This window comes from Anabrus simplex, chromosome 12 (assembly GCF_040414725.1).
Source record: "Anabrus simplex isolate iqAnaSimp1 chromosome 12, ASM4041472v1, whole genome shotgun sequence".
Lineage (NCBI taxonomy): Eukaryota > Metazoa > Arthropoda > Insecta > Orthoptera > Tettigoniidae > Anabrus > Anabrus simplex.
Window position 1 is genome coordinate 39,965,505 of NC_090276.1, and position 72,089 is coordinate 40,037,593.

Below are 72,089 nucleotides of genomic sequence, written 5' to 3' on the forward strand. Positions count from 1 at the left end.
CTCATTTCGTACTATTAGGGGCCGATGACCTAGATGTTAGGCCCCTTTAAACAACAAGCATTATCATCATCATTTGTGTTTTGTATGAATTAAATTATTTGTATAATGTTAGTATTATTGTAACTGTGTCAGCTGTTTAATGTACTGTCCCAGCACAAGCATTAGCTCACGGGTTCTTTCAAACAATAAAATAAAGAATAAGAAATAAAATGGCACTTTGAAAATAGCCGGTGTACAAAAATGTTAAGCTCAATAGACGGATGTTTACGAATTTTATTTTACCATTCCTCTGTCTACCTCTTGATCCATCTCTTTGTCTTCAGCACCAAAGCGTTCTTGGCATTCAGCTGCACTTTGAAAAAAAATTTGCTGTAGTTAAACGGTAATCTGATAGTGCTAATACACAAAAACTAGGCAATTTGAACAAGATTTGTGGCGATGTTTGAAATGGAGCATCCATATGCAACGTCTGGTCTACGGTGGGTGCAGACATGTATGCTCTTGGTCTCAAACCTCAAACCCCTGTTCCAATCTCTGCGTAGTTCCCAGTTTTCCGGTCCACAAACAACGACTTGTCTGTGCAACTATCTGACTTGCGCAGACATTTGCACAGACAAGTCCTGGCCTGTAGACCAGCCTGTAGGCAAAGCGCCTTTGAAGCATTCTAAAATACAAGACATCAGGGTTCGTCTTGTCTTGATACCTAGTGCAACAAGATCTTTTTTTGGAATTTGTTGGATGTATGATAATCTTTGTCTTTCGCTACAATGTCTTCCTTAATGTCGTCCATGATTGTATGGTCATGAAGATCCCTTCATGCCTCAGTATACTTGTGGACAAAGACGAATAAGTTTGAGTGGTGTCTTTAAAAGTAGGAAAGATCACAATATGAAGATAAGTTGGAATTCAAGAGGACAAATTGGGGCAAATATTCATTTATAGGAAGGGGAGTTAGGGATTGGAATAACTTACCAAGGGGGACGTTCAATAATTTTCCAATTTCTTTGCGATCATTTAAGAAAGAGCTAGGAAAACAACAGATAGGGAATCTGCCACCTGAGCGACTGCCCTAAATGCATAGCAGTAGTGATTGATGACGACCTTGCCTCACACCACTCACTACTCTCCGGCGCCAGTCTGGTGTCTATTAACGGCTTATGGGATTTACTACGTCTATTGTAGCCGGAGTTGCCAAATTTTCTACTGCACTCGACACGAAGAAAGGGTAAAGTCTGAAGAGAGTGTGGAAGAAAGTGGTTTGGCAACCTCTCCACACCAAACAAGGATCACTTAGAACTCGTCAACTCAGCAGGGTGCAGGGTGTGATTGACAGCTGGCTTCCAGCTCTCTTCCAGGAACTGAAGCAGTCATGCTTTGTCCCCAAATATACAAGTTCTACTAGGCAGCAACTTCTATGAAAAAATGAAGAACTAGTCTACTGATGGAAGCTATGGGCCTACCCCTGTACGTGGCGGCAGTAGAATAACACGCACGGTGTCCCCTGCATGTCGTGAAAGGCGACTAAGAGGGGCCCCAGGGGCTCTTAACTTGAGTGTATTTGGGAACCACGAGGTCCTTAGCTGTGTCCTGCCATTGCTACCACTTGTGCCTGGCTCCTCGCTTGCATCTATTTTATCTGACCTCCCTTGGCCAAATCTTGTCCTTTCCCGACCCCGACGGTATTAGGAGTCGAGGCCTAGCGGGACTTTCATTTTCACGCCCTTGATGGCCCTTGTCTTTCTTTGGCCGATACCTTCATTTTTCGAAGTGTCGGATCCGTTTCATTCCCCCTCTCTGAATAGTGTGAATAGAGGATGGTTGCCCAGCTGTACTTCCTCTTAAAACAATGGCCGTGCGATTGGGACCGCGCAGCTTTGAGCTTGCATCAGGGAGATAGCGGGTTCGAACTCCACTTTTGGCAGCTCTGAAGATGGTTTTCCGTGGTTTCCCATTTTAAAGCAAGGAAAATGCGGGGATGTACCGTAAGGCCACGGCCGCTTCCTTCCCTCGCCTAGGCCTTAACTATTGCAGCGTCGCCATAAGACCTATGTATGTCTGTGGGACGTAAAGCAAATTGTGAAAAAAATGTCATTCATTTTCTCACCCTTCGTGCCCTTGTATTTCTTTGGCCGATACCTTCATTTTTCAAAGTGACGGATCCCTTCTATGTTTTCCCTCTGATTAGTGTTAAGGCGACACTCCGGAGATAAAAAAAATATTTTTACCTAATGCATGGAATTTCCCGAAACTTCGTGAGAATGTCACCTACATAAAAGTAGAGATATCACGAACATTTCCTTTATATAAATTAATAGCTTTCCAAAATATTTTTGAAATTTTTAATTCAGTTTTAGTGAAATTTAATTAACATGTTAATGTAAATTCGTAATTAGGTAGATAATATTTCTTTTAAAAGCACTACGTATCGATTTTTCTGTACATAATTTATATAAGAAGATATATCATACTAAAGTTTTTGTAATTTTTAGGTTCTAAAATTTTGGACTTAAAAATCCCTGCTACTTGAATAAATTCTGCAATCAACAATTCCATATGCAGGTTTCTTAATATAGCTGTGATACAAATACCATACAAACTTTGTTACATTTGGTAGATTATTATGGAAGAAAAATGGGATTTAAACGTAAATTTACAATTGACAAACAAAGCATTATTACAGTGAAAAATTGTTTGAATTCAGCGGAATAACTTCGTGACAAGAAAAAACTTAATACTTTCAATTTCAGTCATAAAAATTCACCAAATTGACCAAAATATTGATTTTTATCTCCGGTTACTTAATTCTACTCTTACTTAGAACAATAATTACCGGGCGAGTTGGCCGTGCGCGTAGAGGCGCGCGGCTGTGAGCTTGCATCCGGGAGATAGTAGGTTCGAATCCCACTATCGGCAGCCCTGAAAATGGTTTTCCGTGGTTTCCCATTTTTACACCAGGCAAATGCTGGGGCTGTACCTTAATTAAGGTCACGGCCGCTTCCTTCCAACTCCTAGGCCTTTCCTATCCCATCGTCGCTATAAGACCTATCTGTGTCGGTGCGATGTAAAACCCCTAGCAAAAAGAACAATAATCACCACCAGTGACAGTCTTAATTACAAGAGAAGAGAAATAAACAGCAAAACATGCAAGAAAAATAATTTATTTTTACGTTATTATGACAAATGTAACTTATAGCGAATTCTTTTTAAAGGAAACAGTGTTGAATGAAGTTCCCCATTTTTAAACGAATATTTTCGTTAACTTTTTGCGTAAATCATTTGATATGTATTGCGTGGAAATTATGAAAAAATAGAGAGATTTGGAAAGTTACCTTCAGTCAACGTGTAACTAAGTCATTATTTCATCTTATAAAATTAGAAGCTTCTTTTGAATTAAGACGCCTCTAACAATTTTTTATAATTTTAAAATTAGGGTGTCTAAGGTTAGTCCACTCGATAACACCAAGATAGCTGTGTTTTACAATGAGGTTTTAATATGTTTCACATGAAGATTCTTATTTAACTTTTGTGAAGTAAGGTAGTTCATCGAGAGCAGCAGGGTAATCCCTAAGCCACGTGCGTCCTTCAATGAGAGGCTGGTCTGGTCGGAGTTCGTCCTTCCAGGTTCCTGCTGGTAGGTAGATGTCTCTACTTACAGCGCCTTCCTTAATAACTGGTGCGACGAGAAGATCCTCTCCTAGCAGGAACTCTGGAACAGAAAAACTCTTGTTAGAACAGGTCTTCTAAATGAGGGATCCAAACTCTTCACTGATATTGGGATTTTGATACAGACAAGTAGATGAATATGGTGTACCCTGAGGTGTATGTTAAGTTGGTCTAAGATATGTGTCTACGTCCATCTGCTATGGTGAAAACCATTGCAGGTGTTCCAGATTGTTTCCATGTTGATGTCGGTGTTCATCAGGAGTCGGCACTGATCCCAGAACTGTTCAACATTGTCATCAACTACCTGACGGAGCAGCTGATGACAGACCTGCCGTGGACAATAATTTGGTGAGTCATGTCAGGAGGTTGAGGCGGTATTGGAACGATGGCGACTAATACTGGAGGCAAATGGATTGAGAATAAGTCGAAAGAAAAGATATATGTTTTTCATTTTTGCGCAGCCCGAGCAAGCGGGCTCACACAACACTGACTTCCTTGCTGGAAAACCACTGATGACAAGTTCAAATATCTTGGATCGTCACCACAACTGATGCTAACATCGACGCAGATGTCAAGCACAGCATGAGTGTTGTTTGGATGAAATGGCTGCCTCTTACTGGTGTTCTGTGTGATAAGAGGATGCCAGTCAAATTAAAGGGCAAAGTGTACAAAACCACTGTCCGGCCTGGCGTAATGTTGAGCAAGGCAGAAAAAACATGACCAGCGAACGCATGTCACAGAGATGCGGATGTTGCATTGGTCGACGGGAGTCACTCTGCATGACAAAGAGCGCAATGAACATGTGCGAGGATCTTTCAACGTTGTACCCATCAGCGACAAGATGGAGGAAAAACAGCTCTGCTGGTATGGTCACGTCAGAAGAAGAAATGAACAAGATTTTTAATACAGAAAGTTCTTGCCACCGAAGAGCCGAAGAGAGGAAAAGGGCGTCCTAAGGCAACATGGAAACGAACTGCTGAGGCTGCCTTAAGGATTAGATGTGGTGTAAGAACGTCAGGTATACACTCTCCCAGTCAAATGAGCCGATTTTAAGTGATTTGGGGAGTGCCCGTTTTATGGGTACATAATGTGTAGAGATGAGAAGAATGCAAGAATGAGGAATGTGGCCTGCAAGCACGAACTTCCTGGTCTGCCCAGACAGATCGGCTCTTATCTGCTCTTATCAGCTACACGAACACATTGACTCACACTTCGCAGTTTGCTGGATTACAACTGACAAGAGCGAAGAGCTGCCAGTAGAAGATAATATAAAGTCGCCTGGGTAGAGCGGAGTTGCTATGGTAACCATTTCGTCACTGGCTTTGCTGGTGAAAACCCCTTCGCCCCGTGCCTCCCCGGGCATGTGAATTCTTCTGATCTTCCAACAATACACAGCCAGGAAAGACGATAATAATAATAATAATAATAATAATAATAATAATAATAATAATAATAATAATAATAATAATAATAATGCTATTTGCTTTACGTCCCACTAACTACTCTTTTACGGTTTTCGGAGACGCCAAGGTGCCGGAAGTGTGTCCCACAGGAGTTCTTTTACGTTCCAGTAAATCTACCGACACGAGGCTGGCGTATTTGAGCACCTTCAAATACCACCGGACTGAGCCAGGATCAAACCTGCCACATTGGGGTCAGAAGGCCAGCGCCTCAACCGTGTGAGCCACTCAGCCCGGCAAAAGAAGAATAATAAGAATAAGACGAAGATACAGCTAAGTAGCCATTGCCATATTATCCCATTCTTAAGAACATTTAGCTGAGAATCATGTGCCCATTGACCAGTCATTACCTCTAGCGAGTGAGTGCGCTAACGTTTGTTGACATCTGAAACACAAGCACTGGGGCCAGCACACACACTCTAAATCACTATTAGCAGTCTAGAAATTCAGAATACAGTTCGCATACTTCACTTACATTCAGAAAAATCGTAACAGTTCGATGTTTGTTTGTATGAGTAATGCATATTTAATGTAAGACAATGGTACTTGGAATGCAATATATCTTCATCATTTTAAAGTTATCGTTCATTTTACCTTTCTTAAGGGAACAAGTTCATTGTTTACAAAAAAAAAGACCAGTTAAAACCCTTGCAAGAATGGAAAGTCGTACATTGTACCCGTTTGGCGCCAATTTCTACGAAGGAGCTGTACATTATTTCGATGTTCCGTTCTTATTGTTGAACTCGTGCATGGCAGTCTTCGAACACATTCTGCGAACTTTTCTTTCGGTTTTCATGAAAATATGAGAATGAAAGTGTTGCTTCCGAGAAGCCTTTGATTGCGGGAGGTGCTACGAGAGCTGTAGCGCTAATTGACGATACGTACCTTCCATTATGTTCTGGATGTACTGGGAACATCGCCCACAAGTTTGCATCGAGTTGTAATCCTAAGACGTTATCTAGAACACAACACCTTTCGCACACGACCTGGATGAGGTCTTCCGAGGTCTACGTCGTCCAATGACCAATGATGAGTGAATTTTAACTCTAGAGGTGTTAAGAGATCGCCACGGTACGGCTGCATAGACTAAATGATGTCCAAAGGAGTTACGCAGCGTGAATATTAGTAGGTAGACAATGAGAAGAAGATTAAGAGAGGCAGATCTGTCTTGAAGAAGACTTCTTACTGTTCCCCAGTTTACTTGCCAGTATCGGTTAGCCCATCTTCAGTTTGCTCGAGAATATCAGAATTGGCCAAAGGAGCAATATCCTCCAAGTTCAACCACATCTCTGCAGATGGAAAGGAAAGGTTGTGAAGGACATGTATGGAGCATTAGGCTACCTGTATCTTCTCAGAATGAACACCCTATGGATGATGTTCCGTCATGATATAGGGGGGAGCGGCTCATTTCTCATGCCCAGACTAATCTGGTTTTCATCGGAAACGGGGCACCAAATGGACACCAGTACATAAAGCAGATATTTTTAAACTTGTCACCCCTTTTTCTCCCTATAGTGGAGAAAACATTGTTTTAATGTGCGACAACGCCAGTTCTCAGCGCGTGTCAACATTCCTTTAGGACACAGAAGTAATCACTTCGGCCATCAAGAAGCTCAACCTATCGAGCATGCGTGCGACACCTTGGGCGTCGAGTCCGTCGACTATAGATCTTCATACCCTAACCGAGCTGCGGGCAGTTCTTCTTCAAGCCACAATAATTGCCAGCATGCCGAATAGGTTGTGAGCTGTTATTGCTTTAGAAGGTGGCCTTGTCCTTGCCTTTCCTTGGCCGATACTGTCACTTTTCGAAGTGTCGGATCCCTTCCACCCCCACCCCCGGTTGGTGTTAATAGAGGATGGTTGCAAAGTTCTACTTTCTCTTAAAACAATAATCACCACCACCTCTTAACCACCGTCGTCGGAGGCCTCGGTTTGATTTCCGGAACTGCCGGAGATTTGAAAATGGCAGGAGGGCTGGTGTGTGGTTAAAAATGGTACATGCATCTCACCTCTATTAAGGGTGCGCCTGAAAAAGAGCTGCACCACCTCGATATGAGCATACGAGTTTACTTACTTGATTGATTATAATAATAAGGTAAGGTAAGGGTGTATTCTGCTCGAAGGCAGGTCCGAACCTCCGCAGAGGTGTGCCTGAGCTGGAGTTTACGTGCGGTAGAGTGGCCAGTTCCTTTCCGCACCTCCATTCCCTTACCCCCCACCAACAGCGCGTGGCAATCCATCCAAATCTTGACCACGCCCAATGTTGCTTAACTTCGGACATCATACGGGACCCGGTGTTTCAACACGGCTACGGCTGTTAGCATTATTATACTACTACCACTACTACTACTACTACTACTGGTAGTAGCCTCCGTGTCTCAGGCGGCAGCGTGTCGGCCTCTCACCGCTAGGTTCCGTGGTTCAACCGGTCACTCCATGTGAGGTTTCTGCTGGACAAAGTGGAGGCGGGACAGATTTTTCTCCGGGTACTCCGGTTTACCGTGTCATCTGTCATTCCAGCAACACTCTCCACTATCATTTCATTTCATCTGTCACCCATTAATCATGGCCCCAGAGGAGTGCGACAGGCTTCGGCAGCCGGGACAATTCCTATCCTCGCCGCAAGATCGGGGCTTCATTCATTCCATTCTTGAACCGGTCAATGACTGGAAAACAAGTTGTAGGTTTTCATTCATTTTCAGTCAATAATAATAATAATAATAATAATAATAATAATAATAATAATAATAATAATAATAATAATAATAATAATAATAATAATACCGGGCGAGTTGGCCGTGCGGTTAGGAGCGCGCAGCTGTGAGCTCGCAACTGGGAGATAGTGGGTTTGAACCCACTATGGTTTCCCATTATCACACCAGGCAAATGCTGGGGCTGTACCTTAATTAAGGCCACGGCCGCTTCCTTCCCATTCCTAGGCCTTTCCTGTCCCATCGTCGCCATAAGACTTATCTGTGTCGGTGCGACATAAAGCAACCAGATAATAAATAATAATAATAATAATAATAATAATAATAATAATAATAATAATAATAATAATAATAATAATAATAATAATAATGGCGTGTGGCCTCCGTAGAGGCCTGGTGCAGTTCTTTCGTGTTGACACCGTATGGGCGACCTGCGCGCCTGTGAGGATGGGGCCCTACCTGTGATGAAATCTAAAGCTGAAGACGTCACAAACACCCAGCCCCCGAACCATAGGAATTAACTAATAACAGTTAAAATCCCCGACCCGATCGGGAATCGAACCCGGCACCCCTTGAACCAAAGGTCAGAATGCTAACCCTTTAATCACGGAGCCGAACATTGGTTTTTTTTTTTTTTTTTTTTTTTTTCTTTTTTTGGCATTCGGGTCGAAGCCCACTCAGCCAGTGAATTATGAATGGAAGGGAGTTTTATAGGAACTTATGTTTTAATTTATTTGTTGCTCGGAGACAGGAGAGATGGATTCATCTTCTCATCATAATGCCTATGAGGACATCCAGTGGTACGCGTGACTAGGCCGTGGATCAGAAGAAGGTAGGAGTGTTGTAGTACTATAGGGTAAGTTCGATGCTAGGCGAAGGACTTAGATTCGCAGTCCAATGTCAGAAAGAAATGCATATAACTCAAAGTAAGCAGATTGATCACTTTTGTGGAGAATTGACGAAAGAATAGGGGGTAATTGGTATCCTAATGTCAATAAATTTTGAAGTAGGCAAGTAGTGCGTACAAAGTGGTGTGGACATCCAAAGAATATATGATTAAGATCGGCAACTGTATCAGCTGAACATGAACAGAAGGGAGATTGTAGTACTTGGATTTTGTGCAGATGCTGAGGGAAACAACCATGATGAAACTTCATTCTTGCGATTGCTCTGATGAATTGACGCGAATAGGGACGCTGATGGTGCCAAAGAACGTTTGGAATATCTGGATGGATAGTGGCATAGTGTTTTCCGCGTTGTTGGGAGGTATCATGCCACTCGTTGTTCCACGCCGTCAATTGCCGTCGACGAAGCAAGGAGGTGTAATCCGATGCTGGAACTGTCGTGTAAGTCTGTTGGCCTTCAGTGGCAGCAGATCGTGCTGCTTTGTCTGCTAGCTCATTGCCTGGGATTCCTACATGGGCTTTTACCCACACAAATGAAACTTTCTTCCCCTGTGTCTCAAGTCGATGTACCTGTGCAATAATCTCGTGTACGAGAATCAAGGATGATGTCCGTGAGTTAATGGTTTGTAGACTCTGCAGTGCTGATCTAGAATCAGACAACACCACAATCAACCGCTCAGGAAGATTTGCAGCGTATTCGAGGGCCCCCAAAATGGCTGTAAGCTCAGCCGTAAATATAGATGCTGTCGGAGGTAGCTTGAACTTACCACAACTGCCGGATTGAACATCGATATAGGCGCTACCCACTGTATTACAGTCCTTTGATCCATCTGTGTAGATGTGTCGGGCGTGTGGCCATTCTGCCAGATAACGTTTCAGGCTGACATCGTTACAGTTCACAGTGATCTCAAATGATGTTTCTAGTCGAATATCCAGTTTCTTAATAGTAGTTTCAAAAGAACAGTTAAAACTGGGATGGGTATCTGTAGTGCTTATAATACGCCTGCAACCACTGAGATTGGTAAATTCATCCACTAGGATCGGTTGACGTTTCTTTCTCCAGTAGCGTGAAGTCAGTACTAGGGTAGTCAGCTTGGATATCTTGTGAAGTATTGGAGACTCCCTGTATTGAAAAAGTTTGAAAATATATTTCCCCGCTAGATATTGCCTTCGTAGATGAAGAGGAGGTTCGAGTGTTTCAAGTAGCAGAGCATTTGTAGGTGTAGTCTGCATTGCTCCTATGCAGAGTCTAAGGGCCTTATACTGACATTTGTCTAGTTTAGTTAACAATGTTTTGGAAGCCGTAGCAAAGCATCCACTTCCATAATCCAGGAGAGGTCGAATCAAACTTCTGTACAGTTGCAGCGCAATTTTCGGGTCACAGCCCCACCAAGAGCCGCTAATGGCTCGTAAGATATTGACTGAAATATCACACTTACGGAGCACATGATGAATATGTGGAGACCATGTCAATTTGTGATCGATGAGAAGTCCTAGATAAGGCACCACCACCTTGTAGGGAAATAAGTAGGAACCCAGATGAATCGTGTCCAGTGGGGGTCTCGAATGTCGAGTGTAGATAGAGACTGCTGATTTTCCTGCAGATATCGTTAATCCATGGTTATGAAGCCAAGGAGTGAAAGTCCTCATGGCAACCGTCATATGTTCTTGACACTTGTCCAAGGATTCAGCTTCTGTATAAATGCAAATATCATCAGCATACTGAAGAACTTGAATCTCAGGAGAAAATATAGATGTGAGGTCTGCTGTGTATATGTTAAAAAGCAACGGAGACAAGATAGAGCCTTGTGGAAGACCTTGGGATGTCATTCGAGGACCAATTGTCGTGCCATTGTGAAACATGATGAGATGTCTATCTTGTAGAAGGCAACTGAGGTTCCCAATAAAGTCCTCTGGGAGATGTAGGAAGCGTAATTTGTCTTCTAAGACGGGAATAAGCACGCTGTCATACGCAGAAGACAGATCAGTGTACAATGCCACAACGTAATTGTTATTGCTCAGACCAAGTTGGATGTCTGTAATTAGATGTACAAGTGTATCTATTGTACCTTTCCCACGTCGAAAACCCATTTGTTGAGGTGGTAGCAGCTTGTGATGTTCTACCCACCATTCTAATCGATGCTTAATCATCCTTTCCATAGTCTTGTACAAGCAGGATATCAAGGACAGTGAGCGATAGGATGAAGACAGTCGTGGATTTTTCCCATTCTTCAATAATGGTACCAGACGAATAAGTTTAAATGACGGAGGATGCACTCTTTGAAACCACATCCTGTTCATCAGCTTAAGTAGTTTCTTATGTCCATCACTAGACATGTTGAGTAACATTGGGTAATGGATGTTATCTGGGCCTGGGGAAGTAATATTACTAGTTTTCAAGGCTTTAATAAGTTCTTTAAATTCAAATGGACGAAGTAGTGGATGGAAATTATCTTCATGGCCATTGCGTGGTAAATAACCTATATGAGCTGAAGGAGGGGCCATTTTTCTCAGGATGTCCTCTTTTATTGGTATCGTACATGTAGATGTAAACTGAGGGCAGTTCTGTGAGTTTCGGAAACGACGAATATTCCGCCACATCGTAGCAGGAGAGATAGATGAGTTGAGAGAAGTACAATATTGGCGCCAACCTTGACGCTTTTTAAGCTTGAATAAGCGTTTTGCTTTCGCTTGAGTTTGTTGTACGGTGAGGAAATTAGCTTCAGAAGCATCCTGTTTATAATGATGGAGTGCCACACGCCTGTCATGCAACGCAGCTTGACATTCGCTATCCCACCAGGGAGTTGGAGGTCGTTTGCTGTATGCATATGGTCTGTTTTGTGGAATTGTAAGGCAGGCTGCTCGATTAATGGAATCGCAGAATGTTTCGTAGTCTCTGACAATGTCATTCGTTTCGTAGTATTCTTCCAGGATGAGATCTATTGCCTCCTTGTAACTTGCCCAGTCAGCTTGTCGAATTTTCCAACGATATGTTGGGTAGATGGTATGAGGAATGGTTGATGTATTAGTCGATGTTAATAATATTGGAAAGTGGTCAGATCCTAGAGTGTCCTGTAGAACCTGCCAGGAGAAGTCGAGTGCTATTGAAGGAGATGCAAAAGTAACATCTACTGCCGAAGGAGCTTGATTAGGTCGGGAAATACGGGTAGGGGACCCATCATTCAGTAGCACTAAGTTTTCTTCTTCAGCTACACCCATGAGTTGTATTCCATGTGAGTCAGTAGAAGAACTTCCCCAATTCAAGTGATGTGAGTTGAAGTCTCCGAAGATAAGTACAGGCTGTGAAAGTTGGGAAAAGAGTCGACGCAGTTCGTGTACAGATACCAGTTGGTTAGGTGATCGGTATACGGAAACAATAGTTAACGGTGAACCCCTGTAGTTAACCTTGATGGCACATGTTTCCAATTTCGATCCTCGAAGATTAAGAGTTACTTGATCATAAATGATGTTCTTCTGGAGGAGAATTCCAACCCCTCCATAACCATCACCACGATCACTTCTTATAAAATTGTAGCCTGGAAGCTGAAAGGGGGTAGTATCCTTCAGCCAGGTCTCACTAACTACACACATTGAAACGGAGTAATCTCGCAGTAGAGTCTGAAGGCTAAGTTTATGCGCTCGTATTGAGTGACAGTTCCACTGTATTATTTTATTCAGTTGATGTGCGGTATCCATGGTTATTCTGATTTAAAAGTGATGAAATAACGTCACGTATATGAGAGGGATCAATTTCCGAGGAGGCCGTGTTTTTAAGCGTCAAAATAAACTGGACAATGTTTTCAAGCAGTGGAGTTGTAGGTAGAGCCTGTGGTGTTGTTTGAGGCTGTTGACTTGGTTGAACTTGTTGTGTAGGGTATATAGGTCCAGTGGAGTTGGCAGGGGAACGCTGTCCATTGTAGTATGTTTTCCACTGGTTGTGAACTGGAACTCTAGACTTTGGGGTGGAAGAACGTTTGGGTGTAAAACGAGAGGACACCTTAGAGGTACTAGGGAAAGAAGAGTTGGAAAGGTTATTGGTGGGAAGTGGCCCACGTGCAGGGAAAGGAAGGGGTGGAAATTCCTTGTGATAAGATGTACTTGCTGGAGGAGTGTTATTTTGCATCACAGTGTTAGCATATGTGCTTGTAGATTCCATTTCGAGTGCTTGCTCAATGGTGATATTTAAATGGGCCATATTATATTTAATCCTACGCTGTCGTTCGTATTCTGGACAGGATCGATCATCTGCACGATGAGGGCCAGAGCAGTAAATACATTTAGGCGGATCTGGAGTAAGGCAATCTGCAGTGATGTGACTGTCGCCGCAGCATGCACAGCGTGCTTTGCTACGACACTGTTTATTTACGTGGCCGTATTTAAGACATTGGTAGCAAAGGGTTACATTCTGGACGTAAGGTTCTACACCACACCGAGTGTTAAATATATACACGTAAGGAGGTAAAGTGCGACCTTCAAATACAACACGCAACAGTTGCCGAGGCACTAGTACAGTCTGTCCGTCTCGTACAAGTTTACGGTGAAAGCGATGTACTTCTAATATTTTCTTATCTGACTGAATTTCTGAAAGTAATTCTTCCTCCGAGAAGGACGTATCTACTGCACGAATAAGACCTGTCTTCACCGTTAGATGCCTTGGTATATAAAGACTGAGTGAGGGGGATTTTAACTGAGCAAGCCTGTTTGCACAGGTAGCGGAAGAAAGTTCTATTTGAACCCTATTACGTCCCTTTGTAGTAATGTTCATTATAGAAGTACGCATGTCTGGAATTAAGGCCCTAATACACTTTCCCACGGACATTGGATGTAACCGGCCGATATGTTTAGTTACCGCACCTGCCTCATCGGGTTTATGTTCAGCATACACTATGAACGGACCTTCATCATCTAACTTATAGAGGTATGACTCATGCTGAGCGCTGCTTCGTACCTGTTGACTTGGAGCAAGCTGGCTAGCTGTATGCTGGGACGTATTCAACTGCACAGGCTGCACAGATGGGGCTGGCGGAATTGGGCAGCTAGTTCGATGTTCATGAGAATTTTCACTGGCACTTATTGACACTGATAGCTTCTTCACACTTAGGCCCTCTTCATTCCAGTAATCAGGACGCTCGTCCGGGAGACCACGTTTACGTAGTGTAGATATTTGAGAAGGTATTTGGTCTACATCACTTAACGGTCCGTCTGAATAGCACAAGTTTAATGCGGTACCTATAGCTGAGCTAAGTGAATTATGGTTAGATAGAGTACCTAGGCCACCGTCTGATGATTCCTCCATCCTCACTAAGTCCCCACTCACAGGTAACACTAATCCCTTATGTGCACGTGTCTATATAATACTATTATTCAGTACAGTCACACAGTTCTGTAAACACGGGCACGAGGTGATAGCGAGCTCTAGAAAGCAAAGCGAGCACAGCACAACCGTGTCTAGATGTTAAGGATGTTGGTTGATTGATTGAACCGGACTTTTTATTCCAATTGTCTTGTGACCATTTGCCAATATTGTTGAGGTCCTTTTGAAATCTCTCACAATCCTGCATCTTCTCTAGGTAGCCTATTTACTAGTCCATACAATAAAAGATCATCTAAGTTCTATTTTCTAGAAATTTAGCCACCCATTCAACCACTCTTAGTCTAGTCCAGCAGCGCTTATTTTCGACAGTTCCCATGATCTACCCTATCAAAAACTTTGGATAAGTTAATAGCGATGCATTCCATTTGACCTCCTCAATCTAAAATATATTTCATATCTTTCTAGAACTTTGCAAGTTGATCACCCTGTGGGTTGGGACAGTAGAATAACACCCAAGGTAACCCCTGCCTGTCGTAAGAGGTGACCAAATGTGGCCCTACGGCTCTCAACATTTTAGTATGGCTTGGTGACCACGGGGCCCTCGGCCCAGTCCTGGCATGCTTTCCCTTACATGTGCCAGGCTCCTCACTTTCATTCCCCTGTGGGTGGGGACAGTAGAATAACACCCACGGTATCCCCTGACTTTCGTACGAGGCGACTAAAAGGGGCCACTGATGCTATGAACTTGGGAGAGTTGGTTGGCGACCACGGGGATCTTAGCTGAGTTCTGGCATTCTTTCAAGTTACTTGTGCCAGGCTGATCATTTTTTACTATCCTATCCAACCTCCCTGGGTCAGTTCTGCTTTTCCGATCCGACGGTATTAGAGCATTCGAAGCCTAGGGAGTCTTTCATTTTCACGCTCTTCGTGGCCCCTGCCTTTCTTTGGTAAATAAATTTTTTACGAAGTATGGGGCCCCTTCCATTTTTTTCTCTCTGATTAGTGTTAGTATAGGATAGTTGCCTAGTTGTACTTCCTATTTAAACAATAATCACCACCACCGCCACCCTTGCAAGTTGAGCCTCGCAGAATACGAATTGCTCTCTATCAAACCAGTTGGTAATTTCGCAAACGTGTATGCTTTCTCAGAGATGACATGCAACATATTTCAAGATGAATGATCTCTTATTAAGTACTTTATGTTTATCACACTTTCCCTTGTATACGGGGGCTACTCTAGCAACTCTGTATGTATTTGGTACAGTTCCTTCATTCAAATAGTAATCAAATAAATATTATAGATAATATTTCCGAAATAAAATAACCCGTCAGAAATTTTAAGATTTTTAACAATTTATTGTTAGATTCCTCTAAGGAAGTGTTCTTACCATCATCTATTCCTTGAGCTTCAGTATCCTCTGGATCTATCCACCAGACTGGAGGGTTAACTGGTGAGCCATCCTCAACAGATTTCTGCATCACTGCGATAATCTTATCGGTATAGTTGGCATGAAGCTCGGAGAATTTCTTGCTTATCTGTATCGTCTGAAAATAAGATGACGTGGAACATACAGTAAGTGTAAATTTCAAGTTCCTAAAATGTTTGAACATCTTTATTTAAAATATGAGCATAAACATAACACGTTAGAAGAAAATAATTTAAGACGAGGAATGAACTCAGAATGCGATGAAAATTATATTTAATTTAAAATGGTTTTCTTTGAGCCATGGGGAACTAATGTGTAGTGCTCCGATATTCAGGAAATGTCTGTTTTTGGCTATTTGTTGGAATGAAGCAGAAACTCGACGTTTCTGAGCATTTAAGATATCACTACCATTTCTGGTGACGACATGGGCAGTGCTCTTATATAAGTGCTTAGAAACATGTATAATACCTACCGCATGGCTGAATGCCTTACAGAGGAAAAGGGAATGTAAACAAATCTGAATCGTATAGAGGAATAGCGCTGAAGCAGCCTTCTAATTACTCACAAGATTATTGACACATAGACTGAATATTTCAATAGACCCGTTGCTCCCGGACGAACAGTTTGGTTTCAAAGCCGGGAGATCGACTTTGCTGGCAGCCCAGAATCTCATACAAGACCTCCATAATGTGATTGACAAAAAAGGTGGAAAAATGTACATGATTTTAATTGATTACTCAAATGCCTTCGACAGAGACAGGGATTTGTTGTTTCAGCGTTACGAAATGTTGTAAATGTAGGATACATGTGACCTCAGAAACGGTGTCTTACTGTATTACAGTAGGTAATGTCAGATGGAAGCCGCCTCTGTGGTGTAGTGGTTAGCGTGATTAGTTGCCACCCCCGGAGGCCCGGGTTCGATTCCCGGCTCTGCCACGAAATTTGAAAAGTGGTACGAGGGCTGGAACGGGGTCCACTCAGCCTCGGGAGGTCAACTGAGTAGAGGTGGGTTCGATTCCCACCTCAGCCATCCTGGAAGTGGTTTTTCGTGGTTTCCCACTTCTCGTCCAGGCGAATGCCGGGATGGTACCTTCCCTCTTCCTTGCCTATCCCTTCCAATCTTCCCATCCCTCCACAAGGCCCCTGTTCAGCATAGCAGGTGAGGCCGCCTGGGCGAGGTACTGGTCATTCTCCCCAGTTGTATCCCCCGACCAAGAGTCTGAAGCTCCAGGCGGTAGAGGTGGGAAGCTGAAGGGTAAACAGATGATGATGATGATGAATGTCAGATGGAAATTAACAAATAAAAATGCGCCTCAACCCAGGATCGAACCATGACCTCCTGCATGCCAACCAAAAACTCTACCCACTGCACCAACTGTACAGCACGACGAGAACCTGCTGACAGCGGTAGTTACCCTACATATGGTTACAGTGTTGCCAGATTGCTACTCTTCAGCGTCCGTTTTCTACCGGATATACTCGCAAGACGAAAATTTGTAAGAGACATTTTTTTATTACTGGCATGTGATGAGCCGCGCTGCGAATTACGCTTCACCCTGTATATTAGCGAAACTCAGTACTTAAGTTCAAAATAAAAGAAGGAAGAAATCTGCCATTTTTAAACAAATCTAGCATACAGGGGTTGTAGGGTGCGGGATAGGGGGCTTAATTAGGTTTTTACAGCAACAAGGGTAAACTACTGCACATACAAAGCCTGTATTGAAGTTCAAGGCTAACTGGGAGAAAAGAGACAACACATAATTTTTACAGGCTCGGGGGTGGGGAATGCAGTTACTTGCATTTAACAAATTTGCCTAGGCAGCCCCGGGTAACAAATGTGCTTGTGAATATTGGTAACAATGTGGCTAAAATAAAATGCTCTCAAGAAACGAAAGCTAAACGCTTAAATAACAAAACCAAGCACAGAAAAAAATTACAGCGAATTTCTGTGTCAGTACAAGTCATGTCGTGATGTATCGCTGCACACTACAGCATCAACATTTTCAGTAACAACTGCTATACAGTAGAAGAATATTAGAAACACAAAATAAATAAATAAATAAATAAATAAATAAATAAATAAATAAATAAATAACGTCTCTTCAACACTGAATAGCTGCCGGCGATTCACAGCGTAACGGATTACGAGTTACATGTACTAGAGCGACACAGAAGGAAAATGAAGGAAGGCACCAAAGCGATGGCTGTTCCCACCATTGTGCTTCCTCCCTACGAATGTATTATTAAATAGAGAATGTTACGTGGTTATTTTAATAACTCACAGGCAAAAACATGCCTCATCCATTTTCTTTCATAATACAATATAAAGTACATTATAATATTCCTTAATCACGATGAATTATGGGTGTCTAAGAGGGCGGGGGGTGTGTTCACTCCTTGTAAGTCCATAAGAGCAATACTGTTTTCTTATGAGTAGGCTAGAGTAGGAAGTATATTATCCGAAAATCAAGTACAATCGACGATAACCTCGGTAGATCAAAATGGATCTGCCAGACCAACGGGGTACTACAAGGCGACCCGCTAAGCCCACTACTTTTCAGTGTCTTCACACATGATGTGACAAAGGAGATAAAAGTGCACACCCAGAAAGTAATGCATATACGCGAACGATATGGCACAGCTTCGGATAGCAAAGATAAACTACAGACTGCAATGGTCTTGATTACTGAGTGGGTTGAGGAAAATAAAATGGTTCTGAATACAAACAAGACAGAGCTGGTAATCTTCAGAAAGGGAAGAAAATTAGCAGACAGCGACTTCATCTTATGTAAAGGACAAGGACTTAAAAATCAATAACCTCTGCAAGTACCTAGGGATCACTATTCAGACAACGGGACCAACTTTCTCGATCCATCCGACGGACAGAATTAAAGGGGCCGTGAGATCCATCAAATATCTTCCGCACTTGTCATTAGAGACAAGTATAAATATATTCGAGGTGAAAGTGCTGCCGATAACCACATATGGTATAGAACTAATATGGGAGTACCTCTTGAAAAGGCAACTACAAGAACTCGAAAACCTGGAGCCACGGTTACTCAAACGTGTTTTGAACGTTTCTAAATAGATGCTATCCAGACTGGTCTTGCGAAGGAGACATTCCTAGTAGAAGACATAAGACTCCAGTTCCTCCTGCCACCTACAGAAAGCTATAAGGAACTGCTACTGGACCTCCATACGAATATAGCTACAATATGGGACTTCAACACAACAGATGCAATGATAAATCGAGATTGGACACGAGCACGATATGACTTACGTCATACGGTCACCAGGTTCGCCATGCAAGGCTTACCCTAACCCTCAATACATTCTGTACTTAACAGGTTGCTAAGCGACTAACACTTTCATTATTATTCTGATATATGTGATTTTATCCTTAGGAATGCCATTGCATGCAGCCATGTTTGATTACTACCTGTCAAACCAGAGAGAATACACTTCCTTTAATCACGGAAGAATACCATTCCTTGTTAAATGCTCTTTGATTCTCTAACCTTCCCCAGCTTTCAAATATATTCAACAGATGGCAGAGCATTCCTAACAACTTACATGCTCCTAAGAGAAAAAACGTCTAAGTACAAACAGACCCCATCATGACATTATCTGGGAACACGTATCGAAGGATAACCTAGCCACACTAGAAAGAGTGAAGGCCGTGTACCTTAAAGTTATCTGCCTGATAAAAAACGCTCCTTCGAGACTAACGCATGAGCTCACAAGAGAATCGTTCTATATAGAAGAACTGCGATTAAAATATCATTTCCTTCTATGACACAATATCAAGCTTTACATTAAGAACTGCAAAGTAAAAAAAAAAAGTGAATATATGGATAGATTTTTACCAAACAGGCGACATATACGAACTGCGGCATACCATAACGCAATTATTATTAAATGTACACAAAACCATTGAAAAGGACAGGCAAATCAACATGAGTACGACAGGGATATCGAAACGACTTATCTGACCTATTTATAACGGGTCCTCTAGTGTTATGTAAACTTAGGTCCACAAACACTTTTTTTTTTTGTGTGTTAGAACTCATTGCCGACAAATCTACATGGTGCATTAATCACGAGGAAAAACACACAAGAACAAAACGTACCAGCATACCACTTGACTAACCTTATATGAATTAAAAAAAAAACTTGGCAGGTTCGATCCTAGCTCAGTCTGGTGGTAGTTTGAAGGTGCTCAAATACGTCATCCTCGTGTCAGTAGAGTTACTGGCAAGTAAATACAATTCCCGTGGGACTAGATTCCGTCACCTTGGCGTCTCCGAAAACCGTAAGAGTAGTTAGTGGCACAAGTTGGTGGTTATCCGTGACTGGGATAGAGGATTTTTATTAGTTGTTTTATTAATTGATTAATTAATTGAATTGAGTAACTAATTTATAAATTCATCCATTCAAGTCATTCATGAAACTCTCTGCCAGGTTGGTGGTTATCCATGACTGGGAGAGAGGATTTTTCTTAGTTCGTTTGTTAATTGATTAATTTATTGAATTGAGTAACTAATTAATTCATTCAAGTCATTCATGAAACTCTGTCCCAGGTTAGTGGTTATCCGTGACTGGAATAGAGGATTTTCTTAGTTGTTTAATTAATTAATTAATTAATTAATTCAAGTCATTCATGAAACTCTCTCCCAAGTTGGTGGTTATCTGTGACTGGGACAGAGGATTTTCTTATTCTTTTATTAATTGATTAATTGATTGAACTGAGTAATTAATTAATTCATTCAAATCATTCATGAAACTCTTTCCCAGGTTGGTGGTTATCCGTGACTGGGAGAGAGGATTTTTCATAGTTTTTAATTAATTCATTCATTCAAGTCATTCATGAAACTCTCTCCCAAGTTGGTGGTTATCCGTGACTGTGACAGAGGATTTTCTTATTCTTTTATTAATTGATTAATTCATTGAACTGAGTAATTAATTAATTCATTCAAATCGTTCATGGCACTTTCCCAGGTTGGTGGTTATCCGTGACTGGGAGAGAGGATTTTTCATAGTTTTTTATTAATAGTATTTAATTAATTCATTAATTAATTCATTCATTCAAGTCATTCATGAAACTCTCTCCCAAGTTGGTGGTTATCCGTAACTGGAATAGAGGATTTATCTTAGTTGTTTAATTAATTAATTAATTCAAGTCATTCAGATGGATGTTGTAATTGTAGGATTACGTTAAATTATGTGTAACAATACATGCAATAAATCATAGAATCATAGTTAGTAGGACGTAAAGCAAATAACATTATTATTATTATTATTATTATTATTATTATTATTATTGATTGATTGTTCAAAATGCCTTCATTTATCACTGATACATGTATCAACATGTCGTCGCATTGAATACCGAATACGCTGATGCATCGCTGGAGTATTCCGTGTGGTTTCACATCCATCTCCAATGTGGGCAGGAAGACTGTCTGTATCTTACACAACGGTTCGATATACAAGAGCTTTCAAATAAAAGTCTAGTGGGTTCAGGTACAGAAAGCTTGGAGGCCAGAGAACCTCAGTAAAAGATGCAGAGAGTCTTCGTGACCGTATTTGTGGAAGTCTTCGAAACAGTACGCAGTACTTGAGTACGTCTAGGATTCATTGCGACGCCGGGGTCAATGCTAACGGAGGGCATTTTGATAATTTCATGAAAGGATGAGTTACATGTGCTGAGCAGTCATACTAGCCGGTTCTACTCCACCAATATAGCGGCGCAAAGTTGCCAACCTAAGGCAAAATAATACTTTCGCTGCCAACCTGACGGAAAGGAATATTCCGCATCACGGGAATAAACACGAACAGAATTCGGTAGCCAACCGTCAATCTAATCAGCATCCATAAATCAATACAGGAAAGGGCAACCCTGTGCACAACTAAGCATCATCCATAAGCAGGGAAGGGCATCCAACTATACAACTTGGTACTGTTAATGCACCCAAACAGAGAAGGGCAATCAGCCGTAATAAATTCCACGAACTCCATAAGGGTAGGACAGCCCTTTGTAAAAGTAGATCTCAGAGGAGGGCAATCCGCCGTAAAACTACACTTCACCCTCCTTAGAATCGTAGCACGTTTACCAGTAGGAGAGGGTAGGGGAGGGTGCAGGGAGGGGGCTCAGAACGAGGACGGGATGGGACTGTCGCCATATAATGAATTAGAACGCACACAGCATTAATGCCCCAACGTGCCACTAGATGTCAGCATCGTTGCTATCATAGAAGGGAAAATTTATTTCCATGCGGAAGAATTTTCTTCCCGTAAGGTTGGCAGCGAGATAAATTTTTTGCCGTCAGGTTGACAGCGCGGCGTCGCCATCTTGGCCTCCATACTGGTGGAGTAGAACCGGCCAGGTATGACTAGTGTGGTGTGCTGGGGCGTTCCGTTCCTGTGTGTTTCGCACGATTAATGATCTATATTATAGAGTAGTAGAAAATTAGTTCTAACGCGGAAATTAAGCGTTCGGAATCTTGTGCCAAACAAAAATATTTTCTTCCTCTCCGTGTGAGGAATGTGCCTTGAAAGTTTGGTCAAGCTTTTTGTTATGAGAGGAAGGTATAGAACAAGTAAGTGCTTTCAAATATCTGGGAAGCAAAATAATGGAAGGCAGGAGATGCAGACAGAAGGTAGAAACTGGTATCGCATTTGCCAAGGAGGCATTTAATAAGAAGAGGAGGCGGCTTCTTTCTGGGTGCATAGACAGGGACCTGAGGAAGAAAATGGCGAATTGCTTTATATGGAGCGGGGCTTATACGGAGCTGAGACATGGACACTGAGGGAAGACGACTGGAAGCATGTGAGGTGTGAATTTCGAGGAGGATAAAGGGATAAAATCGGTAGAGAAAGTGAGAAATTAGGAGGTGCTTGGAAGTGTCGGGGGTAGAGAGAGAGAGAGAGAGAGAGAAATATTAAAGGTAAACAGGAAGAGGAAACACAATATGAGAAGAGATTGTTTACTGATGGATGCTATGGAAGGAACGGTGATTGGAAGAAGACGCAGAAGATACCAGATGGTTGATAATATAAGGATAGATTCCAATTAGCAGAAAACGAAGAGGGTAGCAGGCAATAATATTGCACGGAGAGTTGGCATGAACTAGGGCATAATACTAATGAAGACCATGATGATTGTTCAACCCTGTATATTGTTTTACATTTCAGTTAAAAGATGTATGTGTATTCAAGGGTGGGGAGTGAAAACCATGCACACTCCTGGAAATGAATCTGCAGTATGAAGTGGGGGGGGGGGGGAGAATAATTATTAACATTATCGGGAAGATTAAGGCAGGAATCACGTAAGACAAGTTTAGGTCTATTTCTTACCTCTCAAAGTAAAATGAAGTACTCACCTCTTCATCGAAATCCCAGGGAACGTAGGAGAACTGAATGGAAGGCATGAAGACGTTGGCTTCTAACCAGCGAATGAAGAGTTCTTTGGTCACTACGTCAGATCCGTATCCGTTTCCTCCCACCATATCAGGAAGCACGATGGTGTACCCCACCATGTTCATCTGAAGTAGTGTGGTGATGAGAGTTGGCAAGCCATTCTTGAAGTCCCACCTACTGTCCTTGTCCAGCATCCGTACGAAGTTTGGTAAATGTTGAGTGCGTTGTCCAACTCGCACCTCGATCATCGAGCCGAAGAACTGCGACACAGTCTCCACGTACTTGGTGGTAAAAGTTCCTGGTTGCAATGAAAGAGGACCAGATAGAACCGGCAACTGTGGTAGCCAACTAGTTTCTCCAGCGTCGAACTTGAAGGAATCAATGTCGGCCAGTATCTGTAATTTCGTTAAGCGGTGTAGCCACCATCTGGCTGCTTCAGGCTTGGTAAAGTCAATGATTGCACCTTTACCATTCCACCACGTAGATTCTGCATTCCCTGTCGTATTTAGAACTAAATATCCGTTCTCCAGAGCCTCTGAATAGTACGGTTCGCAATCCACGTTTATGAAGGGGTGAATCCAGAGAGTTACACGGAAACCTTTCGATTTAAGGAGGCTAGTGAGTGCTTGAATATCAGGGAATTTCTTGGTATCAAAAGTAAGACTACCATAACATGTTTCCCAGAGATCATCTATTTCCAACTGACTGTTTTGAAAACCATATTTTACTATTTGGTTGGCGAAGTCTGTAACTATCTCCTCATTGATATTAGCCTTATATTGAGCCCAGGTGGACCAGATTGGGTAACGAATCATCCGCTCATCAGGTATTCCTGTTGGTTTACCAAGGAACCTCTTGATCGCATCTTCATGGGCAAGTCTAGGGTTCTCATCGCTACAGAATGTATATTCCAATGTTGTATTCTCTCTCTCTTTGGAGTAAGGAGCGTCGTTCTTGGCTATCAGACAAAACTGGCCGTTATCTGCATTATTCTGGTCAATAAAGAGAGGAGTGTCTGGACTAACATAGAAGTACTCCCCAGATGAAGTCAGCCAGTAAGGTTCGGCAATTCCTTGATTGTCTTGCTGCTTCGTGACGTAGGAGTAATCGGTGAAAGTTTCTTTCTCCGTAGGCCAATACTGCTGCATCTGTTCTGGACCACCGTACCAGTGCCCTGTCAGATTATGGCAGTCCTTGATAATCAAATCTGAACCCGGACCAGTCGACTTTATTTTAACGCAGTTTGTTCCAAGTGTCTTCACGCTTATGCTGACATCTCCCCAGCGTCGACAATATATATCACCGTCATCTTCCGAGCCACAGTTTACTCCCTCACCTTTTATGTCAACTCCAAGTTTCCCAGAGAATTTCACTGAACCATCTGCAAAAAGCGAAATAAGAAACACCTTGGTAAGTTATGTGATAATTATGTGAATGCGAAGTTACAGCTGGTAGGAAAGGGTTATTCTGCCCGAAGGCAGGTCCGAACCTCCGCAGAGATGTTCCTGAGCCGGAGTTTACGTGCGGTAGTGTGGCCAGTTCCTTTCCGCTCCTCCATTCCCTTACCCCCCACCAACAGCACGTGGCAACCCATCCAACTCCTGACCACGCCCAATGTTACTTAACTTCGGAGATCTCCCGGGATCCAGTGTTTCAACACGGCTACGGCCGTTGGCAAGTTACATCAAGTTAAGCACTAATTATTTGTACAAACCTTCGATAATTTCAATTGATAATGGAAGCGATAAATGGAAGAAGTACGGGGATTTGAATTTGTGATTGCCTCAGTAAGACGTCTTTCTTTGTATTCCAAATGTAAATATACTACAGGAGATGGTTTGGTCCTTCCTGTCAATATACAGGGTGACCGACGGGAATCTGACCTTTTTTTGGCATGGCTAGTACTCTCTTGGTAGGAGTGGGGAGCGGAATTGTTAAGCAGGACACTCGCCATGCGTTGCCGTTTCAGTAGCTATGGAGCAGTTGTCGGTTGAACATCGCATGTTTCCGTACGACGCATTTGTGCTGAATGGAGTCACCGCGGCTCTCACACGCTCGATGTTTTCTGGTGTTCTTGCTGTCTTAGTCGGACCTGGTGGCGTCTTTTCAACAATAGATCCTGTTGTCCGTACATTATTAACCCAACTGAGAATCGTGTTGCGGCTGGAACGGCACCACGACGCACACGAAAAAGTCGCTGCACTGTTATAACAGACCCGCAGTGGCGGCTCGTGAGAAAATTTTCAGGGTGTTCACAACAACATTTTTGTTCATGTCTCAAATCAGCAAAAAAGTAACTTAGGTACAAGAATCATTTCACTAACAGTTCCTTGTACGGTTCCTTCTTCACAAATAATTTGGTAGAACCCCTGTAACCGTGGATACATTTTATACGAGACTAATTTCTTAGTGTAGAACTAAAGTAAAATGCACAATAACTTTATTACACTGCGAATATTGAAGGATGCGAGCACTATTCTTGGTTTTTAAACAGCACGAACTTCACCTGGCTGTTAGTGTAGAACCAAACAAAACCCCACGGCCTACCAAGAGAGTGCTGCTCAGCCCGGTGGTCTGCAGATTACGAGGTGTCGTGCGGTTAGCACGACGAATCCTCTCGGCCGTTATTCTTGGCTTTTTTGACCGCCATCTCACCGTCAGATAGCTCCTCAATTGTAGTGGACCTCGAACCAGCCCTCAGATCCAGGTTAAAATCCCTGACCTGGCCGGGAATCGAACCCGGGGCCTCCGGGTAAGAGGCAGGCACGCTACCCCTGCACCACGGGGCCGGCAGAGTTCTACTGTGTCATATGTTAATTATTCTCGTCTTGGAAATTATAGACAATACTACCATAGGGAATTCAATACTCGCGTTTTTGTGTGCATGAGAATTTTCATGTTTATTTATTTTTGCACTCAAATGAGCAAGGTCTGTCCACCCAGCTGAATTCCATTCACTTCTTTCTTTCTTGAATAATAAACAGGGCAAACAAAAAAGCGCGTTCCTAGATCTACACCCACAGAGCCACTTGCGTGTTTCGTACACTTCTCTGTTAAACTTACGCCTATACTCGCGTTTGTCAGTTTTTGTAAATTTTTCGATAATCAAATTTGGTCTGTTCGGTCCAAGCCTTTTAAATTCTAACTTATCCTGATAGGTTAATATTTCACTGGTTAAAATTACCTGAACCGAATTCATTTCCTCTTTTACAAAGAATACCATGGTCACAAACCATACAAACACAGAAGCAGTACAGAACACTGAAATTCATTTCACTTGAAAATATTTTCCGGTCACAAGGTAAAGCAAACTTCTTCCCGCGATTACAAACACCTGTTCACAACGAGCTAGAAAATGCCTATTCAGAATTAGGTTACTAGCGAAATCTGCCGGTAATGTAATGCAATAGTAGTTCCTGGGAGGCTGTGGCTAACCGTAGTAGGGGAGGTGGCGGACCCTTGTGGTCAACTGTAATACTGCCACTAGGCTGAGGGTGTTATAGACGACAAGGCACGTACCTTAGCGTGCTCTTCGCTAATGGGAATATCAGTGCAGAAAACCATGACGTCATCTGCTTTGCGCATGCGTATAGTCTTCAGCACAATAGCGCATTACCCAGTGTGCTCGCTGCACTGTCAGTCAAAACGAACAACTGTCGGTGTAACGGAGGTTCGATGTAAGTCGAATGCTTATGATCGATTGTCGAAATCAGGTCGAAAGAAAGGAAAGTTTTAAATTATCCATGAATGCGTAAATACGTATTAAAACTGGGTGTTCACGTGCTCCTGTGCTCCTGAGAGCCCACCGCCACTGCAGACCCGCCATTCTGCAAACACACGATGTTCAACCGACCACTGCTCCATAGCTACTGAAACGGCAACGCATGGCGAGTCTCCTGCTTGACAATTCCGCTCCCCACTCCTCGTACCGAGAGAGTACTAGCCATGCCAAAAACGTCAGATTCCCGTCGGTCACTCCGTATTATCAAATTCCTAATTTTGTTCCTCCGCTTTGACGATACATGTAAGTTTAGTTGCATTCATACATTCACAGTATTTTTGCACTTATTCTAGTCCATTTAACATAGTTTCTTCTTATTTTAGAATAAGAAGAGCCAGTAATAACCACAAATTCAAGAACATGATGGGAGGTTTGATCCGTTCTGTCGAAAATCCAGCCCAACAGTGCACGATTCCATCCGACCAGATATAATCAATTACGCATTTAGATCTTATCGTGGGGTCTTCAGGAGGTCTCCACGGGCAGGGCCGGTCGGGTCATCATCGGGAAGGCGGCCTTCTTCTCACCAGGGGTGATGACTCGGCCGGACAGTAGGGTTTTTTTTAAATGTGCTGTTCTTTTCTTTTTGTCTTTGCCTATAATCTGTGGTGTTCTTTTCTTTCTTTATATGTATATTAACTATGTCTGTTTGTTTTAAAGTTAGTAGAAGTTGTGTGCGTGGTTAAAGTTGAACACTGTTATTTTTCTCATTCAATGGATCACTTTGGTATTTGTTTACTGTGATCTAGAGAAAATTAATAAAGAATCTAAGAAACTAAGAATAGCATTTAGATGTTAAGAGGTCAAATAATTCAATGGTAAATCAATTCATTGTAGGAAGTTTTCTAATAACAATATGGTGAATATTTTAACTTTGGTAGTATACCAGTTGATTTTTGAATACTCTTGAAGTGAGCTACAACAGAACAAACAGTATCAAGATATTTTGCTTATGATTTTTCCAAGGAAACCAGCTGACATTTTAATACGTGTTTCAATGTGTTGTTTAACATAAGAATGACTAGTTAAACATTTTATAAGTGTTTTAAAGTGTCCTATTATATAACAAATATTATCAAGAAATATTTATTGTGTGTGTATGTATGTATGTGTTAAAAATAAGGTTATATACTGTACTGAAGATATTTTATGTACAGCTGAATGATGTTATACCTTACGATATGAGGAATCTTTCTTTATGAGGTAGAAATCGGCTGATGAAGGGAGTTGAGACTCCCGAAACATGTACGAGTGAAATGAAAATGAAAGTCTACAACCTGTTTTCTAGTCTTTCACCGGGTCAGGGATATAATGAATGAACCATATAAAGGCTATTATTACTGTTACGGAGATATCCGTGGTAGGTAGAGGTGAAAGAAGGTGCGGGTGTGAATGGGTTTCAAGCTACGAATTTAACGTGCAATGTAAAATTAATTTAAAATTGAACTAGGTTATATTTTCTTTTCAAAAACAAGAGATAACAATCATAACAGGTACAGAGTAGCAAAAATGTAGGTACAATATTACTGGATTCGGGCTCAGTGCCCTTACTTCATAACTCTTGGGCCATCAGCCCCGCCTTACTCCAAAAAATTTTTAGCCAAGGGGCAGAAAGCCCCATTCATGCCCAGGAGCACTGGCTCCAAACATTACACATAAAGCCTGCACGAGGCATACAGAAACAAATTTCAAAGAGCGATCCGCTCTCAAAATTGTAAGCCTATCACAAGGCCACACCAAACTCTACCTTCAAGCTGTCCTTCTAAGGACGTATTCACAGGGGTAAAATACCCAACCTACGGAGGTCTATTACATGAAAAGAAGGTTGATTACATGACCTCTAAAATAACAATTTGAGAGGAGGCGAACTTGCACTCCTAATACACTTTGTTTTTAAAACCTAATCTGGCTCTGGGCCACTAACGCAAGGGCTAATCCCATACTACAGAGGTGACTTAGAGAAGAACACTTTACATTACATAAACGAAGAATAGTTTGAGAAAATAAGTTCACCTCAAAACAAATGTGAGTGGGAGCTCGAGAGGGTAGCACTCTCTATCCCAATATGTAGCTTTACAAGAAAAAGATGAAAAGAGTAATTACATTTTAGGAAAAGGTTACATGATGGAAATGCTTCGAACCCGCCGCGAGTGTTAAACTGCCAACCTAGCAAGAAAAGAAGTTATTAATAGGCCATTACCTGGTGTTGAACGGCTGAAGAAGAAAGAGGCGCTTCCCGCCTCCTGCTATGTACTTAATACACTGAAAGATGGAACAGAAGTGGCCCGGAGACCCTAAAATCAGCAGTTTATATACTCTCGCGGAAGTTTCTAGGCGTTAGGGGAATGAAAACACCCGCCCACAATGTTTTTATTGGATAGGACCCCGCAATCGATTCAAGTTGGGGGAAGATACATCTGATTGGATAGAAATTAATTTAAGAAATTCGGGATTGGCTACATGCAAAACAAGGGGAAAGAGAGGGGTATACAGCCAACTTAAACAATAACAGAAAGAAATTTAGCAAAGAACAAACATTTGAAATAAAAATTTCTTCAACAAAATAGTTCTTTGACTCCGCACTAGGTTGCACTATTGTTGATCTTCAGTAGTGTCCTCTAGAAGAGAAAGTTCACACTTCTTACTTCAAGCTAAACAAAAACACATCAAAAGTGACACAGTTCAAAAACTCAAAATTTTCCACGTGGTGACATCTTCTGAGAAAGTAGAGAATTAATAGAATAGATAAAGTTCAACCTTCCTCCAGAAGAGGAGTTTCAACTGGCGCAACTTTTAAATAAACGGTGTAGAGGTGTACCGCCCGGTACAGACCTCCCCCCCCCCAAAAGTTCCTCCAGGGGTGACACATGAAATCAGTTTGAAACAAAGTCCAAGTAATGATGTTGATACGAAGATAGATAGCAGAAGCATTTACAAGATTTCTTAATTCAGTTTCAAAATGTTGTTGTTGCAGGTGAATGAAAGTCTTTATGTTTGTAGAATTTGAATTTCTGAAGATAAACTTTTAATACTTAAAGGTGAAGAAAAATTTTGCAATGTCCACCAAATATTGTTGTTGAATTCCCAAGTGTAGTTATTGCTTATGGTGACTGTCCATGTAGTTGATGTAGATTGAGTCGGATGGCCAGACCGGCCGTTGCAGCTTGCGTCCAACGGAGGCCGCTCGGACCCCTCAAGTACCCTGAGATACCGCTCGCCCGCACTATGAGGGGAGCAGAGGTGTTGAAGTACGCCGCGCCCGCGGTGAACAGATACAGGCTGCGGGCATGTAGCAGGTCGTGCGCCGCACATCAGCCTTGGCCGGGAGGAGAGCTCCGGCTCGCCGTTCACATGTCGTCCTCGCTGGAGAGGAGGGGGCCCATCCCCCTCCCCAGTCGCTGCACGGCGCTGCGCGGCTGCGGGGGCGCTGAAACATTAAAGCTAGGCGGCAGAATTGTGTTGGACTATCATCTTCTTTGAGGGTACAGGCTTGTGGAGAGGTTGAGGGGCCAGCGGCGTGTAGATATCCATGGCATTTACTATAATGAAGCCACAGTGTAAGGTGGAGCAGGAGACGGGAGCGTGGTAATGGCCGTGGCAAGAACCGGATGGCAGTTTAACGGGTCGGAGCAGGTTTTACACAAGGCTTACATCTAAAACCAAAATATTACAGAAGGGGCAGAATGCCTTAAAAGTGAAACTCAAAAAAATATAACCTTCATATCCTTTCAAAATAATATGAAGCAAGTTAACACAGAAATTACACCGGTTTCACCTGGGACAGGTGAACTCTAAATATCCTCTCGGTGGCTGGATTACTTAGCAATAAGGTAACCGGCGTAAGAAAATCGAGAATGATACAAGGCCCATGAAATCTGGGGGCAAGCTTGCCCGCGGGAACAAAATTTTTGACCATAACCTGGTCACCTACCTTCAAAGTGGTGGGTCTCCGTCCACGATCATACCTTTCCCTAACCTTTTCATGAGACACTTTAAGATTGGCTTTAGCCTTCTTCCAAAGATCTTTAATGTTATCCGGATCTATTGTCTCGGGTAGAATGTCATTCAAAGACCAGAGGTTAGAGAGCGGCGAGTTGGGAACAAACTTGAACATCAAAGAAGCTGGAGTAAATTTGTGTGATTCATGGACCGCCGAATTCAAAGCAAAAGCTAACCAATGCAGGGACGTGTCCCACCTAGAATGATCTTCATGATGATAGGCAATAAGTGCGGACCTGAGATTACGGTTAACCCGTTCAGCCAGAGATGGTTGAGGGTAATAAGCGGAAGTAGTTACATGAGAGATGGACAAGTCAAAACTGAATTTACGAAATAAATTAGATGTAAAAGCCTTAGCATTATCAGATACAATGTATTGGCACGGACCAAAAGAAGCGAAAATAGAATTTAAGCAAGTAATGGTTGACTGAGCGGTAGCCAGCTTAGTCGGAAATAACCAGGAAAATCTTGTAAAACCATCTACACACACAAAGATGAACTTGTTGGCATTACCCTTTGACTGGGGGAAGGGTCCCACATAATCAATATACAGGCGTTCCATGGGGCGCGACGCTTGATGAGAAGACAAAAGGCCTACTTTAGTGGACATGGTGGGTTTACTGATCAAACAAGATTTACAAGATTTTACAAGTTCCCGAATTTCACCGTCCATACCTTTCCATATGAACATTTCACGAATCTTTTCACGAGTTTTAAAGATTCCAAGATGCCCCCCCAATGGGGTCTCATGATAGTATTTGAAGATCATAGGTACAAGAACCGCTGGAACAACAACTTTCATCAACTTATCATGCCTCGAAGGGCAACGTAAAACACCATTCCTCAGAACATAAGGGACGACATGTTCCCCAGAAGAAAGGGTTTCCATTATCGGAGCCAGCGTAGGATCTTCACGTTGGTATTTCTCAATATCCCTAAAAAGCATGGGAGCATCGGTTAGGATGGCATTAACCTCGGATAGTATGGACTCGGAAGGTGATGAACTGTCGACCGGTTCATGGGTCTCGACCTCGTTTGAAAACATACGGCTGAGTCCATCAGCAACAACATTTTCGGTACCTCTGATATGTCTAACATCAAACTGGAAGGCGGAAATACGAATAGCCCAGCGGGCTATACGACCAGTACGACGCGGCCTACCTAAGACCCAGCTTAAGGCTTGATTATCTGTCTCCAGGTCGAATTTAACGTGTTCCAGATAGAGACGGAACTTTTCTAAGGCAAATAAGACTGCCAAACCTTCGAGCTCATAGATGGAATACTTGGCTTCTTGAGCCGACAATGTCCTAGACGCATAGGCGATGGGTCGCCTCCCTAGTTCAGTCTCTTGAAGACGGACTGCAGCTACAGCTGACGACGACGCATCCGTTTGGACGATGAATTTCTTCGAGAAATCAGGCATAGCAAGTACAGGGGCATTACAGAGAGCTAATTTAAGATCTTCGAAAGCGGCTTGTTGAGAAGGTCCCCACTCGAATTTGATGCCTTTCCTACGAAGAAGGTTTAAGGGCGCCGCTCTATTAGCGAAGTTAGGAATAAACTTCCTGAAGAAATTCACCATACCAATGAATCTAGCGATACCTTTGATGTCCTTAGGAGGTTTAAAATCACGGATGGCCTGTGTTCTAGAATGATCGACAGCTACCCCATCGGGTGACACAATATGCCCTAGGAATGACATAGAGGGCTTAGCAAAGGCAACCTTGGACAACTTGACAGTTAACCCAGCCTTACGAAGGCGATTCAGAACTTCTCGCAGATGATCTAGATGTTCTTCAAAAGTCTCGGAAAATACGACGACATCATCCAAGTAGTGATATAAGTACTCAAATTTGATGTCGGAAAAGACCCTATCTAGTAGCCTAGTGAGCACAGCTGCCCCCGTGGGGAGCCCGAAAGGCACGCGGTTGTATTCGTATAAGTTCCAGTCCGTGGCAAACGCTGTAAGATGTTTAGACTCTTCGGCAAGGGGAATTTGATTATAGGCCTGATTCAAGTCCAAGATGGTGAAGAACTTGGCCTTACGAAACCATGAAAAGCAAGAATGAAGGTCGGGAAGGGGCACAGATTGCAACACCACCTTCCGATTGAGAGCCCTGTAATCAATGACAGGCCTGAAGCCTCCTTGGGGTTTCGGGACTAGAAAAATAGGCGAAGAATACGCTGACTTAGAGGGCCTAATAATACCATCCTTCAACATCTGATCGATGATTTCTTTCAGAGCCTTCATTTTAGGTGGAGATAGCCTATACGGTGGAAAACGGACAGGAATCGAATCCGTGACCTCAATTTTGTATTCAATAAGGTCAGTAACACCAAGAGTATCAGAGAACACCTCGGGAAACGACTGACACAGTTTCCGAATACTATCAGCCTGCTCCTCAGGTAGATGTCTAAGGTCTAACAACATCTCATCCTGGGTAGGCGAAATAGATGAACATGATACAGAATTACACTTTAACAAGGGAATTCTACAATTGGACGCAAATTTGAATGTGCACGACCTACTCTGGAGATCGAGCACCAGACCAGTGTGAGAAATGAAGTCCGCTCCCAATATGATGGGGCAAGACAAGTGCTTAGCCACAAACAGTTTGATTTTCCATGTAAATTTAAAAATACGAATTTTGACCAGTACGGAACCTAGAATTTCTAATGGCGATGAATTAGCCGAAACATATTGAATAAGAGCTGAGACATGGTCAGGTAGTTTACAAACAGATTTCAATTTAGAATACCATTCAGCCGAAATAATCGAACAAACACTGCCTGAATCTAAAAGAGCTGTTATAGGCTCGTTATTTAACTCAATCTTAAGAAAAGGAACAGGTGCGGGGGTATCCGCCGCAATCCTAAGACATTCTTTAGGGCATTCAAAAGATGAATTTGAAGGCTGATCGTTCTCTGCATTTACAACCTGTTTACTAGGGGCTGAGTCTCGGGAAGATGGATTAGTCGACTCAACCGATGCCACTAGTCACTTTTTATTATTGGCATAGGTGGAATTGGCACCAGAAGTTGAGCAGGAGGGGGTGCAATTTGAGTTTGGGCAATTTTTGGCGATATGTGAGAAGGCCCCACACTTAAAACAGCCTTGTGATGAACCAGGTCCATTATTTGCCCTACTAGACTTGATCAGAGGACACTTATTGCGCAGATGGTCAGGCGACCCGCAAGCATAACATTTACGAGGGGTGACTGATCGGCGAGGTGGAAGCCGAGTATTATTAAAAGAAGGCGGGGGTTCTTTTGCCACACGCAAGGAATCGGCATACCTAACTCCTTCCGCAGAGACGGCTAATGCTTCCAGTTCAGAGAAGGTTTGCGGGCACGCCGCGAAACACAAATATGACCTGTAGGGTGGTGAAATCCCTTCGATAATAGCTTGCACGATCTGATCCTCAGGGAAGTGGAGAGCAAACACCCTAGTATAAAACTTAATATCTTGGATGAAGTCTGCCAGGTTTTCATCCAAGCGCTGTACCCGATAATAGTATTTCTGAATAAGAGATGACCTCGCGCGGGCAGGAATAAAATTTGCAAGCAGATGTGCATGGAAATCTTCGATAGATGACTGTTCAGCTATGGCTCTTACTATTTTATCTGAGAGAACCCCAATAGCATAAGGATAGATAATTTGCAAAATTTGACATGGGGAAAGAGAAAACACAAGGGCATGATCCTGAAATTCCACTAGAAATCTTAAAAATGAAATTACGTCACTGGTGGTATTAACGGAAAACTTGGATATACCTCTGAGCAACATTGCCAATGGATGAGGCAAGCTGCTAAACCCGGGCGACATAGTAGGTAAAGGTTTCAATGGCAAGGAAGTTAATTCAGCACGTACATTGTTCAACGATGTGCGGCGTTCAGACTCGTTGTCCAATGGGGCAGAGATAGTTTGAGCAGCAACGGTTATCCTATTGCCTTCTCCCTTAGCAGGTTCTTCCTCACTACTTACATTCACTATGGTGGGCTGATCAGATTTGGGAGGAACTTCCCCAGTTAACAATTGAGTGACTTTACTAGACCATTCAGAGATAGTTTCAAGGAGCGTATTAGCTTGCTTCCTCTGAACGTCATTCACCTTCAGAGACAACAGATCATTAACTCTATTTGAAAAGTGATATAATCTGCCTTGCACACGCTTAATTTGGTTAGGAGACGGATCATTTTCATCAAAAAAACTAACTACGGAAGCTAGCCCAGTAATATTCTCCGTGATCGTGGAAAGAGAGTCGTCAATTTCTTTCTCTCCCAAATTGGGGATGGAAATGGGCAAATCAAGGGACTCTCTAAGCTTGTTAGTGTCTATTGCAACCGTGGCTCCAGATTGAACGTTTCTGATAGTTAACTCGTATATCAACTCCTCTTTGCGCAAATAGTTAAGGAGGAGAACATCGCGAGGGCCGGACATGATAACAGAACAATTTTAAAAAAAACTCAAAAAATTCCAGCAACTGAGAAAATTGTTAGAGTTCGAATTAAAGCAATGTTTAGCCGTCAAAAGGGGCTAAATTGAGATCCATTCAACCACGCTCTGCTACCACTTGTTACGGAGATATCCGTGGTAGGTAGAGGTGAAAGAAGGTGCGGGTGTGAATGGGTTTCAAGCTACGAATTTAACGTGCAATGTAAAATTAATTTAAAATTGAACTAGGTTATATTTTCTTTTCAAAAACAAGAGATAACAATCATAACAGGTACAGAGTAGCAAAAATGTAGGTACAATATTACTGGATTCGGGCTCAGTGCCCTTACTTCATAACTCTTGGGCCATCAGCCCCGCCTTACTCCAAAAAAATTTTAGCCAAGGGGCAGAAAGCCCCATTCATGCCCAGGAGCACTGGCTCCAAACATTACACATAAAGCCTGCACGAGGCATACAGAAACAAATTTCAAAGAGCGATCCGCTCTCAAAATTGTAAGCCTATCACAAGGCCACACCAAACTCTACCTTCAAGCTGTCCTTCTAAGGACGTATTCACAGGGGTAAAATACCCAACCTACGGAGGTCTATTACATGAAAAGAAGGTTGATTACATGACCTCTAAAATAACAATTTGAGAGGAGGCGAACTTGCACTCCTAATACACTTTGTTTTTAAAACCTAATCTGGCTCTGGGCCACTAACGCAAGGGCTAATCCCATACTACAGAGGTGACTTAGAGAAGAACACTTTACATTACATAAACGAAGAATAGTTTGAGAAAATAAGTTCACCTCAAAACAAATGTGAGTGGGAGCTCGAGAGGGTAGCACTCTCTATCCCAATATGTAGCTTTACAAGAAAAAGATGAAAAGAGTAATTACATTTTAGGAAAAGGTTACATGATGGAAATGCTTCGAACCCGCCGCGAGTGTTAAACTGCCAACCTAGCAAGAAAAGAAGTTATTAATAGGCCATTACCTGGTGTTGAACGGCTGAAGAAGAAAGAGGCGCTTCCCGCCTCCTGCTATGTACTTAATACACTGAAAGATGGAACAGAAGTGGCCCGGAGACCCTAAAATCAGCAGTTTATATACTCTCGCGGAAGTTTCTAGGCGTTAGGGGAATGAAAACACCCGCCCACAATGTTTTTATTGGATAGGACCCCGCAATCGATTCAAGTTGGGGGAAGATACATCTGATTGGATAGAAATTAATTTAAGAAATTCGGGATTGGCTACATGCAAAACAAGGGGAAAGAGAGGGGTATACAGCCAACTTAAACAATAACAGAAAGAAATTTAGCAAAGAACAAACATTTGAAATAAAAATTTCTTCAACAAAATAGTTCTTTGACTCCGCACTAGGTTGCACTATTGTTGATCTTCAGTAGTGTCCTCTAGAAGAGAAAGTTCACACTTCTTACTTCAAGCTAAACAAAAACACATCAAAAGTGACACAGTTCAAAAACTCAAAATTTTCCACGTGGTGACATCTTCTGAGAAAGTAGAGAATTAATAGAATAGATAAAGTTCAACCTTCCTCCAGAAGAGGAGTTTCAACTGGCGCAACTTTTAAATAAACGGTGTAGAGGTGTACCGCCCGGTACAATTACAATGGGGTCGCCACTCCCAAGGTGATTATTAATGACTGGTAAATGCTATGAAATGAGAATGGAGAGTGTTGCTGAAATGAAAGATGACAGGGAAAACCGGAGTACCCGGAGAAAAACTTGTCCCGCCTCCGATTTGTCCAGCACAAATATCACATGGAGGGACCGGGATTTGAGGCACGGAGGCTGTACGAGTGAAATAATTGTACAAAATTAGGAACTTGATAATACCGTATTTACGCGAATAATCCCCGCACCCTAACTTTAGGAAGACTGATTTTGAAAAAAAAAAAAAATGCCAACATTGACTCAAATACGGTATATTGACAGAGCGGACGAAACCATCGCCCGTAGTGTATTTATATGAATTTAGTCGATACGGACCAACTAAGTACCGAAAATGGTCAAATTTATCGAATCTATTCCAAATGTTTCATACAGTGCTCGGCGACTTAGCTGAATAATTTGCGGCGCAATACTTCATTCTTTTAATAATATAATAAAAACGTAGTGTCCGTCCACACATCCGGTCTTTGTCACAATTTTGAGATGGTTGATAGCATACACGATGTGGAGACTATATCTATCATTTGTGGAAGATTTTTCTGTCTCTCCAACCGCATTCAGTATGGTTTTAAAAATGCAAAAAAATGCTCACCCATCTTTCATGACACTTGTTTGTAATAAAATGCCGACATTCTTTAGCAAGGGGTACATGGAAAGAAAAAAATTAAGACGTTCTTAGTGTTAGGGTAGAACGCATGTATCATCGAGAGTATTTAGCTTATTATTTTTAATGTCTCAATTGCCTGATAAAAGAACAGGCTACCTGTTGTAAAAAATAATTGAGTAGTTTTCGTGAAATAGCGCTTCAAAGTGAGGCAAAATTTGTGCTAAATATGTGACGTCACATACATGGGCTGTTACAGTGAGTTCCTCTCATCGGTTGGCCGGCAGGTGCGCCCAGCTTATCTGTCATCCGTTGATTCATCACTTCCCGTTACACAGCGCTGCGACAGCACGGGAATGCACGCACTTCGCTGTTCAGGTCCGTGCTTAAAACGTGTATCAAGTGTGGATTTGTCGCTCCAACTGTTCTCGAGTTGGAAGTGTTACTTCGGGGTATAATTCTCATGTGTACACGGTAGAGGAAAGGGTATTTATGTACGAGAATTATGTGAAAACAGAGTCTTTCAGGGAAGTCGTTAGGCGATTTGTAACGCAATTTCGAGGTGTATGCCCTCCACACAGACAGACCGTGCAGAAACTCGTAAACAAACTGAGAGGAACTGGTTCTTTACTCGATAAGAAACGAAGTGTTAAAAAACGTGTACTTAACGAAGGAAAAGTAAATGAAATCGCACAGAAAGTTTAGAACATACGCCTACAAAATCCCTAAGACGACTTGGACGAGAAGGCGGGATTTCGAAGAGCTCAGCATGGCAGACTACGAAAATGTTAAAACTGATACCAAACTTATGCGTGTGAATCGGAGTTTCCTAAGACTATGCCGGAAATGTGAGGATACAGAAGGAAAACAACTCCAACATTTCCTGTCACAAGGTACGAGCTTGTTTTCTTAATTTTAAGTGTTATCTCATGTCATGCACGGATAAAGTGAGCGAAGTGATGTCCTTGTTGCTACGCCGCGGAGCGGGGAGTGATGAGTCAACGGGAGGCAGACAAACCGGGCGTGCCTGCCGTTCAACCAACGAGCTAGCTCGTTGCGTTCAACCGATGAGTGAAACTCGCTGTATAAGATGGTGCTGTGTTGAATCGCGCGCTCGGTTGGAGGTTAGCTGTCGTTGTGAATACATCGTGGTCGGTTGTATAGAATAGCAAATTTAATAATATAAATGAAACTGGTGCCGGTGATATTTGCATGGTAGATGTAACATTTTTTTTTGCAAGTTCATTTACGTCGCAGCGACACAGATGTCTTATGGTGAAGACGGCACAGGAAAGGGCTAGGAATGGGAAGGAAGCGGCCGAGAAACGTACCACCATTAACACCTTTGGAAATAATCCGTTAGTCTCTTCTGTTTGTTACTGTTAACCTTTTCTCCCTTCACGTTGAAACTTCTCGTCAATACCACGCAGCCGAGATTCGTAAATGGAACTTAATTAAGGTACAGCCCCAGCATTTGACCGGTTGGAAAATGTGAAACCACGGAAAACCATCTTCAGGGCTGTCGACAGTGGGGTTCGAACCCACTATTTCCTGAATACTGGATACTGGCCGCACTTAAGCGACTGCAGCTATCGAGCTCGGTAGACGTAATTTTTAAGGGACGTTCTTAATTTTTTTTTTTTTTTTTTTTTTGCTAGTTGCTTTACGTCGCACCGACACAGATAGGTCTTATGGCGACGATGGGACAGGGAAGGGCTAGGAGTGGGAAGGAAGCGGCCGTGGCCTTAATTAAAGTACAGCCCCAGCATTTGCCTGGTGTGAAAATGGGAAACCACGGAAAACAATTTTCAGGGCTGCCGACAGTGTGGTTCGAACCTACTATCTCCCGAATACTGGATACTGGCCGCACTTAAGCGACTGCAGCTATCGAGCTCGGTCGTTCTTAATTTATATTAGCCTTCGTATATATTCTTCCTTCTGTCAATTCTGGCGATTTGAAAATGTTTCTCTATAGTGCACTTACGCGTTACTCTGAATCTAGTTTAATGACTGACGACGAGTTTGATGTTGATGTCCTAATCATCATGATGGCCGATTTCAATATAGACATCCGAAGAAATAAAAAGGCATTTGATTTTCTCAAACATCATTTTAATGTGAATGTTGTTCCGAGCATCTATCCCAACTCATTGGACAATTCATTTATTGATCTTTCTTTTACTCATCATCATCATCATCATCAATGTCCCATCCACTTGTCCGGGTGCGGTTAACAAGCCTCCTCCTACCCCACTGTTGGCAACACTGCGCGCAAATGTAAAGTTTGTTACACTACGCCCTCAGGACAGTGGGCGAAATATACAACATACAATAGTACGCCACCACGAAGAGGGATTGAAGATGGTCATCTTCTGATCACTCAGGGAAGCAGCGAGACAGGTGTCAAGTAGACATTAAGACGTTCGCATGAAGTAGTGATCTTATAAGTCATCATGGAACACATAGTGAAAAAAGAATAGGCAAGTGTAAAGTTTGTGGGGAGAAGCTCAAGAACTTAAAAGATACCTCCACAAACATTCTGAGGAGAAGGTATGCAAGGACGAAATGTGCCGCGGTACGCTTTCTCAAAGAAGGAATCTCCACCCTCCCTGGGGAAAACTGTGCACGTGTCAACAATGTCATAATACGCTTTGTTGATCTTGAAAGACACAATTGCATGCATTCGGAGGTGAGACTACACAAGTATGCAACATACAGCAATAAGTTCTCACGAAAAAACTAGGAAATAACCTATATAAGTCGAACCTCGATATCTCGAACCTCGATATCTCGAACCTCCATTACTCAAATTTTCAGTATCTCGAAGTAACTTAAATTTCCCGGCCGTTTGTCCCATTCTTCACGTGTATTTATTTCTCCATTACTCGAAATTCGTTTACACAAATTTCTCGATTTCTCGAAGCAAACATTCGCTCCCTTGAAGAAGAATTACTCTGTGACTCGAATTTTGTGCAACATTAATGCCCGGTTTCCGGAACGTGAGATATCGAACCTATAGCGGTATCGAATGGTTAACTCGTGTTTTGGCGTTGCACGAACGTAAGATACATCTATCGGTTCGATAAATCGCTTGCTAACTTAGAGGGCCCTGAGCAGGAGATATCTATTTGTTAACTTGCTGGGCGCGTGCGCAGTACTTCAGTATCAGCAGCTAACATTGTGTTTGTTAAAATTTTCTATGGCTTCCTCATTTTCTTCCGACGAACATTGTAGAACGACCACGATTATATCATTGTCGGCCTAATGATCTAATGAAGTATACAGTAGTGAAAATGAATTCAAAGACAGATTGAGGCTAAACAAATTACTGTCATAGGTTTGGTAGCGGTTACAGCGACAATTTGCGTCCTGTGACAAATAATTTTCCATTGTCCCCTGTTGATCAATTATTAATTATTATACCCTTTAAGATTCAGTACTACTGAGTCTTATCGTATTTTTATATGTGACTGCATTCGTGTCCATGAAAGCACTGGTACCAGTAACTGAGTATAACCGATAATTGCACATTTATCGTAGTAGGCCTGCTGCAGGCCTACTTGCATTGGCAGTGAGCATGGTAATTTTATCATGTGATTGTTTTTAATTAACGATATTACATACAAGGTACTAACAGGTTATATTACCTGATATATATCCTTATGCTGTGATCAAACACTGTCCATATTTTTGCATATTTCATTAGAAATCCTCAAACAATATCAAATTCTTCTGACAGTCCTTAAATACCACGAAAATGACACCCACGTCTGCAAGAACTAGTTGAATACCGTACCCATTTCTCGCTGCATGGCAAAGATGGGATAATAGGAGCTGCACAGAAAGCTCAAATGCGATGCATTACTTGTGCGCATGCGCCTGACAATATGGGGAACACACCTAACGCACCAAAACAAAGCAGTACGAGGGGTGGCATCTAGTGTGTATTTATGAAACTTGATCAACGAGCCAGTAGTTGACAGTTCGATAAGTTAGCTGTTGTTCCGCTGTGCAACGCAGCGAAGATTTATCGAGTCGACAGCTCTAACAAAGCAATAGCTATCGGAAAGATATCTCACCATTCCAGAAACCGGGCATAACTCTGCAATACGGCATTTGTGGTTTGTGAGGAACAGTTAAGAAGTAGAGAAAGGGTTACAGTGATGCTGGGAGCTAATATGACGGGGACCGAAAAACTAGAACTGATCGGAAAATTGGCGAAGCCTCGGTGTTTCTCGGGTGTGATTTCATTACCGGTCACGTACGAAAACAACCCCCGAAGTCGCGGATGACAAGCTCCATTTACAAATCACGGCTGCGTGGTATTGACGAGAAGTTTCAACGTGAAGGGAGGAAAGGTTAACAGTAACAACCAGAAGAGACTAACGGATTATTTCTAAAGGTGTTAACGGAGGTATGTTTCTTGTTTCACTATGGTATTTACTGTATCCTGTCTTCTAAAATGTTACTATAATAAGGGTTATAATTAAAGTGATGCCGTAAACTTGTTTGTTTGTAGATTTTTAAATTCTGTTAAAAATTAATAATGTGTTCAGTATAAAATTTAGCTTCCGATGTGATTCGAGATTTCGTGGTTCCACTGTAATTATGCTCCTCAGGACTTGCTCACCTGATGAGCATTGTCCCTGCATTGCAGGAGGCAATATCCTTTATGGGATTTACAAGGCTATTTATTTATTTTAATAATGGCTTTTTTCAGGTATGTAATTGAAAAACTATAAAGTTAACATTGTGACAGTTTTCATTTTAGGTATTAAAGTGGGAAGATAAAGAGCCCTATTACTTTATGATGTTTTAACGGGTCGAAGAAAAAAAGAGGGGAATATAACAATAGCTACCCAGTAAGATAAGATGCGACACAACTTCTATAGGTACTTGACAACGTGTCTAGAATCGAGGCATATAGTAAATTTACAAAAGATAAGATAAACATGCTACTCTCATTTGCCCTTGATAATTTTGTTGAGAGTACCAAATTGTCCTTGGCACGGCAAATAACAAGCAAGGACCTGAGTACTCAAATAATGAGACTTGAAGATGTGACTGCATTACCACCCATAGCTCAGTACAAAGAAATCACGTAATACCAATATAGTTGGTCCGTTACTGGACATTATACATTTTCCAGTTAAATCATTTCTGGTTGGCAGCGTTTCGCCCCAGATTGCTAAATTGGGCTCGTGGATTGGTAAATAACACACCTACCAAGACGCATGGCTAGTGCATACCGTGGAGGCCACTGCGTAGGCTACTTGTAGCCACCGGCAGTGCACTATGAGAGACATTGTCTTATTACAAAAAATTGATGCCTGCCTGGCCATAGGGAACCTGATGATTGTTTTTACTCTGACGTTAAGATTTCTTTAGCTTCCATCCTTGTAATTATTCACATATATTTAAAATGTAAAATCTCTTACTTTTTCATGATTAAAACGAACTTTTACCTTTCATGTGGATTTATGTGGGCCTTCGTGTGCATAATACAACAATGTTTTGTTTTCCAACAATTATTGCACATTAAAAAACACCTAAAACTGAATTTTTATGAGGGTTAAATTTCGACATTTTACGGGACCTTCACCTCCCCCCCCCCCTCCTTTTTTGAAATTCATTTTCACAACCCGGCGTCCCTGCGACACAGCAGTTAGGTGAGTAATAAATCATCCCGCGGGCCGTCGGTTGAGAACAGTGTTGCCAACTTAGCGGATTTTCCGCTAAATTTGGCGGAATTAGAAGACTGTCGGCGGAGAAATATATCATTTAGCGGACAACGGATTTTTTGGCGGAATTCTAGATTTATTATAGCGGAATTTAGTGTTTTATCCATTTTACGCTTTGTATTTGTACTCCAGCCTCTCTGCGAGCTATTCCGTATTTCTTGTCAGGAGCTGGCAGTCACATGAGGAAAACATATTATTTGGATGTGATGTTATGTGATCATGGTATCATAAATTTGTAATGTGTGGGGAAAGGGTACTTATCTCTTAGTTGACGAATGACTACGGTTAATGAAACTGTGAGAGAGTAGCATTTATATTAATGCTATTATGGAAGATAATGAACTGGCCTGTTTTGTGTGTGGCCCTTGAGGTAGGGGATTCACCTAGTTTGCACCCGGTACTAAAACGCCTACAAGTTTTAAGCTCGCCGGCTCTCAGGTAGAGGATTAATCCCGGTGAAACTCACAGATCAGGTGAGTGCAGTGCATTATTGCTCATTTTTATTGCTCATTATTTGAGATCGGATTTTTTGGCGGAATTTTTAGCGGATTTTTTGTAGTATTTAGCGGGCTATGAAAATATAAGTTGGCAACACTGGTTGAGAAACACTGCGTTAGATGGTTAGAGATTCACGCAAGTTGTGTAGGCCTACTTACCTCGCTTAGTTACTCGTATCTCTCTGTCCGGTGTCACAATAAATTTTCCTCCATCCACAAGAGAAGCTGCTAACAGCAGGCATAGGAAACCTGAAATAGAAGAGAGGAAGGCATAATGTGGCGTTAAATAATAACTTACAATAACATTGCTAAATATAAGAAGAGAAGAATTGAAATAAGAGGAAGAGAAAGACAAGGGCCACGAAGAAGGCGAGGATGAAACATTCTCGAGGCTTCTCAAACCTAACACCGTCCAGGTCGGAAGAGAACAAGAATGACCTAAGAATGCCAGGTAATAGAGAGGAGCCTGGCACAAGTGTAATCTGAGCCGGACTCAGCTAGCGGGCTCGTAGTCACCAACTGACACTCCCAAGATGAGAACATCTATGTTTCCATGCATGCTATCCTTTGCCTGTAATCTTCAGTTATTATTGAACCACATTTAGTGCTGTCCCTCAGGTGGCAGATTCCCTATCAGTTTTTTTACCTTGCCTGTTCTTAACTGATTTCAAAGGGATGGAAATTTATCAAACGTCTCTCTTAATAAATTATACCAATCCCTAATTTCTCTTCCTATAAACGAATATTTGTCCCAATTTGTCCTCTTGAATTCAAACATTTTTTTTTTTTTTGCTAGTTGCTTTACATCGCACCGACACAGATAGGTCTTATGGCGACGATGGGGCAGGAAAGGGCTAGGAGTGGGAAGGAAGCGGTCGTGGCCTTAATTAAGCTACAGCCCCAGCATTTGCCTGGTGTGAAAATGGGAAACGACGGAAAACTATTTTCAGGGCTGCTGACAGTGGGATTCGAACCTACTATCTCCCGAATACTGGATACTGGCCGCACTTAAGCGACTGCAGCTATCGAGCTCGGTGAATTCAAACTTTATCTTTCTACCTGCAAAAACACCACTCAAACTTATTCGTCTACAAATGTCATTCCAAGCCATCTCTCCACTGATAACTCAGAATATACTTTACTAGCAACACACCCACCAATAGCCTGCTACTCTTTATCCTCAACTTACTTCAACACCAAATCCAGTCAAATTCAGGGTCCCCAGTGGATCGAGTAGCCGAGGCCCTCAATCAATACTGATCTGCATTTAGGGCAGTCGCCCAGGTGGCAGATTCCCTATCTATTGCTTTCCTAGCCTTTTCCTAAATGATTTCAAAGAAATTGGAAATTTATTGAACATCTCCCTTGGTAAGTTATTCCAATCCCTAACTCCCCTTCCTATAAATGAATATTTGCTCCAGTTTGTCCTCTTGAATTCCAACTTTATCTTCATATTGTGATCTTCCCTACTTTTATAAACGCCATTCAAACTTATTCGTCTACTAATGTCATTCCACGCCATCTCTCCGCTGACAGCTCGAAACATACCACTTAGTCGAGCAGCTCTTCTTCTTTCTCTCAATTCTTCCCAACCCAAACATTGCAACATTTTTGTAACGCTACTCTTTTGTCGGAAATCACCCAGAACAAATCGAGCTGCTTTTCTTTGGATTTTTTCCAGTTCTTGAATCAGGTAATCCTGGTGAGGGTCCCATACACTGGAACCATACTCTAGTTGGGGTCTTACCAGAGACTTATATGCACTCTCCTTTACATCCTTACTACAACCCCTAAACACCCTCATAACCATGTGCAGAGATCTGTACCCTTTATTTACAATCTCATTTATGTGATTACCCCAATGAAGATCTTTCCTTATATTAACACCTAGATACTTACAATGATCCCCAAAAGGAACTTTCACCCCATCAACGCAGTAATTAAAACTGAGAGGACTTTTCCTACTTGTAAAACTCACAACCTGACTTTTAACCCCGTTTATCAACATACCATTACCTGCTGTCCATCTCACAACATTTTCGAGGTCACGTTGCAGTTGCTCACAATCTTGTAACTTATTTATCACTCTATAGAGAATAACATCATCCGCAAAAAGCCTTACCTCTGATTCCACTCCTTTACTCATATCATTTATATATATAATAAAACATAAAGGTCCAATAATACTGCCTTGAGGAATTCCCCTCTTAATTATTACAGGGTCAGATGAAGCTTTGCCTACTCTAATTCTCTGAGATCTATTTTCTAGAAATATAGCAATCCAAGCCCTGAAAAATCTAAGCAGAAAACCCCCCCCCCCCAAACCCAACCTTTATTTAACCTCACAAATCCCAGCCAAGAACACAAGACCAACCAAGTTTACAGTCCTCACTTCCTTAACTGAACTTCTGCCTTCTAAAGTAATGCTAAACACCTACAAGATGAAGCACTGGTACTCGGAGACGAGGCGGTGCTACGTACGCACCCCATCGCACACTTACACTGAAAGTCAATATTCAGTTTACTAAGTGTAAGTCACTGCTAATACGACGTCGGTAACCCACTGCAAAATTTCCAACGCAAACTGGTCGTGGATGATCACCAGGACTACCACAGCCGACACACCCGTAAAACTGTGTCAGTTTAACACTGAATGAGGCAGACGACCTGGACACTCACACATGAACGCACACAAATACACGTAACACTTAATACACACACACATACAGAAAAAAACTGAAACTACAATGATACACAACTGCTGATAAGCAATACTGGGCGCGGTTACCCACAAACCACCTCTTCGGAGATAGGTGGAACATACAGATATCCAGGAATCGCCTCCGTGGCTCAGACGGCAGCGCGTTGGCCCCTCACAGCTGGGTTCCCTGATTAAAATCCCGGTCACTCCCTGTGAGATTTGTGTTGGACAAAGCGGACGCGGGACATGTTTTTCTCCGGGTACTCCGGTTTTCCCTGTCATATTTCATTCCAGCAACACTCTCCACTATCATTTAATTTCATCTGTCAGTCATTAATCATTGCCCCATAGGAGTGCGACAGGCTTCGGCAGCCGGCACAATTCCTATCCTCGCCGCAAGATGGGGCTTCATTCATTCCATCCCTGACCCGGTCAATGACTGGAAAACAAGTTGTAGGTTTTCATTCATTTTCAATAATAATAATAATAATAATAATAATAATAATAATAATAATAATAATAATAATAATAATAATAATAATAATAATAATAATAATTTATTTATTTATTTAACGTATGATGCTTCATTTGACAATCGTTTGAAATGTATTTTACATATAAGTGTTATTAAAAAATAGAAACATATTTAAATACATGGATATAGAGTATTTACAAACTAACTAGGAGGTAAACACACACGCACACACACATACACACATAACTGCAGGTGAACGCAAAAGTTGACGGCTTGGCAACTCAAATTTACTTGCAAGGAAAATTACAACTTGACTGTTCTAACTTAATCATACGTGGAAAGTTGAAAGAAAGTCGACGTGTTTCAAGTACATGACTCCAGTAAACTATCCCCGTGTGAATTAGGCTTTAGTCGAGCTGCTTGTCTCCTTACTGTCAAGTCTTCTCAACACGAAGTTTGATACATTTCCGTAAGCCTACTTTTTTGTCGGAAATCGCCAGAACAAGTCGTACAACTTTTCTTTCAATATTTTCCAGTTCTCGCGTCGAGTAATCCTGGTGAGGCTCCCATTTCATTTGAAGATCTTTCCTTATATTAACACCTATGTACTTACAGGATCCCATACACACAGTAATTAAAACAGAAAATACTTCTCCTCTTGCTGAAACTTACAATCTGATTTTTCACCCCTCCCCCTGTGGGTGGGGATGGTAGAATAACACCCACGGTATCCCCTGCCTGTCGCAAGAGGTGACTAAAAGGACCTCCAGGGGCTCTTGGGAGAGTGGAGCTTTAGGTGAGTCCTGGCATTGTTTCCACTTACTTGTGCCAGACTACTTACTTTCATCTATCCTATCCGACCTCCCTTGGTCAACTCTTGTTCTTTTCCGATTCCGACGGTATTAGAGCATTCGAGGCGCCTAGGGAGTCTTTCATTTTCGTGCCCTCGGTGGCGCTTGTCTTTCTTTGGCCGATACTTTCATTTTCCGAAGTGTCGGATTCCTTCCTTTTTTTCTCTCTGATTAGTGTTGTATAGAGGATGATTGCCTAGTTGCACTTCCTCTTAAAACAATAACCACCATCACCTTTCACCCCGTTAACCATCATACCATTGTCATCTGCCCATCTTATAACTTTGTCGTGAGCCTTTGGAGTCGCCCACAGTCCTCTAACTTATTTACTACTCTATACAGTATAGCAACATCCGCAAGAAACATTGTGATTCCAGGCAGTGGCGGCTCGTGATGATAGAAATGGGTGGGGCACATTCAACATATTAGGAACACTAGGAATCAATTAAATCAATTAAATTAATCTTAAATTAATCCGCCATTGAATATATTATTCATTGTACAATTCCTCTGTATGAGCCTTTGGCTCGTTGGAATTAATTATTGAAATAAATATCTATCTATCATCTACCTTCTTATTTCTTGTATATGAAACTGCGATTGTAGGTTCTATTTTTATCTTTGAACGATTTATGCTAAGCTCTGGTCTTGGTCGGCGCATTTATTTAGCTAATAATCATCTGATTTCGTAATTAAGAGATTTTGTTTGTAAGTAGCTCACTTGATTCATTTTAAAAACACTTATGCTCGCACAGGAATACACTCAGATACATCACACTAATCTTCACACACTTTTCAGACTTACAATGAACATCGACACCGATGGACACGATTAATCTAACAGACGTACAAGGTAAGCACAGGTTTGCTACAAACACTACTTTTGCGCGCGTTAATAATACATATGCCGACAAGAAAGTGTACCTGGGTGCTATCTAGTAGGCTGTAGGAGAAGTAAGTTAAAAATACGAACTAGCGCTGAAGTGTCACGTCGTAGAAATACTGTGACCGGGTCAATGGAATTTGCCATAACCCCCTTCACCCCTCACAGCTCGCAGAATGAGGGGATGATGTTCAGGTATAAGAAAGAGTCGGTCCCATCCGGGATTAGACCTTTACTATGTTGCCTAGTTTAGTCCAGGGCTGCTAGAACAAGAACAACCATGGTGAATCATAGTCTCTTGAACTCACTGAAGATGGTCGTGACAGTAATCGTGAATAATGTTGTTCTGATTTTTATAATAGTTTTAATCGGCGGAGGGGCACGTGACCATGTGACCTAAAGGCAGAACCGCGCCTGATTCCAGTTCCTTTCTCATATCAGTTATTTAGAGTGTACCAAGAGGAATGGTCAATATTCTGGGATATGACAAGAAGGATCATTTGAAGGAAAATACTTCATATGGAATTCCTAGTCGAAATGGTTTGCGAAAAAAAAAAAAAAAAAAAAAAAAAATTAATGTACATTTGGTTTTGGGCTAGAAACACTCACGTAAGTTCTGTGTCTTACCCACACAACGTTTCGAAATGGGTGCAAGTGTGTAACCGTCCAGGCTTCTCCAGCCCTACTAATTTAATATAATATCATTTTACGCGATATCATTTGATAGCAAGTTTATCCGCCATCGGCAATTATTTGTAATAACATATTTATTCAACGTCAATCATTTGTAATCAAGGCTTTTTGGAATCATATTGTATATATGATAACATCGTTTTAGTATTTAAATTATTATATTATGTAGGATAAGAATTCATTATGTTGTAAATGCGGTCAATATGTTGAGACATAGTTGTTTTCATTTCATCTCATGTTTGTGTATACGGAGGGTTATTCTTGAAGCTTGGGATTTTGCGTTAGTCATGGTTTTTTTTTTTTGCTAGTGGCTTTACGTCGCACCGACACAGATAGGTCTTATGGCGACGATGGGATAGGAAAGGCTTAGGAGTTGGAAGGAAGCGGCCGTGGCCTTAATTAAGGTACAGCCCCAGCATTTGCCTGGTGTGAAAATGGGAAACCACGGAAAACCATCTTCAGGGCTGCCGATAGTGGGATTCGAACCTACTATCTCCCGGATGCAAGCTCACAGCCGCGCGCCTCTTCGCGCACGGCCAACTCGCCCGGTGGGTTTATTTTATGAACAAGGCTAGTAAACAGCGACCCGTGTGCGAGGCTTGCAAGAGGGTCAGCTATATCTTCGCCACGCCTTCTGGATTTGTCGAGGAGGAAGAGAAGGGGAGTTGATGCTTCGATCTATCGAATCAGATACTTCGTTGTATATGAGTTTTGAGATTGAACTGTTACCAAGAGTGGGGGTGAGCCCGGATATATACTGATTCTCAACACGAGAACGGGACCTAACTAAGTACAACTTCTGCTGTGAAGCTAACATCCTAACGAGATACTCCATCACTACTACTTCTACTGTGAACATCTACTTTGAACGACGTGATGTGATTTTTGAAACAGTGTGTGGTCGCTCCGCGACATAGTTACTTTTGTACAATGTGTTGTCGCTGCGGTAATGTTATCGGATCTACGAGAAACGAAACAAGCTTATGGCTTGTGTGGTATTCAGTAAATATTGTGGACGAAGAACTGTGTTTAGTTCAAGTCTATGGAATTTGGTACAAGGCTGTACCGTATAAATAGTATAGCTCAGTTGGATTGAGATTTCTACTAATATGGAAAAATTCATATCTCTGAATTTTCTCCTCATACGATCAACGCTGACCAGTTTTTACAAGTATAGGGCCAATGTCTAATTTAAAGACTAGGCAAGCAGGGAGTGCTAGTCCAGATAGCCCGTACCATATCAAATAAGGAAGGAAGGATGTCCATGGAGCAAAGTCTACATCGAGAAGAAGAGAACGAGTAACCACGGAAACCAGATGACTTCATCGGAAGCTGCAATTGGTGAGCTTCAATTAGATAAAGCAAGCAATGGTAAATTCAGTAAATTATAAATTCCTCCACGCTTTAAGGAAACTTTTCCGATTCATCTCATTTTTTGTATAATAAATTCATTTGTATTTTATATTGCGTTAATTTTCTTTTTTAAACGATACTTAATGGTTAATTATTTAAAATCCTACCCCTGTGATTTAAGTGTAAGTCTCTATGCTAGTAAATATAAATTTTGGTTTACAGTTTTATTTAAAACTGTAACCATGGCGCCCAAACATTACATAGAGAAATGGGGAACCATGGAATGTTAATTGTTTCTATTTGCGTGGCAATTTGCGGGCAAGCCACATATAGTTTATTTGATATTCATGTGTTTCAAAATAATAACTTTCATCTCCCCAAGTGTTATGACGAGGTGGAACAGTTACAAGTGATCCTCATGTAATGTTCGCAATACATATGTTCGTAGGACTGTGATACGTGTAGAAAGTCGCCGTGTGTTTGATAGTAAGACAAGCTGCACCATCTCAACAATGTGTTGCTGTTCCTGCACAGGTTGTTCAACTACACGTTCAGAAGAAAATTCGGAACTTGGAAGAATATCTGTTTCAAGCAATATGCTGAAAATTCTGTTAAACGCTCTACGATCAGGAATTCGACGTGTTAGAAAGCGCCAACGGTATTCCTCGACAGCAACAGGAGCACCACCATAGCAGAAGCCATAAACACACACCATATCTGCATATTCTTCATTAGTGTAGATGTGTAGCATTTTAGCCAGAGCGTGTACAAACACAGTTTATCTATGCTTCTCTCTGATACACTCTCAATCCCTCGCACTACTTCACATGGGCAACTACGTGTTCAACGGACTAGTTTAATGGCAGAAAGACATCCCGAGCAAAGAGGCTGAAAGCAACGAGGTAAACGTGCGCGACTAGCCCAGAAACAAATGTACATTAATTGTGTTGTACCTCGGAAACCCTTCGGAATACGGTGTATGTTCATATGAAATTTCTTGTTTCAAATGATCGTTCCCATCATATCCCTGAGTATTGACCATCCATCCTTGGACACTCTGTATATATTATAAATTAGTTGACCAGAAACACTGCCTTGCTGGACTACTCTCTTAACACGTTGAGTGCCAGACCGATTTTCATAGGATTGCCGTTTATTGCCGTGAGCTAATAACATCGAGTTACTCTCTGGTGCCAAAACGTTCACAGGCTTAACCAAGCAAATGATCGCTGAAAATAGGATGTATTTATGATATATTAGGTTAAATTATTATGTATATTAGGTAAAATATTGCGACCCCATATGGGGTCGTATTTGTCATTACGAACTGTACACGTACACGCGCCCCCATATGGGGTCGTACTTATACAGTAGTTACTGACACGAACCTCGGTAATATTTACCTTTTCCTTTGCAGGGACGCGTTAAATGCTGTTGATTATGAGAGACGTGTTAGCTTGTTCATACTGGAGCCGTAAAAATGTACGATCCCCGATTTTAGGTCAGGAAATGTTTGTAAATGACGATCTTCCGATTTTAGGTTAGGAAATTTTCGTATAGAATATAGTTATATAAAGTAATGAAAATCGTGTGAATTTGATAAATTAGGATGTAACAGAATAATATTATAAGAAGAATTAGTAGTTAAGTAATACTGAACAAGTATATAATTTTGTTTGTATAAATTTTAATTTGAGTAAGAGAACCTAACAGCGATGATTGTGCAACATGGGACTATGACTATATCGTTGAAGACGGTCATAATTTTTGCAACAGAAACCCCGATTACAGTGGGGATACGTATGCTGAAGACAGTAACATCAATGTGGATGAACGTGCGAGATCGCTATTTGCTCTGTACTGGGTTCAAAATCACTGTAACTATATACTTCTACATCATCATTGTCCGACTTGTTCGATATATCGTCCAGACTATCCGCACTAAATCTTTTACCGTTCGATTTACTCGTAAAGACTTAAAAAAGAAAAGGAAACTCACAGCTCTGCACACTTACATAAACAATCCGTGCGCGAGATAGACAATGATTTTGTCACCCTACAAAGCACTTTGACGTACCCATATGGGGTCGCGCCGAAACAGAAATTGAGGAATGGCAGGTGGACTATGCACGTACTTAAATAGGCGACCAGCAGATGGCAGGAAGAGACTTTATAGAGCTTCGAAACACATACGTACTGCGCACCCAAATGGGTTCGCACAGTTCTCGAGTTAGAACGAACGTACGACCCCATATGGGGACGTGAAGTTCAAAAACTTGACTACTCTCACGTACCCAAATGGGGTCGCATGGCACTCAACGTGTTAATGATTACAGCATCAGATAACGTTTCACCTACTCTAATTCTCTGAGTTATATTTTCGAGAAATGTAGCCTCCTACTTAGTCATTTTTTGTCTATTCCAATAGCCCTCATTTTCGTCAATAATCCTCCACGATTACCCTATTTCAGGCTTTGGATAGGTAAACAGCGATACAGTCCATTTGAATCTAAAATTTCTGCTATAGCTTGCTGGAATCCTGCAACTTGAGCCCTATCCAGTATCCAGTAATCCAGTAATCGGGAGATAGTGCGAGCCCCACTGTCGGCAGCCCTGAAGATGGTTTTCCGTGGTTTCCCATTTTCACACCAGACAAATGCCGGGGCTGTACCTTAATTAAGGCCACGGCCGCTCCTTCCAATTCGTAGGCCTTCCATATCCCATCGTCGCCATAAGACATATCTGTGTCGGTGCGACGTAGAAAAAAACAACAGCATATCGCCGCAAAAGACAAGACCAACCGATTCGACAACGCGAGGTCCCATACTGCAGCTCTGTCTCCAAGTTACAGTAAATGCATTGAACTACACTTGATCATCCTCCTTACAATCCAGACTTATCGCCCTGTGACTTCCATTTGTTCGGACCGCTTAAAGAAGCTCTAGGAGGGCAACTATTTGAAGTTGACGAGAATGTGCAAGACTTCGTGCGCAACTGGCTGGTGACACGACCCTGTTCTTTTTACGATGAGGGCATCAACAAGCTGCCCATACGCTGGGACAAATGCATTTCCAAAGCAGGAAACTATGTGAAAAAATAAATTGTAATTGCCTTGTGTTTTTCAACAAATGCATATGAATAAAAAGTAAAGTCCCTTTTATATTTGATCCCCTCTCGTATAATCGGAAAGAGTGTACCCTTTGGACAGTGTACTTAATAATATGAAATTAAGTACATCTGACCTGTTATTGCATTGCTTCTGGCTTCATTCTGGCACGAAGAGAAACTCTACCACTCTGACAAATAAGACATTTCCTTCGTTTGTCTTCCTTCACGGATTATAGCGCACGATATCACTGTTGCGGAGTTTATTATTTTCCAACAAGTTTAATAATGTTAAAATAAAGTCGTACTTACCTAATCGCTGCATCGCGAGTCTGGCAAGGGAACGGCACCTCGGCGAGCTTATATCACCTGGGCAGCCGCCAATTATCTGTGTTACGTCGTCACCGTCGACCATCAGTTCAAGAAGCACTTCATACACAAAGATAAACGAGCGGTAACATGCACTCGTATCGTGAACTACAGAAAATTGTCATCTGGGTGATATACAGCAGATACGCCCATTTCGTGCTGTCCCGAATTTGGCGCTACCCCTCCCTTTCTCAAGAACTTTCAAACGTAGGGCCCTTAGCTGAGTTGAGCCCCACTACCCCCTAGCCAATCTCTGTACAAATGTTTTTCTTCTTCGTCTTCTTCTTACCCCCTGTGGGTGAGGGACGCACATGTAGAATACACCCACGGTATCCCCTGCCTGTCGTAATAGGCGAAAAAAGGGGCGACCAAGGGATGATCAAATTAGAACCATGAGACTACTTGTAGACCCTAATTAGTACCATCAAGCAGGGAACACCATGGGTCGCATTTACTTGCGCGTAGTACAGCTATGTTTGGTACGCAATAGGTTTGTGATTAGTAGGGACAGTGTGTGAATCAGGATGAGGGTCTTACAGTACCTGTAATTCATACCCCTATATGAGTGACGTCATGGTTTTGCCTTGCCTATGCTTAGTTCCCACTATGTGAGGAATACCACGGGATAGTTCGGGTCCTTGTGGTCAGTTCACTTATGTGATTAGCGCCATAGTTTTGCGTTGCCTGTGAATAGCGCCACAATGTGCGAAACACCATAGGTCTGTGTTAAATGTCCGCATTACACTACCTGTGAATAGTACCATAATGTGTGGAATACCGCGAGTCTACGCTACTTTTGATTAGTACCGCCAAATGACAACTAGCATGGTTCTACTTTCCTAGCGATAAGTACCATTATGAGGGTCCGATGACCTGGATTGTGGACCCGTTTCGACTGCAAGCATAATCGATTCAGTATCGTACTATAGAAGCGGTTCCCTTGGTCAGTAATACTGTTGTTTTGAGCCATCTTCTGTGCATCTTCTGTGGGTCGGTTCCACTGATCGTTTTAAATCCATCCATCCATCCATCCATCCATCCATCCATCCATCCATCCATCCATCCATCCGTCCGTCCGTCCGTCCGTCCGTCCGTCCGTCCGTCCGTCCGTCCGTCCGTCCATCCATCCATCCATCCATCCATCCATCCATCCATCCATCCATCCATCCATCCATCCATCCATCCATCCATCCATCCATCCATCCATCCATCCATCCATCCATCTGAAGCTTTGAATTCTGGTCAGTGGAGGATTTTGGACTTTTAATTTGTCATAATATTTCGTCTCATTTCGTACCAGTAGGGGCCGATGACCTCGATGTTAGGCCCCTTTAAACAGTAAGCATCGTCATCATCATCAACATCGTCGTCTTCTTTTCATCCACGGAACACCATACTTCTAAAACCAGGACTAGGATTTTGTGACCTGTCATGTTTTAATTGGTTCACAACAGACACTGCTAATTTGTACAGAAATCTTGATCATAGTTTGCACATTGTAGAAATGCTAATTTATGAGTTCATTTTTGTCACTTTGTGTTTTTAGGTCATTTTATAATACCATACGTCCTTATTGGGTCATTTTATTTAACTATTTTATATCTTTTGAGTAATTTTCTTACATGTTTTAGAATTTTGAAGCACTTACGCGTGGGGTATCGTATATTATCGCAACTTTAAATGAGGATGAATACAGAGACTTGAGAGAATCTTCACAACCATTTGTCAGTTTGGGAACTAAGGAGACTTTGTTCACATTATAGGAGAGACACTTCCAATTGGAAAAGTCTTCCTCGTGAAAAGTCGATACATTTTTTCTGAAGACGCGGAGCAAAGATCTGTGCGAAACGTAAAGAATTTTCCCGTTGTTTTCTTGACATGGCAATGGCTTATTATAATGTATATAACAATAATACGGGCTGTACCAACTCGATTAGGAGATTTATAGTAAAATTTTATTTAAAATTTGACAATTTTTAATTTTTTTTATGTCATCAAACTCCTGGCTCTAGTTCTCACAGTAGAGTCTGATATATCCTATCAGTATTTAGTGATTAATATCACTGGTATGAGTACCAGATTGTTCTGGAAGAATGTACGACATGATGTCTTAAAATGGATATTGACGTTTTGCTGTAGAGCTGAAAAACACTGTTGTTTCTTATAATTAACATTAGTTTATTGTTATAGTGTAAATGAACATAATATTTAGCTTTTAACTCATGTACGTAGATCATTGTTTATGGTCATACTTGTATTTCCATTACTTTGTTATTGCACCCGTCCACCTCCCGAGTCCCAGACTAGCATTTATCTCAGGGGTGTCGGTTCATTATTTAAGTCATCAACTATATAAATATAGAGGCATCAGTGAACACGGGAATGAACGGAGCAACTAAAAATAAAATGGGGAAACCTCAATTGTAAACATGATTTGGAATTATTTAATTTAATTTCCGGGTTGAACCGTGTTGTACTTGTACGCATATCACGTACAGTTTGCCGACGTTTCGAATACATTGCAGTATTCTTTGTCAAGGCGACTGAAATACCCCTACTCGATCCGAGGTAATCAGTCTCCCAGGCAGAAATTACACTACTAGAGTGGCCTTGATCTTGGCCTTTTATATCCTAGCCTTTCTGGCTGACGTAAGCCCTGGCTGTCTCGCGAGACTTCTCGAAAGTATTTGTCACAGCCAGGTAGTGGGGGCTTGCCCGCGCTGTTATGTAATGGGGTTGCGGCCCGTGTGTTTATGTTGTGGTCTGTATGTCTTAAACTATGAATGATAGGCATCCAGGAATTACTGATTTTGTATCCTTCTTCTAAATTTATGTTGTTCGGATGTTTCTTGATTTCGATAGCCTCGCGGATTTTCCTTTCCAGATTCCAAGGGATAGCTGCTAGGATCTTGGTCTTGTCAAATGATATTCCGTGCCTAGTTTCGTAGGAATGCTTGGCTACTGCTGAAATATCTGTGTTTTGGTTCTTGGTGTGACGGATATGTTCTTTTAGGCGGGTGGAGATCAGACGTTTTGTCTCACCTACATAACAAGCTCCGCAGCTACATTCAATGTGATATACTCCAGGGGCCTGTAATTCTATTGTGTCTTTTACTGGTGGTAGATAACGGGTTAGCTTACGGTGAGGTTTATAGATAGTTTTTATGTTGTATTTGTCCAGTATCTTGCCGATCCTGTCTGTAGTGTTTTTAATGTATGGCAGTATCGCTGTTTTCTGGCGGGTCAGTTCTTCTTTCCCGTTGTTTTCTCCTGCGGCGGCCTTTTCTTTGTTCTCTTCTGATTTTTTAAGGACTCGTCGGATGTTATTGAGCGAGTAGCCATTTTTTCTAAGGGTTTCCGTGAGGTGTTCTTTTTCTTCCTCGAGGTGCTCTGCGTCAGATATCGCTATGGCCCTGTTCACTGGTGATGTTAGGACAGCCTGCTTTTATGATGGGTGATGATGAGACGAGGCGTGTAGGTACCTGTCTGTGTGAGTGGGTTTCCTGTATACTGCGCGACTCAGCGTCCCATTGGGGTTACGTATTACTAGCACATCCAGGAACGGTAGTTTTCCGTCTACTTCTATTTCCATGGTGAACTGAATATTTACGTGTATGGAGTTGAGATGGTCGAGAAATAGCTGTAGGGTATTGCTCCCGTGAGGCCAGATTACAAACGTGTCGTCCACAAAACGGAGAAAACATTTCGGTTTCAGGGTGGATAAGATATGATTTGGAATGTTTAACTTTACTGACTGGAACAAGGCGTGAATATTACAAGTCACTTCGCCCACATACGAGCACATCATGTAAGTACACGCGGTCGTTCGTACAAGTTGCAAGTTAATTCAGCGTCAAAGTAAAATTTCAAAGTAAGCTCCACGACGAGTTAGCGTCAACATGAATTCAGAAGTAATTACTGGTGAGTGTTCATTGGGCTCATATTTGTCGGTGAAAGTCTTCCTCGTGGCTCCGCTGACATCATGACTCGGAGAGAGGGGGGTTGGGTTTCTCAAATCGGCACTTGCAGTCCGAACTGGAAATTATAAATTATATCAAATTAATCCCCTCATTTGGAACATATACTGGATCGAATATGATCTCCTAACGATCATAGATTTCGGAGATATGGACGGATTTCGCTCCTCAACTTTTCGCGGGCTTGAAAGCGTCTATCCCAACGTGGTCACCTTCCAGCCAATGGCAATCGAGGAGCTCAAATTCCAAGAAAGTCCGTCTTCAATTAATTTAATTTGCAATTTATTATTGATTATTCTTCCATGCATGACATCTAAAAAGTTCCTTAAGTCGATCCATATAACTGCAATAATTTATTGATTATTACATCCGAAGTTAACTTTATTATTTCACTCAGATCTTTCAAGGTGGTATTCCTGAGTCGCCAACTAAATTTTGTGATTGGTCTACGAGTGCGCGGTCGGTTTGAATATTCACCTGCAACAACTTAGCCAACGATTTCCGTGGAAACACTGTAATTTTCCACTCTCTGATTCCGAGAATCCGTGACGTAGCAGAAAGTTTGCGTTCGCCCAAAATATACCTTCGCAGGTGGCAACCATTCTATTGTTTCTGGCTCGCCTTTCTCTTCTTGTACGAAACATATTTGTGGACATACGTATCTTCTGGTCGCTAAATTAATGGGCCCCCTGCTGTAAGGCAGCTCTCTGCTGTTGTGACAAGCTAATCTCTCAGGCTCCAGTCTGTCGTATCCTTAGCTCATGTTTCAACACTACACAGACGAAATATTGTCAACTAAAATTCTGTACTTCAATAAATGGACCCTATTCTCTTTCATATATCAAATCATGATTAAATTATGATCCTGATCATGCGTGTTCATTATGTACTAGCAAATGTACCCGTGCTTCGCTACGGTATTGTACAATGTATACGGATTTCACTGCAAAGGCAGTGAGTAATATGATATAAAATTGCATGTATCTTAGTGCTATTCGAGAAGGAAAACAGTGTGGATGCCATACGTTGTTTCCGACGTAAGGTGCGTATTGGGAAAACATTTTTAGGATAATGACAGGCCACATTTCCTACTGCCAATCACAATCGAGTTCGGCAGTTTCTACGATAACGGCTGGCTCACTTCGCAACTGGAGAGTTTTCATTATAAAGACAGGCCCCTTTTCCTAATGCCTGTCATAACCGAGTTGGAGAGATTTGATTATAATCTAGAAACGCAGAGCAATCTATCATATCAAGAGTCAAGCGAGACATGACAATAAGTCATAGGACCGAAGTTGTAGATCTCTCCAAATTGAACGGCGATTGTGCTATCTCTTCTGTGATACGACTTACCGTTCAGCCACAAACTAGCTGATGTACCCGCGCTTCGCTACGGGATTTTAAGAAAGACTGTCTCTGTGATTTTCCTAACTGCAGTTAGTTAACTTAGGCCATTACAAAAACGTGAGTAGGAATTTAGGGATTAAAAGCAATTTTATAATATAAAATACTCGATCAAATGAAAAACCGCACATTTTCTCACTTTTAACGAACAGTACTACGATGCCGATTAACAGTCCAAAGTTCCAGTGCTGGAATGACCAGGCCGCAGACAGCCGTGAACACTCCTCTGGCATTATTCCGTTAAATATGCACACTGCTCATTCCAATCATTGCCACAGAGTAGAGATTGAATAGCTTGAATGCTATGATGAACCAGTGTATTTCGTACCAGTAGTATCAGAAAATGTATGAGCCAGAGGAATGGCATGCTTAAAAAGAATATTGTCTAACTCCCCAGCTACTTCCCGCTAATATTCAGGCAAGCTGTTATACTCGGTAAGACCGGGCGAGTTGGCCATGCGGATAGGGTCGCGCACCTGTGAGTTTGCATTCGAGAGGTAGTGGGTTCGAAAACCACTGTCGACAGGCCTGAAGATGGTTTTCCGTGGTCTCCCATTCCCACACCAGGTAAATGCTGAGGCTGTACCGTAATTAATGCCAGAGCCGCTTCCTTTCCACTCCTAGCCCTATCCTACACTATCGTCACCATAACACCTATATGTGTGTCGGTGCGACGTAAAGCAAATAATAAAGAAATACTCGGTATACAGCAGTAATCCCATCTATTGGACATGGCTGGCAACAGAAGACACAACAAACAATGGTCAATTTATTGTTGTTCAGTGTTATGAGCTTTCTGTATTGTAGGCCTTCACATTTAGTTTTCTTTCGACTCTGTGATATTAGGGCGCCTTACGAAATTATTTATAGCGTAGACTATAGTTCTTTATTCCCCGACTTTACATAACGATTTTCATTAAATTCTGTCTATCCATTTTCTCGTGACTTGACGCTGATATGGACTTAGCAACAAAAATCCAAATTCATGAATATCACTGTTATCATGTCCGGCTCCATGGCTAAATGGTTAGCGTGCTGACCTTTGGTCCAGAGGGTCCCGGGTTCGATTCCCGGCCGGGTCGGGGATTTTAACCTTCATTGGTTAATTCCAATAGCTCGGAGGCTGGGTGTGTGTGTGCCGTCTTCAGCATTAGAATTCATCACTGGTAGGGCCCCATTCTCATTGACGCGCAGGTCGCCTATGCGGCGTCAACTCGAAAAGACCTGCACTCGGCCTCTTCGGAAGCCACACGCCACACGCCATCATAGCCAGTACAGTAAAAGTGTCTGGCATAAATAATCTGAAATTTAATACTATATAACTTTAGTAATGTAGTATTTGTCGATAGGACCGCTAATTACACACATAATTGAGAATTAAATTTTAGGCCTCCCCCTAAACTACCATTCCACTCAGCGTGAATAACATTATTTATGACCTAGATTGTAGCGACTTATTTCCCGACTTTACATTAAATTTTCTTGAGCCGTTTTCTCGTGATGCGTGTACAGACAGACAGACAGACAGACAGACAGACAGACAGACAGACAGACAGACAGACAGACAGACACAGATACAAACAGACAGACATTACGGAAAATTAAAAAGTGCATTTCCTTGCTGCTAAGGACACGACCGATACAGAAATACCATCCTTTTTAAATTCTGAGCAATGCACAGACAAAACTCTTATTATATATATAGATTACTCCTAAAGGAAGGTCTGCACCGTCATTAAAATGCATCCGTATTTCGATATTTTCCGGGGACAAAATTTATGTATTAGAACAGCTTGGAATTTTTCCTCAAAGAAAAGAGTGTTCAGGTTTCGGAATTAGCTCACGTATACACACAGAGTAATTAAGGAAGAAAGTAATACAGTTAAGCAAGCTGAAATTCATAGAAAATAAGATTATAACTGAGGACAGTAGGATACGACAAATACGTAAATACAAAGTGGATGTATTGGAAAATAAAATATCCTTCAACAAATTGTGAGGTGTACGGATATAAGAAGGCGCAGGGATTCTTAGGTAAACAGATAAGAAGATGACTTATGGTGTTATTATTTCAGATTAAAGAAGCAAGGCAGAGGGACGAAATTAAAGCGGAAAACAGAAGTAGAATAGAAATACAGTAAAAAGTATCACATCTTACAGTGTGAAATAATGGGCTTCACTCCGCGATACTGTTCAAACATTAACAGCAGCCCTTAGTGCTGTTCGAGGACGATCGTAATCTCCAGCGGTATTCCGTCCATATCCCGCAGAATGGCTGATTGACGTCTCTCTTGCTTTCTACCCAAGGAACAACCACGAGTTAATACCTGTGACAATAAAGTTAGGTGAGTAGTCCTGTACTATCAACATAGATGAACAATGCACGACAGTGATCTTACTGTCCTTCGAAATTGTCCCCTCCCATAACTATTCACTGCTGAGATCGGCGATAAATGTCCTGGAAACTTTGCAAGAAGTCTGGCTTCCCTTTAAGATGGTGTTCAAAAGCCTCGTCACGTTTCGTTGGATGTCAGGAATATCGTCAAATCTCTTCCTTTCAAAAGTGATGAGCATCGTTTTGATGCGTAGATTTTCTGTTCTGACCTTTTCCCGATGGGGGGATCCCGGAGAACGCCGTTCCATGCTTTGCCGATTCGTTTCAGGGTCGTACCTAAGACACGAGGTTTCATCCTCAGTGACAATACAGTTCAAGAAATTTGGTGTCGTATTCGCCGTTTCGACAAAATCTTGTGAAGCCTCTAAACGTGCCTGCTTCTGATCGTCAGTCAAGTGATGTGGCACAAGACGAGAACACGTTTTCCTCTTCCCTAACTTCTGGGTAACGATTTGTTGCACGGATTCACAGTTAATCTGCGGTTCATCCACTATCATGCGCACAGTTAATCGCCGATCGTTCGTGATTAATGTTCTCACCTTCTCAATGTTTTCGTCACTGACGGCGGTCACCGGTCCTCCGCTACGGGAGTTGTGTCAAACACTTTCTCGGCCTCCTCGAAAACGGGCGAACCACTTGTGCACACACTTCAAGGACAGTGCTTGATCTTCACAAACACGTACCAGCATCGCATGCGTTTCTTTCGGTGTCTTGCCGAACTTAAACAAAACTGTACGTTGATCTTCTGGTCGTTCGTGTTCCTGTTCGCAGTTCAGAACCAACGCACTAAACAAAACTGTACATTGATCTTTTGGTCGTTCATATTCCTGTTCGCAGTTCAGAACCAACCCACTAAACACGCACTGTGTCAAACAGGTATTACACAGCACACACACACGATGCTCAACTGAACAACGTTGGCAGCACGTGGTCAAAACCTGCTGCTATGCAGGTGCAGCGTTGTGTGTCGCCAGTGTTGCCGGATCGACCGTTCTGACTCCATTTACCGAACTTTATTGTCACAGGTTGTAGGATGATGAGGAAAATGGCAATACGTCACCTCCCTGCTGGCAAGCAGTCAGAGATGTTGCCATGGTCATATGTATTTTCATTGTCGGTCTGTCGGTCTGTCGGTCGCCCAATGCGGAGCGTGAGACCCGCAGAAAATAGTAATTTTTAAATCATACACATAACCAAAATCTTTCCCGGGATGAGTATACTCTAAATGTGAAGTTTGGTCGATATCTATCCAGCCGTTTTGCAGTGATGGTGGAACAGACAGACACGAAAAATAAAAAAAACCACTGACACGGTCTTGAGTTGACCTAAAACGGAGAAATATCTAAAAATTTGGCAAAACAAACGAAATTGCAGACAGCGGACCCCCTTATTTATGTAGATTGTGTTCTTTTTATGCATTGGTTATATTTCTCAGTTTGTATGTTACTTTTCCATGAAAAGATCTAGTCCACCTCTGTGGTGTAGTGGCTAGTGTGATTAGCTGCAACCCCCGGAGGCTCGGGTTCGTTCCCCGGCTCTGCGACGAAATTTCAAAAGTGGTACGAGAGTTGGAAAATGGTCCACTCAGCCTCCGGAGAGTAGAAGGGTTCGATTCCCACCTCGGCCAATTTCGAAGTGGTTTTTCGTGGTTTTCCCCACTTCTCCTCCAGGCAAATACTGCGATGGTACCTAACTGAAGGCCACGGCCATTTCCTTCCCAGTTCCTCGCCTATCCCTTCCAATCTCCCCATCCCAAACAAAGCCGCTGTTCAGCATAGCAGGTAGGCCGCCTGGGCGAAGCACTGGTTCTCCTTCCCAGTTATACCCCCAACCAAATATCTCACCCTCTGAGTCCGGGGGAAAACCAACCTTGGAAGGTAAACTGATTAAATAAAACATAATACATACTGAAACAGTACAGTGTCCTGTACAGCTCATTGAAATCATAAGTGCCTTTCTACCCTATTACAATCATTTCTAAGGATCGCGTTATTTGTAGGATGATGGGCGAAGGGACTCGAGCAGCGTCTGGCCAGAACGGAACCCGCGAGAGATCGGCTGGAAAACAAAGGGACGGTTGGACAAGAGCCAAGCCCCCGTGAAAAAGCCCTCTCAACTCGCAGAAAGAGTTGGCGATATGACGCGACGCTACGGTAGTCAAACACGCCCTGAGGTGTGGCCTAGTTTCCCAGGGTTCCAAACTAACAGAAGGAACTTGCGGTTTTTTATGCACGTTTCACGGGTGCCAACGTCGAATTTTGGCGCGTAAAAATTATAGGATATTTTGATTCAGACATGGGAAAATTATGGGAAACACACCAATGAATCGAGCTGAATTTTCTGCGTATCCCAGACTAAAATATGGAATGCTTTATTCAAGGGACGAAAGGAGGTCATCAGATGTCCAGCAGTAACAGATTGCAAACACGTGTGGATGTAAAGCGTCCCCCAAGCTAAGAATCGCGCTCAAAGATGACTCCACCCACCAGAAGACGCTAATGGATTAATTAAAAGGCGGGAATGAAATTACGGGATAACTGCCGATCGCTGGTCGGGCGCACCTGGGTCACTGTGCGAGGAAAGAGAGGGTTACAATACGCACCATTTCAATGTTTTGAATTCCTGGGATGAAAGGAGCTGTTGTCCTTAATGAACCGTGAAATGTTTACGCCCATAGTCTTCCGGTGAAAAGATAATAAAGGCCGGACTGTCCCTGGCTGGAGACAGTTCGTAGCTGGTCGCTGAGAGAGGAGAGTGTGTTACATTGTGTTCCAGTTTTACAGTCCGAAACCTACTGACCGCATACTGAGACAGTGTTATTGTGCCCGTCGCGGCCGTGAATTAGGAAAGCGTTTGTGAAGTGTAGACGGGAAGCCAAGCGAGTCTAGGCGAATGTCTCTGTGCCGCATGTCAATTGATTGAGCTGCGATCATAATTTATAAATTGGTAGCGGGAGCCGGCTATGGACAATGCCGGCAGAAATGAGCACGGGGTATCAATAAATTGGTATCATCCAAATCGCTACTCTAAGTCAGGGTTCTCAAGTACCGTGAGCCACCTGACTCATGCAGTGAAGGCACCCGCCTGTGATTAGAATGACCTGCTTGTTTACGGTGTAAAGTCTGTGAGTGTGTCGCGGTAAACAGAGGACCGTGTGACGAGTTGTGTAGTGTTACCCCTTTTGGATTACTTAAAGATTGCAGCATTGAATGAGCCAGCCAGGATGACGGACTTGTATGGACCAGGGGCGAAGGACAACACGCTCATTTCCCGCGCTGAGGCCATGCAGCAGTAAGCTCCGCCATGGGTCTCCCGTGGAAGGAAAAACCACGGCCACCAAACAGATGAGTTGATGTCAAATATAATTTTCTTAGCACGTTAATGTAGAACCGGTCGTAGGATGAGCTTTCCTTTGTAATACCAAAATGTTGTAAAATAATGAATGTCTTAATATGGAAATGTTATTGTTCTTTACCATGTTAACGTAAATTCAAGGGAGCTAACTCCCCGGACGACCCATTTTTTCTTAGTGATTAGTTTATCGTGAGGGGTTATTCTTAATAATATGTAGAATATCCTAGCAAGTATGGGAAACAAGGATAGGAGAGTATTTGAGTTCCCCTAGGCGTAGTTGGAACAATAGTGTTGATGAACAGGGAAAACCATGTCCAAAGGCTGTTAGTTACTGTCCAATATGGCTATCGTATATACTGGGGAAACTCATGGGTCAGTCAGACGATGCGTGCGTAACTTATACATGTAATCATTGCATGTGCAGCAAGAGAGAAGAGACCCTGACCGACAGAGGTACATAAATGTGTTATTTAGGTATACTTGTGAGGGACGGTTTGCGAGTTTCCCGTGATTCTTGAGTACTTAACCAGAATTGTATGGAGTTTTTTGTCTGCAATCGCGAAGCGACCCAGGCAATCCAGAGTCTTATGTATGATAAAAATATAAATATATACATAATTTTTGGGCGATGAGTGAAGGGGATGAGAAGCGTGGAACTGAGGAATCATGAGAGTCCTATGCTCAAGGAAAGAAGATACGCGATATGAGACGTAATGAAAGGGCCGAATGCCCAGATAGTTTTATGATGAGTTGATGAGGAAATGATGGTGCCCACAGTCGGCGCTCTACGATAAGAATGAGAAGGTACAGAATAAATGAGTATTTCTTGGGAATTCTGCGGTAAGATGAATAAACAAATGAAGTGGGCCATAGATATGTGTCCCCGAGAAAGGAGGGCTGGTCGTTGTAATTGAGAGAAGAATCCGGCGTGGCCAATGAATGAGTGATGGCAGTACTAAGCGAGTGACCTTCCCTTTTTTTTTATGTGTGTTGCTTCTCTCCCTTCGCGACAAAGCGGCCCTGCCGGGCTATTGTAATAAGACTCGGGTTCTGGGCCTCCACACCGTGCTTGCTGGTTTGTTTTAAATGGTTTGGCTAAGAACACTTCTGTCAATGATAATATCATGGTGATTTAGAAGGTAATTAATAAATGATTACAGATCTCCCCCAATATCCGGTAATATGAGACCGTAGCTAGTTTAGGGATTTCAGGAATGTACCTCTCAGTCGGAAGTCATCCAGTTCGAGCCCAGGTCAGATTGGGCTACCTTGTGCGAGCTCCCATTAAGCTCGCGCTGGGGCAGAAGATACTGATAACCATGTTTTTCTTACAGTAGTGGCCCCATTTATGCATGATGTGTACATATGAGTGTGTTTAGTATTTAGTGTGCATTATTTTGAGTTCAAACAGAACCGATGTTCAACGTTGTTTTGTCTTGGTGGCAGATAAGGGAAGTCCGGGGTTTAGCTAAATGGTATGTGTGTTTTTGTCTATGTATTATGTAAATATCTCTGATAATATGGCAAACATGTAGTGCAGGAACCGGTTAATTATGTGCTAAGAACAGTATGTATCAAGTAGGCGGACATCAGCTCATATTAAAACGGTGTGATCGACAGACTATTAAAATGTAATGACAACGGTATGAACTAATGAGGGAAAGATAGACGATAGTGGTCGCAAAACCTCAATTATATCTTTGTGCAGACGACGCACTCAGGCGAGTCAAATTTAAAGTGTTAATTGTCTTCTTTTCTTCCCGTATGCGGAGAATTCATTGTATAGGGTTGTATTTTTTTATTATGTTATATTTTGAATAAATTAGTATTCGTAACCCCCATTATATGATTCTTGTCATTTGTAGTTATGGTAAGCAGTATCCAGTAGACAGTTAAACCCAGAGATCCTACTTTCTTATGACATAAGGCTCCATCTTAAGTATTTGTTTTTTTCTTCTTGCGAACGTACCTCCCCCCAAGTGCTCGAGCTGCCGAGGCCAGCACAGAAAGTAGGAGGTGAGCGGTTCGAAGCTCGTTAGGAAATTCCGAGCCGCTCTTCACGATAGTCTCATCCGTGGTTTTTACCATGTTACGTGGAGGCATTCTTATGCGTGGGTCGTCTAATCGAGGCCCGCAAGGGTGTAATACATACATACATACATACATACATACATACATACATACATACATACATACATACATACATACATACATACATACATACATACATCATTATAGATCGTTAGGTCTTAGAGCGTTCAGTCTGCAAGCCTCTGAGAATTTACGAAATGTCGCCAAATCCTCTATTTGCAACTAGTGCCTCATTTAGTTCTATACATCTTATCTTTAAATCGTTGGAAACAGAATCTACCCATCGTCATCTTTATCTGCCTCTACTGCTCTTACCCCCTTAACAGAGTCCATTATTCTCCTAGGTAACCTATCCTCCTCCATTCGCCTCACACGACCCCACCACCGAAACAGACCAATGTAGTTTCGTCTGGGAGCTGACTTCCTTCTTACAGAATACTGTTGATCGCAACTGTGAGCTCACTTCATTAGCTTTACTACACCTTGATTCAATCTCACTTACTATATTATCATCCTGGGAGAACACACATCCTAAATACTTGAAATTATCTCCCTGTTCCAACTTTGTATGACCAATCTGACATTAAATTCTGTTGAATTTCTTACCTACTGACATCAATATAGTCTTCGAAAGACTAATTTTCATACCATACTCATCGCACCTATTTTCAGGTTGCAAGATATTAGACTGCAGGCTTTCGGCACAATCTTCCATTAAGACCAAGTCGTTAGCATAGGACAGACTGTTTACTACATTTCCAGCTAACTGAATCCCTCCCTGCCACTTTATACCTTTCGGAAGATGTAAACTATGAACAACAAAGGTGAGATATGACAGTCTTGTCTCACTCCTAGAAGTATTCTGTAGCAAGAATTCATTCTACCATCAATTCTCAATGTAGTCCAATTGTCAACATGATTGATTTTAATAATCTACACTTAAATAAAATACAAATAAATAAATGAAAAATAAAATATTGGTTTCTAGAAAGAGGAGGTAGGGAGATGGTTTGATAAATTTCCAAGTTCTTTGAAATCATTTAAGAAAATACTAGGTAAAGATCTGGTAGAGAATCTGCCACCTGGGTGACAGCCCTAAGTGGTGACTGATTAAACCAAACGAAGTTACAGTTGCTGACCCGACTGGCAATCGAACCTGGGACCGTATGAACAGCACGCCTCATTACTGACCATTCAGTCAATGAGCCAGATGTAAAACATGCTTACAGGTACTAATCGAACGTTTGTTAGTATTTGACAATTTCCTTATTCACATAAGACCATTCTGGGTGATCATGCCTAGGGGGTAACTTCATAACTACACTCAGTTCTCGATTAACCTGGATAAGGGTTAAGGCTTCTCGGATAAGTAAAATCGCGGTTAACCCCCACAAAAAGTTAAAAATAGAACAGGGGAACTGAAAGTACAGTTAATATGATAATAAATGATACTACTGTATTGTTTTTTATTAACTCACCCAATACGCTGCAGTGAAAGTAACACTTTGCGCAATTAATAAATGAAAAAATAAACAGCACTTTTCCTTGAAACTAATAAGGCAAAGAAAAATATTCAGACTACCTAACTTTACTGTTTCTGAAAATAATTATTAGTCATGGTTTTCTGCTTTTGTACTGAGTAACACTTTTTTTAAATTTTGTTACTCAAGTTTCTCGAAACAACTTTTCAGTGTCGAGAGCATCATCCTGGGAATATTATCCAGACCCTTTGTAATTCTGTATTTTTGTAACTCCTAACTCTCGTGCATTTTTAGTGTTTTTGATATCGCGGTTAAGCCGCAACGCGGTTGATCCGATTGCGGTAAATCAAGACTTGAGTGTAACACATTTGTTGAATTTAAGACGGACAGAGAACTGTATTTTAGGAGGTGATGTTCTTTTTTTTCAATAGTGTTGGTATTTTTTTGTATCGTTTGCCTCCGAGGTAGACACCTCATTTGCAAATAAAGTGATTTTGATTTGATTTTTGATGACACATGAAAATTACAGAATGCTAACTCTGTGAAATGTAAAACGTTTCACCTTGTTTTTGGACACAGGATAAGCTCAAAAGCCAATATCATGTCTACAAGAATGGCTCGTGAAAACATCAATGTTAACATTCTTCTTCTTCTTCTTCTTCTTCTTCTTAGGCGATCGTGCTGTTCCGCAATAAATAGGTCATATAACGTATTGCCAGTTCATTATGTCAACCCCTGTGGATTGGGGTGGTAGAATAACACCCACGGTATCCACTGCCTGTCGTAAGAGGCGACTAAAAGAGCCCCTAGGGGCTCTGAACTTTGGAGCGTGGTTTGGCGAACACGGGGCCCTTAGCTGAGTCCTGGCATTGCTTCCACTTACTTGTGCCAGGCTCCTCACTTTGATCTCTCCTATCCGACCTCTTTTGGCCAACTCCTGTTCTTTTCCGACTCCGACGCTATTAGAGGACTCGAGGCCTAGAGAGTCTTTCATTTTCACGACCTTCGTGGCCCTCGTCTTTCTTTGGCCGATATATATATTTTAAAGTGTTGGATCTCTTCCAGTTTCTCTCTGATTAATGTTATATTGAGGATGGTTGCCTTGTTGTACTTACTCTGAAAACAATGCTCACTTATATCATCAGCACCATCACCAAACAACTAAAACGATCTGGATCTCACAATTTTGAACAACTATGAGGAGGTGGGGGCAGTGAAATTCGTAACTGGAGAAATAAAACAGTGAAACATGCAAGAAAAATAATTTATTTTCCCATTATTCTGACAAATGTACAGCGATTTTGAAGAGGAAAACAGTATTCACGGCTGTTCCAAAAAATTTTTACACATATTTTCATTAACTTTTGCGTAAGTCCCTAATATTTTTACTTTCGTAGGTAAGCGACCGGTGCAAATAAGGGAAACAGTGAGATTTGTCAAGTTACCTTTAGTTAGCGTGTAACTAAATCATTACTTCAACAATTAAGTAGCCTATTACAAGCTAGTTTTGAACTAAGACACCTATATAAGACATACTTTTTCCATTTTACATTAGAATGTCTAAGGTTAGTCGACTTCCTATCGCCAAGCCTGCTGTATTTTGCAATGAGATATTAATATGTTTTATACGAATACTATTATTTAAGTTTTGCGAAGTACAGTGACGCAGTGTGAAATAAAATGAATGAGAACGTTTGAGTTTAAACAGTAGAAATAAAACGCTGATGTGGACAGCCGCGCATTCTATCGAATGGCGTTCCTATAAATTAAGTTTAAAGATAGTCAATGAAATAAATAAATAAATAAATAAATAAATAAATAAATAAATAATATTATATTTTTAAACATTGTAAACTTACTTGTTTTATTGTTTTTGAACGATACCAAAATACTACATTCAACCGGTGAGCGTAGCAGTGAATAACGATCGTGTGAGGGTTTTTGTGGGCTACCATTACCCAGCAACCATCATAGGTTTGGCTTATGATTTTATTATTATCTATAATCCACTCTTCCAAAACCATACGAATGATACCTGACAAACCTGCCCCAATTATGTCATTTGAGACATCGCAAAATCCTACGAACCTTTTATTCCTTTCAATCAGTTGTGCTTAGTTTGTTCTTACGAGACGCATCTAAGGTCTCGCCGGCTTGGATTAAAACAAAGAACACTCGAATTTCTGACTTACTTTTGTCCCTTGTACCATAAGTTATGACATCAATAAGTTCTACTTGAATCTGTGCTGAAGTCCGTTTGAATGCTGATCCACCGAGAAAGTGGCCGTGCGGTTAGGGTCGCGCAACTGTGAGCTTACATTCGGGAGATAGTGGGCGAGAACGTGGTAATACATTTTGTTTGTTTTACAAGTACCCGCAAGCCGTGAGAAACTCTAATACCATAAAGATTGAAATTGGCGTGTTTTTTTTTTTTGTTTAACTCCTTAACATTTCATTTTAGAGTTGTTGTTGTTTGTCCAACCCTTGTCCCGTTTCCCTACGGGGTCGGGTATGAGGTGAGATGAATTTGTCGTGGCGGTTTTTTATGACCGGATGCCCTTCCTGACGTCAACCTCATCAGAGGAGTTAATGAGAGATGAAATGAATGACGTGATATATGATAGTAGGGAGAGGGTGAAACCCGGTGCCGGCACATAGCCTACTCCTGTCGAATAGCACCAAGGGGTCTGCTCAAGGCTTAACGTCCCCATCCGACGGACGAATCACCATCAACAGCGTCATATGCCCTCACTCCATATGAGCACTGCGGAGAGGTTTGGAATTTAATCCAGGCTTTTGGCACGCAATCTAGTGATTAGAAATTGTATACCACCACCTCCCCTTCCCTGCCGGCCAACATTCTGATGGTGAAATTTTTTTCGACCAACGGGACTCGAACCGGCTAACCTCGGTGTTAGACCGTTTTTAGACTTCAGCGCCTTAACGATCATGGCCACCAGGCGGGCTAACATTTCATTTTAGAGTATCGCTTTCAAATTCCATCGTTCTTGATAGGTATAATTTGGTGGAGATTTAAGATTTTTAACAATTCTAATGTTGTAGGTAGGTCACTCATTATTATGAAATAAATAAAATACACTTTACTGCACTTCACAAAAAAAAATCAAACACGCGGAAACACTAAAACGATAGCTCAATATCACCCGGGTGTCAGAACTCAGCCAGACACTCGTAAACGCGAACATACTGCATAGTCAAGTGGGATTTGTGGAGCTCGCTGGAGTGACAGAGGCACGGAGGTTGTCGGTGAGGGATCTGCGGAAGGGAAGCGAGGGGGAAGTCAT

At 41.9% G+C, this 72,089-nt stretch overlaps 1 protein-coding gene across 1 annotated transcript; it reads right to left on the reverse strand.

The window, feature by feature from the left end:
* Window positions 1–3,142: 3,142 nt before the first annotated feature.
* Window positions 3,143–54,082, reverse strand: LOC137502819 (myogenesis-regulating glycosidase-like). The gene is made up of 5 exons (XM_068229846.1): window positions 54,026–54,082; window positions 43,812–43,901; window positions 22,863–24,280; window positions 15,442–15,598; window positions 3,143–3,706 (listed from the first exon to the last, which is right to left on the reverse strand). Exons 1-5 carry the CDS (start codon window positions 54,036–54,038, stop codon window positions 3,513–3,515), a joined length of 1,872 nt encoding a protein of 623 aa, XP_068085947.1. The 5' UTR covers window positions 54,039–54,082; the 3' UTR covers window positions 3,143–3,512.
* Window positions 54,083–72,089: the final 18,007 nt, after the last annotated feature.

Excerpts from the sequence above, each read along its gene's own strand:
- LOC137502819 (XM_068229846.1), bottom strand. Across the intron at positions 24,281-43,811 it reads GATACGAGTAACTAAGCGAG|ATGGTTCAGTGAAATTCTCT; the intron begins GTAAGTAGGCCT and ends CGCTTTTTGCAG. Across the intron at positions 15,599-22,862 it reads CCTGGGATTTCGATGAAGAG|ACGATACAGATAAGCAAGAA; the intron begins GTGAGTACTTCA and ends TCTTATTTTCAG.